The sequence below is a fragment of the Vipera ursinii genome (assembly GCF_947247035.1).
Source record: "Vipera ursinii genome assembly, chromosome: 11".
Taxonomy (NCBI): Eukaryota; Metazoa; Chordata; class Lepidosauria; order Squamata; family Viperidae; genus Vipera; species Vipera ursinii.
The window spans coordinates 14588184-14660272 of NC_139524.1; positions in this window are offsets into that span (position 1 = coordinate 14588184).

Genomic DNA, 72089 nt, shown 5'->3' on the forward strand with positions numbered 1-72089 from the left:
ACATAGAATGAAGGCTACTGCTAAGCTTGTAAGCCGCCCTGAGTCTTTGGAGAAGGGCGGGATATAAATGGCATTAAAATAAAATAAAAAAATAAACCATCTTGAAGGCATGCTACTATTTCTAAAAAAAACCCTCCAGCATCCCCTAACCTTTCCAAACCTTGCTACAATGCTTAACTATATTTTATGACACACTAGTAAAGGAAAACCATTAGGAGACAGGACCGATCCTATGAAATCCTAACCATCAATTTAATAATGAATGAATCTGAATGAAATCCATGTTCATACTCACTTTTTCTTTCTGGCCTACTTCTGGTCATGTACCTCCTCCCCCAATGTGTCCCTCCAATGCCACGAATGACCCTTGTTCTAAAAAAGACTCTGATTAGCTTCTGAGATTCAGAATCGGGAGGGGGGGGGCTCTGAGACTTTTCAAGACTATGGCGTCACCATGAGGTTAAGCAGTGCTTCTGGCCCATCGCCCAGGAACACACGTTCACCAGATTAAAAAAAAATATGGTTAATCCTGACAATCTGATTAATGCATTCGTGGAGCTTGATGGGAAGAAACGAGAGTTAAGTCCTGTGGAAGGACACCTGTAGGTCTTCTCAGAATTCATTCATGAAGGGAATCCATGGTCTATACCCTCGTACAGTAAATTCTTATTACCCAGAAATTGGGTGCCTGAAGGATTTCAGGGGTCTTTAACTCAAGAGCGATCACCTCATATATTGCAATTTGATTGTCAGAAGTAAAGATAGAGAAGCTCTTAGGGGGGTTTTTGTCCTAAGTAACAAATTACATTCCGGAAAGAGGCACAAATAAAGCAGATATTAGAGCATCAGACATGATATTGATGAGCCGAAGGACTTTTTTCCCTCCCTCTGTACTGTTTTCAAAGATAAAAATGTGCTAAGGTTGCTACAGAACTGGTTTTGTGTAAGAATTGATGTAGCTGTTATGTCAGAGAAATGGCTTCGCGTAATATTCTCAAGAACAAGAGAAAAAATCAACCATCTGGCTTGTTTGCTGGTCCAAATAAGACCAGTGAGTTGTCCAAGCTCTTTTATGGCAGTGTTAAATTCCCAAACTGAAAACTGTGTTTGTCTTTGTGTATGGGTAAACTTGTAAACCAGACGGAAATAAAAATGAGTTACTATAAATCACTGGAGATCCTGTAAAATAGAATTCACTGAAGATACAAGAGTAATCTGTAATGACATGTCACATTTGATCTATGACAATGCTCCCAAGATTTTCTACCAATAACCATGGCACTTGAGCATTCATCAGAAAGTTTTCTTTCCAGAGCTGGATTCCTTCAATTAGCCGGTCCCTTCAATTAGCTGTCACCATTCCTGATCTCATAAAGATTTCTGGTTGGCTGAATAATTCTTGGTTGTTTGGGTTTCTCAGTGTGAAAGAAATTTTGTAGAAAGAAATTTTATTTTCCCCCTTTATGCTCATTTGTCCTAATAATAGGTGCTCAGAACTGTTAGGTAAGAAACACCCACTCACAACCTAATCATTCTTCTTCCATTGCTAATCATTCCAGTTTGGCAAAAAGGTTTTTGCATACGTTCAGCATGTTGGACCAACTGATGATCAAGACCAGGGGTTTTCAAACTTGGCAACTTTAAGACTTGTGGACTTCAACTCCCAGAATTCCTCAGCCAGCCCACAAGTCTTAAAGTTGCCAAGTTTGAAGACCCTGGGTCAAAACTCTTTGGGACTATACTTTGACTGTAAGATCATAAAGCAGAAAAACCATGATCTGATTCTGAGGCTCTCCTGATCAACAGTCTAGACCTTGGGATGGGAACGTCCTCAACATTCAATCTTCCTCCTCATTGAAATGGAGACTACCAACCAAATACAAGGTTCTTCTCCACCTTCTCTGTTGTTATTTTTTTAATCCCATTTATATCCCACCCTTCTCCGAAGACTCAGGGCGGCTTACAATCTAAGCACAAACCAATATGCTTAGCAATAGCCTTCATTCTATGTATATGCCTGCTTATTAGGGCTTTCCCCCCCCCAAGCGGCATTTTACAAAGTCAGCTTATTGCCCCCAACAATCTGGGTCCTCATGTTACCTACCTTGGAAGGATGGGAGGCTGAGTCAACCTTGAGCCTGGTGGGACTCGAACCTGCACTAATTGCAGGCAGCTGGTGTTACTTAAGGAGGCATTAGCCCACTGCTTCACCAAGGCTCTGGGAAGAGCTGGGAAGGCGACGGGACAGGTTGGGTTGGGGTGACATGCTTAGATGAGCATATTAACATCAACCAAACTCATTTCCATATCACAAGCTAATGTGGAAACACAAGACAATTATCTAAGAATTGAACGCCTATCATTTGAACTCATATTTACATTTCATTGCTTTTCTTATTTACCTTTGGATTCTCTCTTCATTTAATCTGTGCTTGATCTAGATGCCCACACTTTGGCTTTGACTGCTCTTTTCATCTTTTCTTCAGATTGTAGTTGGTTCTACATTTCTATTTATAACTGCTTTAGTCACCTTGAGTGCCTCTTGGAGCAAAGGCAGCATTAAAAACACCAACCAACCAATCAATTATTCATCCCCAGATCAGCCCTATCAATTCTTGATTGAGATCCTCAAGAACTTTAAAATTGTATAGGCTTTTCATTTTTTTTTAAATCAAACTGGCAGATGGTTCTACACTAAAACGGACTGTACACTCCTCTATCATTATGTTGTCTGAATCTGGACCTGGCAATCTTTTTTAAGGTACATTTGGAATGTCGAAAGCTTGTGGTGGTCACATTCACAAAATGGGTGGGAAAAAAGGCATGACCCAAATGGGCAGAACACCTAAATGCAAACATACAATACCAGGTTCTGAAAACATACTGGGCACTGGGTAGCTGGGTCATCTGGTCATCTGAATGGCTTTGGACCCTGGTTTTTAAAATGCCTGCCTTCTCAGCCCATCCAGTTATGGACTAAGGAGAACTGAGTTTGGTTCCGTATGAATAACAGACACTTCTAGATTTAGATTCTCATTCAAACTGATATGTTGCCTTTCCTTTTCTTTTTGAATAACGCTTAAAGGTAACCTTGTGTCCAATTCTAAGGAGTGGTGATCATCCCCATTTCTTAGCCAAGGCAGCCAGCATTGTCCGAAAACATTTGCCGTGGTCATGTGGCCAGCATGACTACATGCCAAAGGTGTATGGAATGCTATTACTTTCCCACCAAAGTGGTACCTATTTATCTACTCACATTTGCATGCTTTCAAACTGCTAGGTTTGCAGGAGCTGGGGTAAGTAACAGGAACAGGGCCATTGTGTGGCCCTCAGTCTTGTCAGCATTTTTAACCACTGAGCCATCGTGGCCCCTTGTTTGGGACCCTAATATTGTTATTATTATGATCTTATATTGTTATCAAGGTTTCATCGCATTATGTATTTACTACTGTATATAAATAGTAACTTATAATAATTATTATATTGCTGTAATTTTTACAATCGGTTTTGATGGATTTGCTGGTTTAATTCTTGACGGTTTTAGAGGAAGAGCCGTGGTGGCGCAGTGGTTAGAATGCAGCACTGCAGGCTGACTCTGCCCATTGCTAGGAGTTCGATCCTGACCGGCTGAAGGTTGACTCATCCTTCCATCCTTCCGAGGTGGGTAAAATGAGGACCCAGACTGTTGGGGGCAAATATATTGACTCTGTAAACCACTTAGAGAGGGCTGTAAAGCACTGTGAAGCCGTATATAGGTCTAAGTGCTATTGCGGTTCAAGATTTTTTTAATGGCTCCTTTGTAAACTGTTTTGGGCTCAACCAGGAAGAAAAGCAGCATGGAAATGTCCATCACCTTCATCATCCTACATCTTAATGGGTTGTGAAGATCCATCAGGTGTGCTGCCTCCATCAAACTGAACCTTTCATTGCAGTAGATATGCCATTTTAGAGAAACCACCATATGATGTGATTTATACAACATACAATACAGCTACAGATTATCTGTACTATGAGGAGAACCAGCATCTGAAAGCTTCAAGCAGAGCCTCTCACGTAGGCACTGACTAGTGAGGTTATTATTCTCAGCCTAATCAAGGGCATGCTGATGGGAGATTATGGGAAATAAAATACAACTATATTTAGAGGACAAGGGTTTGAGAAGGCTGCTCCAAATGATGACGTGATTTTGCTCTTTTCTTTCGGCTTTCAGGGATGTGCCATTAAGATGCAACAAGACCTAAAGAAAGTGGGACTGTGAGTAAGCAGGTTTTGGGAAAAGTCAATCAGAAGCCGATCCATTTTTCCTCTTAAAAAGCATCAGTATAATTATGGAAAATCCACTCACATTCACTAAATGTGCCGGTGTTATTAGCACTGCAAATTGTACAATAAGCTACTGAACTCTGCTGATATTATTAGGAAGGCTGCCAAACACTGTTTAGTTTGGGAGGGAAAAGGTCAATGGAATAGCGGTAACATTACTCTCTAATGTGACAGAGAAAGAGAAAGAAAATTATTTACTTTTGGCAAAATCCACAGGACTCGGTAGGTCTTTCTTCACCGGAAAAGCAACCTCACAGGTACATCATGCATGTCACATCTCATATGAACTGGAAGGTGCATGTATGCTTTCCAAACACCTACCCATAAATCCATATGGGAATATCTTATTTGTGGAAATATACACTAGTTATGAACTTGGAATCTTGGTCTAATGCTATTCCCCAATTCATACTTTTTCAAGGCCTCCTTACAGTGCCCGGGTATGGGTTAATTAAGAAAGACAAGCAGACATTCAGAAAAATATTTCATTTAAATAGAAATACAATAAACTAGCAATATCATTTAGACTTATATACCGCTTCATAGTGCTTTACAGCACTCTCTGAGGGTTTACAAGGTCAACATATAGGCCCCCAAAAAACCCCATTTGATATGTTGATGAACATGGTCACATCTAGCGGCAGCAAATTCCAGAATTTTCAGTTTGGCCTCAGCTGAATTTCAACTTTCATTTTCCTTACCTAGCAGGCAGCTTAGTTACCTTCAGGAATGAACATTTAAAAGAGTCACTAAATGCATATTGCTGGAAGGAAACAACATTAGTTACACATTACAAGAACAAAACAGTGAATTAAGCAGCAGCTCATTTCCTCTGTACCATCAATATTTTACTCAGCCATAGCCACTTGCAGTCACCAAGAAGAATTAATCATTCATGGACTAATATACATCCATTATTTTTTTCTATTTTAAAAAATCATCACTTAAATATTCTCGGCACAGGCTGAGACATTTGATCTCGGCTTCTGAAAGCAGAGCAAATACATACCTACACAAACATCAAACCAAATTAAATAAAATGTAAAGATTGGTACTGATGAAAGAGCATGAAAGGATTAAAAAGTCATCTGTGTGATGAAATGGAGTAATATGGAAAGAGAATCTTCCTCTGGGTCCAGTTGCTGTAATTATATCAGCAGGTTTAATCCATCCACCTCCCACCCAATATTTTTCTTAATTTGCTTGGCCTTACTCTGTAGAGATGACTCAGAAAAGATGACAGAATAGCACCATAACAAAGTTGCAAGGGACCTTGGAGGTCATCTAGTCCAACCTCCTGCTCAAGGAGGAAACCCTATACCATTTCAGACAAATGGTTGCCCAATCTGTTCTTGAAAATCTCCAGTGATGGACAGAACTTGTTAAAGATTGTATGATAAAGTGGGCTCAGAATTTTCAGGAAGTCATTACAATAGACACTTGGGAAAAGATTTGGGTGAGAAATGTAAAATTTACCCAAGCTCAAAATTTGAGAGAGAACTTTTATAAAATGTTTTATAGGTGGCATTTAGATCCTAAAAAAATTAGCAAGTATGTATCTGAACTGCCAGCCTAAATGTTGGAGGTGTGGTGGTGAAGATGCAACGTACTTTCATATATGGTGGACCTGTAAAAAGGTTAAAGCATTTTGGATTAAAATATGGTGGAATATGCAGAAGATATTTAAGAAAAGGATAAAGTTTTGCCCGCAATTGTTTTTATTGGGCATAATTACGGATACTACTATTGTGGACACTAAGTTGATGTTGAATTTAATTACGGCAGCAAGACTTTTAGTAGGGCAATATTGGAAGAAGGAAGAACTGCCGACTATAGAAGAATGGACTTTAAAAGTTTCCAACCTGGCGGAAATGGCAAAGATTTCAGCGTATTTGAAAGACCATTCGCAACAGAGATATATTGTGGAGTGGAAAAAATGGATTGATTACATCCAGAACAAATATGGGACTAAAAAGTTTCATTTAGCATTTGAATAAGTATTGATGTGATATTTATATTGCTTGTAGTCATTTTATAAGAGTTAAAGTGCGATAGATTTAATAGTTTATTGTTGTTTGCATATGGTAGATTATGATTGTTTCTACTTTTATACCTTGTATTTAGCTCTGGGAAGTTGGGGAGGGGGGAGGGAGGGAGGTGTTGGGGAGGGTTGGGAAGAGGGGAGGGGGTTGGGAGGGGTTTTGTTTTGTTATAAATAAAATGTACTGTAAAACTTTTCAATAAAAAAAAAAAAGAAAACCTCCAGTGATGGAGTACCCATAACTTCTGGAGGTGAGTCGTTCCACTGATTAATTCTTCTCACTGTTATGAAATTTCTCCTTAGTTCTAGGCTGGTCTAGCAGCCCTTCAAATATTGAAAGACTATCCTGTCCCCACTCGTCCTTCTTTTCATTAAACCAGACATACCCTATTCTTGCAACCGTTCTTCATATATTTTAGCCTCCAGTCCCCTAATCATTGCTTTTCTACATATATATCATCCAACTCAATGTTTAAAGCCTTAGTGTAACGTGAAACATTTCAGAGGTAAATCTACCTTTTTTTTGGGGGGGGGGGGTGTTTTCCTTAAAATCAAGTGACTGTCTAAATTAGCCCCTACAGTTTTCCTGGCAAGGTTTTCCACAATTGGTTTGCTATTGCCTATTTCTTCCTAGGGTGACTGGCACAAGGTCACCCAGCTGGCTTCATGCCAAAGATCAGACTAGAACTCATGGTTCTCCCACTTTCTAGCCTGTTGTCTTAGCCATTACACCAAAGTGGATTCCTTCTGGAATGAACATTTTGTGTTTGTGGATGTGTGCCTTCGAGTCAGTGTTGACTCCTGCCAACTGCCTAGGTGAGCCCCTGCAGTTTTCCTGGCAAGATGTTTCAGAAGTGGTTTGCCATTGCCTACTTCCTAGAGCTGAGCGAGAGTGACTGGCACATGGTCATTCAGCTGGCTTTGTACCTAAGAAAGTACTAGAGCTCACAGGGTTTTTAGCCTGCTGCTTTAACCACTATACCAAATGGACTCTCTAAGTCGAACTAGGAGGCTTCTATTACGTAACACAATTGCCATCTTTCAGTTTTCCCCCCTAGTTACTAGGTTGATTCCCCTAATACAGGGCTCCCCAACCTTAGCAACTTTAAGACCTGCGGACTTCAACTCCCAGAATTCCACAGCCAGCATGGCTGGCTGGGGAATTCTAGAAGTTGAAGTCCGCAGGTCTTAAAGTTGCCAAGGTTGGGGACCCCTGCCCTAATAAATAGCCTGGACATCATATCTCAGTTACGACAGTCAAAAACTAAGTGTTCGAAAGATCCTCTCCTTCTGAAGGCCACCAGATTGCAAAAGATTCATTTAGCAAATAAGAACAAACACCGCAGCAAAGTGTTATATTAAAGATGGCCCATATTTGATTTGTGCACGGTGGTTTTTTAAAAAACCAATAGCAAAATTGGGCCAATATTCAATTCCGAGATTTAGTTGGAAGACAGTTTGATGGAAGTGTAAAACTGCCAAATCGAATCAAAGGAAATTGATTCAGATTTGGGCGCAGGAAGGGGAAAGAGCTTCTTTCAATCTCATTTAGGCTTCAAATCGAATCAACTCTCTTTGACGATTCTGAAACAGATACACATTTTGAATCCAACTGACAATTTGAAAGGGATTTTCATCGATTTGTACAGGACCAAGGAAACAGGTGTTCTCCATGGAATTCTTGGCTAGAAAGGCCTATAAGGTGGAGGGGAGGGAAGAAGTGAATTATTTATCTTTACTCTAGTCCTGATTTCTACATATTACTTTATCCACAGTTTATTTCGCAGAAAGAAAATCTAGCTTTTACGCTCCATACCTTGTTCCAGTTAGCTGTTATTATTCAAGCTCAGAATTGCCTGAATCGTGAGATGGACAGCAAATCAATTTGATGAATAAATAAAATAAACAAATATTATTTTATTTCTCTGTTTGTTAAATTTATTTGCCGCCTATCTCGCCGTGGGCAGCTTATGACAATAACAAGGAAGAGATGAAAAGAGTGTAAACAGAAGTAACATAGTAGGGCAACAAAATAATGAAAGAGAACGGGATGAGAATACATCAATACGATAATATATTATCACTGTCATTTCATCCTCATCCTGTTTAAGATGTAGCCTATGAAAAAAAATGTTTAAAAATATGAAGACAGACTTGTTTATTTAACATATTTTGGGACAATTCTGTTTTAGGTTAAGACGCCTGTCATGAAGATTCAAGAAATAACAATATACAGCGTCACAGAAATAATTAGAGTAAGTCACCAAAATATATATCAGTCACCACAATTATTAGGGATGATTGTATACTTAGCCTGATGTTCAGAGTGGATTTGGCACTTTTATCCACCTATTCTTTCCAAAGGCCTGGGATAGGCAGATGTTGTTGTTTGATGGTGTTAAAGGTATTGTTGAGGATGTAAGCAGTTCGGCATAAAGCTGCCTTTTGCAATTGACTGATGGTGATTCTGTCAATGCCGAAGGTGTTCAAGTGTTGCTCCCACTGAGTTATTATCACTGCTATTGTTATTTCAATATTGTCTCCTGCACAGATACCTAATTACTTAACTTTTTAAATAAATATTTAATCCTTTTTTACTTTCCACAAATCTCCTGCCAAATTTCGATTTGTGTTTAATTCTGGGACACTCTATAAACAGCAAATAGTCAAATTAATGCCTTGGTAAGGCCACACTTGGGATACTGCATCCAGGTTTGGTCACTGCGATGCAAAAAAGATGTTGAGACTCTAGAAAGAGTGAAGAGAAGAGCAACAAAGATGATCAGGGGACTGGAGGCTAAAACATATAAGGAAGGGTTGCTGGAATTGGGTAAGTCTAGTAGTTTAATGAAGAGAAGGGTGAGGGGCGACATGACAGCAGTGTTCCAACATCTCAGGGGCTGCCACAAAGAAGAGGGAGCCAAGCTATTCTCCAAAGCGCCTGAAGGCAGGACAAGAAGCAACGGATGGAAACTAATCAAGGAGAGAAGCAACCTAGAACTAAGGAGAAACTTCCTGACAGTTAGATCAGTGGAACAGCTTGCCTCCAGAAGTTTTGAATACTCTAACAATGGAAATTTTTAAGAAGAGATTGGACAACCATTTGTCTGAAATGGTATAGGGTTTCCTGCCTGAGCAGGGGGTTGGACTAGAAGACCTCCAAGGTCCCTTCCAACTATTCTATTCTATTCTATTCTATTCTATTCTATTCTATTCTATTCTGTTCTGTTCTGTTCTGTTCTGTTCTGTTCTGTTCTGTTCCGTTCCATTTTCACAAAAGTTGGGAAGAAAAAAAGAGTTCCTAATTCAGACCGGTAGATTTTCTTATTGTTCCCTTATTTTCAGAATTTCTCATCTGGAGGACTCTGCGTGGTAACCTGTCATGTTTGAGGCCCCCTAATTTCACTCTTTCCTCACCCTTATATACTGAAAAATAAAAAATACACACAGCTCCCAAAGATGCAATGACACCCCCCCACACACACACAGACACCCTTGTCATCCAGCTATAACATTTGCCTCGTTCTCTACACAACGGAGCACCTGCCAAGCGGCTGCTGGAATCAATCAAACTGCTGAGATTCTGTAACTCTCTCTGCATGCCAGGCATCTGATTGGATAACTTTATTTTATTTCAGCATCATTAAACCATAATGGAAGGTCATCGGTAGCATGTGAAGCCATAAATGGCTGCTCAGTGACGTGTCTACCAGACCTGAAAACCATTAATGATGAAAACTGCATTTATGATCACACATTAGGCAGAAAAATAATTATACACGAGCACAAGGGCTTAAAAAGAAAGAACCAGACCTGAAAACTCTTTAATGATGAAAACTGTATTTATGATCACATATTTGGCAGGAAAAAAAAAATAATTACACGTGAGCTCAAGGGCTTATAAAAGAGAAAAACACAACTATCTCTTATTGTGCTGCCACCGACAGGCAGAATGGCTGAAGACAAGATGGACATCTGATCAAAATAGGACTTCAGGCCCATCTGCTAACTCTACTATTTTTAGGGCTGAACATAGGACATACATGCACAGGTACAGTACAGGTGGTACCTTGCTCAATAGTAGCAACTGTGAGAGGGATCTCGGAGTCCTAGTGGACAATCACTTAAATAGGAGCCAGCTGTGTGCTGCAGCTGCCAAAAAAGCCAACACAGTGCTAGGCTGCATTAACAGAGGGATAGAATCAAGATCACGTGAAGTGTTAATATCACTTTATATAATGCCTTGGTAAGGCCACGCTTGGAATACTGCATCTGGTTTTGGTCACCACGATGTAAAAAAGATGTTGAGACTCTAGAAAGAGTGCAGAGAAGAGCAAAAAAGATGATCAGGGGACTGGAGGCTAAAATATATAAGGAAGGGTTGCTGGAATTGGGTATGTCTAGTTTAACGAAAAGGACGAGGGGGGACAGGATAGCCATGTTCCAATATTTGAGGGGCTGCCCCACAGAAGAGGGAGGCAAGCTATTCTCCAAAGCACCTGAAGGCAGGACAAGAAGCAACGGATGGAAACTAACCAAAGAGAGAAGCCACCTAGAACTAAGGAGAAATTTCCTGATAGTTAGAACAATTAATCAGTGGAACAACCTGCCTCCAAAAGTTGTGAATGCTCTAACACTGGAAGTTTTTAAGATGAGACTGGACAACCATTTGTCTGAAATGGTATAGGATTTCCTGCCTGAACAGGGGGTTGGACTAGAAGACCTCCAAGGTCCCTTCCAACTCTATTATTGTTGTTAGATGATAATGATAATGATAATGATAACAACAATAACAACAACAACAACAATAATAATAATAATAATAATAATAATAATAATAATAATAATAATAACAATTATTATTATTATTATTATTATTATTATTATTATTATTATTATTATTATTATTTACCTTTTCAAGAGTGTTATGCTCATTCACACACAGGGATTTCTTTTTCAACACCTTTGTGCATTAAGAATGCAACAGAGTGCCCAACTGATATGAGCAATGACAAGCTATCATAAACAAGGCTTTAAAAGGTACAGGTAGACCTTATCCCCATTCATTTGGCAAGCATTCAAAGTTCTATCAGGATCTGCACGGGTTGGGAAGGAAATCTCTGCCTTTATCTGTTGTTTTTGTTATTCGGTGCCTTTTCTTCCTCTGCCGATGGAGCTGCTAAGATGAAAGGCAGAAGTTTAGAGGTCAGCAGAGAGATGAGAGGCGCACGGGAGAAGATTTCTTCTCCTGAAGATACAGATAGGTGAAACTAGAATGCACAACCTCCCCGCCTCCAATTTTCTGTATAAAGAGATGGAAGTTTCCTTCGAGCTAAGAGTCGAACAGACAAGGCTGGAAAACTAATTCCAGGAGGGGAAAAAAAGGCAGTTGGCTAAGCTATGGCAGCTGAACCCTGCCGAAGTAAGACAGTGTCGAGGCCAACAAAAAGATTCCGCAGGATGTAAAGTAAGCTGGCCTCTGGCTACCAGCTTTTGAAGGGTCTCGTTGGTCAACTGGGTATGAAAGGACAGGAGCAACCCAGGGCAAGAGGCAATCTGTCCAACTCACACCGTGAGGTCCTTGGCGCTCTCCAAGTTTGCTTTCTTTTCTTACAAACATTCCCTTACCTGGCTAGGTAACAGCATCAGTGCTCTGAGGGTGTTGAGGTGATCATCAGGTAGGATGATGTCACCTAGCTGGGTAATGAAAATAACCAAGCTCAGAGAGCACCAAGGATCCCACAACTTGACCCCCGAGCTACAAATCGTCTCTTCTCTTGGTACCAACTCATGCTGTCCAGAAGCTTTGCACTATTTTATGCCACCTGTAGCCAATATTTGTAAGGCTCTTTTGTCTATCCTTCCTAAGTACGTGATAGATGGTTGGACTTGCAGTTTGGGAGTAACTTCTCCTGAACCAAGTATAAAGGGCCTAAGTGTAAATGATCTTTAGGAGAGTAGCTGTGGGGAACACTTCCGCCACTACTGAACGAGCATGACTGCCTTCTAATGTTAACGAAATGCGCTGCTATTTTTCCAGCACAAAATTCATTTGCCGCTCACAAGGCACCAACCATTGTGGCATCTTCCGGCTTTCAAGACAAGGATGAATGTATCTCATTCCATCATTTTGGTGCCTTCGAGGCTATATCCTCCTTTTATTAAATGGAGCACTTAAAGGCTTGATGGATCATGACAGTTCTTTCTTTGTCCTGGGCAAAGACTTTGGAGCCCGCTTTGAATGCTTTAATCCCAGCCACAACTATCACATTCTTGCTCATCACAAAATCCAGAGGCATTTTCTTTTTCTCCCTGCCAGGGGTATCTATATAAACCAATGGCACCGGTGAATGGAAAATGAAAAAACACAAAGAGGATTAGCTGAATGGTTTCTAAAGAGGATTATACAAATTCATGGAGGATAAATTTATCAGCGGCCACTACTCATCGGGATGGTATGTTGCAACTTTAGAGGAGACGTGACCTGGAATGCTAACTGCTGGGGACAGCACTGGACAAGTCTATCGTCTTCTTGGAGGAATTTATCTGGTCATTGTGAAGGCTGGTCAGATGGAGATTGGTGTGATTCCATAGAATCACTGGCCTGGGTGTCAGCAGGCTTCTGCTTCCCTTAAAGTTTGGAAATTGGAATTGAAAGAACATTCCAATTTTGCTCTGCTTTTGCTGCCCTTTGGGATGTGGATGGTAAAAATTTGTCCCACAGGGTTGATGCATGGTTACAGTTACACACAAAAGGCTGCCTAGCTTTGCAAAGCTATAACACGGTTTGGTTTAGGCTTGTTGCTTTGTGTCAATCCAGCCTCTGTGGTTTGTAAACCATGAGTGATTAAAGATGATGTTATAAGAATCTAGCCGATTCAGGTGTATTCAACAAACTAGGATGTAGTACAATTTATGAAAGCAATCAGTATCTAAATGCTAAAAACTAGCCAATTGGGGAGGTATTCAACAAACCAGGATACATTGCAATCTATCAATGCAATGCATATCTAAATACTGTAGCAAAAGAATGACCCAAGACTGGAAAATATGGATTTCTCATCAAATGGAACCAGTTAAGGCTAGTGCAGCGGTACGCAATCTTTGTGGTGGTGGGCCGGTGCACAGACGCATGCACACACAACTCAACTTGCGCAAATTGAGCTGTGTGTGCATATGCATGTGCGTGTGCGCGCGCTGGTCCATCACTTGTGGGGCCTGATTCTGAATATCCCACGGACTGGTAGTGGGCCACAGACCAAGGTTGAGGAGCCCTGACTTAGTGGCAGATAAAACTGAACAGCACACATATTTTTAGCATACAAGCAAATCTTATTATTGATAGGTTCTTGCTACATAGTACAACTCTACTGAATTCATCAGGGAACAGCTTCTCTTGCTCTACATGCAAGCATTGCAATAAATATATTTGTGGAAAACAATTTTGACACTGTGAGATTAGCTTAGCAAGTCCTTCTTATTTCCCCATATCAAGAATGCTAGATAGGCAGATATGGACCATGTCGGTGATTGCAGGCTCTTGAATGCAATTGCATTATAACTAAGTTATCAGTTAATATTCCTGGACAGGCACAATAACAAGCTTTCATGAACTCTGGAAGTAGCTGTCAGAAGTTGAATTCCAGACCAATACAGAGTTTGTTTATGACTTCTTGAACAATCAAAGTTCTCCTGGGTCTGCTCAACACATTCCTCTGATGCCAATTGGAAGCTCTTAGCAAGCATAGATTCACCTCCCTTGTTCCTTGACTTACTTCCAGGAAACAGTTTGACCTTGTTGAATGGTGGGTACATATGTGTGCACATGAGGATGTTTATATTTATGTTTATTTATGCCTGCTTTAAGGGTTATTGACCATATTTCCAACTCTTGTTGCAAGAAAAGAACAGTTTGTGATGTTAAGATGAAGGTCATCTTGTCTGTAAGGAGAAATATTATTCTGAAGTGATGAAAGTTAGTGGGATAAATATCCAGTTGAAGTTCACAACCTGGTGAAATAAAGATTTACGACTTCTTTGTTCCAAATGAACAGTGATAATGTTTAAATACATTTTCCCACCGTAGTGTTTCCTTTCAATTGTGTTTGTATAGAAAGATCTCCCGCTGAGATAGTCCCAATATGGATTGCATAATGATTTTCCTGGGAGAAAAATCACATCTGGGCTTATTCTCACCAGCTTCGATTTCTGAGGTTGTAACCCTGAAGAAATAGCTTAAATCACAGTTTGGGATTTGTGATTGCAGCCCTTTTGCTTCATTCCCAAGGCCAGATGTACACTTTCAGTATCAATATTCAGTTAGCACAGAATTCTTTCCTTTGAGACAGAAGTGTCTCTGTTGTGCTGTTAGAAGGAAGTTATTGGGGGAAAGAGAACATTGGGGATAAACTTGCATGTTGTTTGTTAACACATGAAAAATAACATGTCATTTTTGTAGACTGTCTTTGCCAGGACCAAGGACAATGACGTGAATCAGGGCTCCCCAAACTTGGCAATGTTAAGACTTATGGACTTCAACTCCCAGAATTCCCCATCAAGCTGTGCTCAGAGGACTGTGTTGAACAGGCCCAGGATAGCCATGCTGGCTGGGGAATTCTGGGAGTCAAACTCCACAAGACTTAAAGTTGCCAAGATTGGAGACCCCTGACATAAACTATTGTACAGATCTTTAAGTCTTCAAAGGCTACATCAAGTAGGATAGCCCAAAACACCAGTGATGAAGAAGGGTCAGGAAAGGTCCCCAAATAGGTCAAATGCTCAACCTCCTGCAGTACATAGATCTTCTGTCCTTAAAATTGCATGGAACTAGGGGACCATGGATTCCTCTCCTTCTGACTGCCAGACGGATGGAGAGAAGGCACTCTCTTGCTCCTCAGGATGAGATCTGACATCTCTCTGAACCTGTAATCTGGAGCCAAGATCAATGAGGTTCAACAGACATAGCAAGAATACACAACCCTTTCCTTTTTCTGTTTAGCATATGCCTGGTTTAGAAGGCATGAAAAAAAAAAGTAATAGCACTCCGAGGCCCTTGCAGAGACATTACATCTGCAATGCAGGTAGACACAGTTGCAAACTCTCTTCATCTAGGCAGGCTTCTTTCAGTTGCCCAAAAATAACCCTAGTTTCTGCTTGCAAATGAACACACTAGGACAGTGATAGTGAACCTTTTTAGAGGCCGAGTGCCCCCAAACTACCCCGCCTGCACCCCGCAGCATCATCTGTGCGCGACGAGGTGCGAGGGTGGAGTCTTGTCTCTGCTGCCTGGCTGCCATGTCCTCTGCTGTGCTGCTCCATGTGGGCCATGCCCAAGGGTGATTCTCCTCCAGGGGGACTGCTGGTGAGGCAGCTGCCACGGGGGGGAGGCGGGGCTGGGGCGACGGCACGCATGGGTGATGCCTTGGCACACATGCCATAGGTTCGCCACTATTGCACTAGGAAGTCAGATAGACCTTGGGAGGCTCTGAGGTTGTAACCTGTGCTATAGAAAGACCAGGGGAATTCCTATCTCCTATCTTGGCCATCATTTTTTGAAGGTTATGGAGGTATTTATTAAATTGTTCCACCAACCCTCAACTAATTTAATCAACAAAGATGATTAAGGGCCTGGAGGCTCAAACATATGAAGAAATGGTTGCAGGAATTGTGTATGGCTAGTCTAGTGAAAAGAAGGACTAGGCTTGACATGATAGCAGTGTTCCATGGGGCTGCCACAAAAAAGAAGGGATCAACCCATTTTCTAAAGCAGCCGAAGGAAGACAAGAAACAATGGAAACTAATCAAGGAGAGAAGCAACCTGGAATTAAGGAGAAACTTCCTAAGAGTGAGGACAGTTTTTATTTATTTTATTTTAATTCCATGTATATCCTGCCCTTCTCCGAAGACTCAGGGCGGCTTACAAGCTTAGCAGTAGCCTTCATGCTATGTATATGCCTGCTTATTAGGGCTTTCACACACACACACCCCAGCGGCATTATTACAAAGTCAGCTTAATTGCCCCCAACCATCTGGGTCCTCATTTTACCTACCTCGGAAGGATGGAAGGCTGAGTCAACCTTGAGCCTGGTGGGACTCGAACCTGCACTAATTGCAGGCAGCTGGTGTTAATTAAGGAGGCAGTAGCCCACTGCTCCACCAAGTTAACCCATGGAATGGCTTGCCTTCAGAGATTGTGGGTACTCCAATACTGGAGGTTTTTAAGAAGAGACTGGACATTTGTCTGAAAAGATCTAGGGTCTCCTGCTTGAGCAGCAGATTGGACTGGAAGACCTCCAAGGTCCCTCCCTCTGTTATTCTGTTAATTTGAGCTTGGGGCCAATTTATCCCTTCTGTGGAGGGATTGATGTTGTTCTTCAGTAACAAACAGAAATTGAAGAGCAGAGGTGACACCAAGATAAAAACAACTGGATCTGTTTAATTCACATTCTCAGCCCGTTGATTGGGTTGCATGACTTTGCACCAAATTTAGCAGATGATATTTCTAAGGAAGCCACAGGACTCTTCCACTCTTCGAGGAAAATATGCATCAGAACCAACAGGTCTCTGTTTTTCCCCCAGAGCTGGCTGCTGCAAGAGCAGCATCTTTATCCACCTGCTTTATCTTTGATGAAAGTTCACCCAACTGCTTTACAGGATGCTGCCAAACTTCACAGCTGGGAGTGAAGGAAAGGAGAGAGGAATAGCAAAGTGTGAGTTACGTCAAACTGCTGCTGGGAAGTGATATGCAACTCTTAACATCGTCTCCTTTCTTTTGTACATCTTCATAGCTCAAGGCTTCCGCACAAAGGGACAATAAAAGTGTATTTGGGGGTTGGCTGGTTTATTTGAATTGGTTTGCCCTGCTCTGCCTTTTGAAAAGAAAAAGACAGATGTCTGTGTGTCACATTCAGGTATACTTCCTCTCCACACTGTAGATATATTATAGCAACCTCTGCGCTACTCAATTCTCAAATGCTTGGAGTGACATACATCGAAAATAAGCATAGGATTAAAAAAACCACTAGTATCAATAACTCTCACAAATGACAACTCAGTTTGCCATGAATTAAGGGAAGGCTAACATCTTTTCCTGAAGAGCCATGTCTTCATGGCTCTTTGCAAACTCAAGAGACAGGATGGGTTCTGAATATCTGGGGCCAAGCTATTTTCCCCACAAGAAGCCATCATCTAGAAGGCTCAACAGTGAGGTTTGTGCAGATGGAATTCCCTTGATGGGATTCCCATGTTTCATCTCAAATTTAATCCTACATCTAAATCGCTGTTTAGATGAGTTAACTAGTGTAGGAGTCTGGTGGCGCAGTGGTTGGAATGCAGTATTGCAGGCTAACTCTGCCCACAGCCAGGAGTTCAATCCTGGCAGAGCTCAAGGTTGATTCAGTCTTCCATCCTTCTGAGGTTGGTACAATGAGGATCCGGATTGTTGGGGGCAATATGCTGATTTTGTAAACCACTCAGAAAGTGCTGTAATGCTTTATGGAGCAGTGATATAAGTTTGTTATTGCTAAGGCCCACATTAATGTTTCTTGATTTCTAGGCATTTGTAAAGCAACTCTGGGGAGTTATTCTGCCAATATTTCCCAGCTTCTATGCTGAAATCATTGCCGGGGGGACAGGGGAAATAGCATCATATCAATGGCAATTGCCATTTCTCTCTCTCTTAGAAACATAATTTGTTTTGCCTTTGTTTGTTCATTTGATACGCTAACGGATTCCCAAATGACTTTGGGCAGATCACAACTAAAAACCAATTTATTAAAAGAAAAATGCAACAGACTAGGAGACCAAAGTACAAATGACCAAACCAAGCTACAATCAAACAGAGCAAAATAGGGGCTCCACAATCACCCTGTTTTCAAGGTCTAGGAGAACAACTAAATTTTCGAAGATGTCCCAAAAGACATAAAGGTGAAAGCCACATGAATCTTAAGGAGATCATCCCAGTAGGCAGACACTGCAATGGAGTGGATGCACTTCCTGGTCCTAAACAATGCCTTTCTTTAATAGATGGGACCTGGAGTGGATCCAGCCTGTTGGAGCAAACCAGAAAAGCAGAGACAAGGTTATTGTGGGAGATAACCAGAGTGAGCTTGAGGGAGGAGTCAAACGTGTCATCAGCCTTGAGTCGTTTTTCTGCCCACAGATGATCTCAGTCCAGCCTGCCTTGAATTCCATTGACTATTATCTACTGCCAATTTCTTTTGACTGCTGGTGGTTCAGATTCTTGTAGAGAGCTTAAGCCTACAATAAATGTATATATTCATTTGAACTGCCTGGATTTCTGATTTCCCATGCTTGACAATTACGCTATGAAAACACTCTTAAGTATGGAAATAACCTTTCTCTGCTATCCTACATGAGCACAGTTTGATGCTGTGGTTAAAGGCACCTAGCTAGTAACTGGGAGACTGTGAATTCTAGTCCTGCCTTAGGCATGAAGTCAGATGGGTGACATTGAGCCAATTACTCTCTCAGCCCTAGGAAGAAGTCAAGGGCTGACTAGTACTAAAAGCCTTGCCCCCAAAATGGCAGGGCTTCGTCCAGGCACTTGCCAGGAGTCAAAACTGACCCAGAGTGGCTGCCATACATTCATCTACATGAGACTGAACATGAATGGAATTACTTCCAAAGAAAAATGTACAGGATTGCCTTGGTATGGATTAAGTACAAAGCTTCCAGAGTTTCCCAGCTTCCTGAACTATAGAGGTAAAATCCAGATGAAAATGTATTGGGAATCTACTCTGGCTTATTATAAATAACCTGCCTTCTTTGGCAACCAGGCTTGTTTTTCAATGTCTGAGCGGCACCAAGTTGTGGCACAAGTCACTCCATCAAATTGGCTGTTATTCAACCTCAGGGCACATCCAAGCAGAATTCAACAGGCCCTTTTGTCATGCTTTATTTCTAGTAAACCAGCTCTGAGAAATACATGATTAGTCTAGCAACAGCTCCGATGCCCTGTGGAGTCCACCTCACTGTTTGCCCTCATTACCTCTTGAGCCAATGAATGGAAACGCAGCAGAAAATGGCAGCCCCATTGTGTTCCCTACAGCTTTCTCTTGATGTCTGCTAGTCTCCTCGTTCCGCCTGAATTTATTGATGTTCCTTTAGAAGTCTCTTAATTAAAAACAAACAATACAATTATATAAAAGTAAACTGCCAACATCCAATATCAGTGTTATTGGCCAAAAAGCCTCAGTGCTTTGTTTGGAAGTGTATCTGCCCGCTTATCAACCTACTGAAGTAGGCCAGGTAAAGAAACATACCATAAAAGAACTGCCTGACTGTCTTATTGTTGTAGGGTAGAATAAATCTTGAACACCTGACAGAGTTTCTCTCTCTCTCTCTGGTCAATGGGACCTTTGTGATTGGCCAATGCATCATGGCAACCAAGAGCCCTGGTGATGCAGTGATTAGAATTCAGTAGACAGAGCAGGCAAATTCTGTCCACAGTACAGAGTTCAATCCTGACCGGCTGGAGGTTGACTCAGCCTTCCATCCTTCTGAGATTGGTAAAATGAGAACCCAGATTGTTGGGGGCAAGATGCTGACTCTGCAAATCACCTAGTGAGTGCTGTAAAGCACTGTGAGGTGGTATATAAGTCTAAATGCTACTGCTAAGTGCTATTTTGTGAACAAACCAGCCATCTCCTCCTAGGAAACCATCTGTAGGAAGACTCTTTACTCTCTACCAGCTGCTGTTTCAGTGCCCTATCTTGTCTCTGGATGATTGCGCTCTTTCTTTCTTTCTTTTCATTATTAATAAACCAAGAAGTATTATTGCTATGCCTAATTATCTACCACCCATATTTTTTTTAAAATCAAAAGTTTATGGGAAAGCCTCTTCTAAATTATAAACTTGTCATTACACCTAAGAACCTAAGACTTTATCAGGAGCAGAGACTTTTTGGACATTGTTATCAGTTTTATTGATTTGGGAAAGAGAAAAGAAAGAAAGAAAGAAAGAAAGAAAGAAAGAAAGAAAGAAAGAAAGAAAGAAAGAAAGAAAGAAAGAAGGAAGGAAGGAAGGAAGGAAGGAAGGAAGGAAGGTTGGAAGGACAGTTTAAGAACATAAATGCATATAAAATAAAAGGTCATGTTTAAAAACCAAATTAAAAAACAAACAGAAAAAGAGAAAAGAAAGACAAAGACCAAGTCAAACTACATGACATCCAATGCTATAATTACGTGTGTAAAAATATGGCTACAATTCAATTTTTAAACAAATTGAATCCATCTGCAGGGGATCGTATTATTCAAGTCTTTCTTCCACATCAATAGAGCCAATTCAAAGGCTGAGAATTCCCTTATTTGCTTCAGTTGTATGGTGCGCAAGTGCATTTCCAGGAGTTGAAGACAGCCACAGAGTTTAATTTTCAGCCTTTTGAAAATAAATAAATAAATCTTCTGCGGTCATCTTAATTTGTAAATCATGTCACACTTTTCCACTATTTTCTCTGAGACCAGAGCTAGTGATTTCATGTAAATATCACTTTCATTTAAATATAGTTCTCAGTGCTGTATACTCGAGAACTACACTTTTCCTAACTTAAGGGGGGGGTGAAACTAGGAAATGTCTCCACCAATTTGGGACAATGCATTTTTAGCAGGTGAGAGATGAAGGGTTTTAATAAAAGGGAATATTTGTAGCCCAGGGTCCTTAGTGCTTTTGAGCTTGGTGGTTTTCTTGCAAATGTTTTATTACCCAACTAGGTAACACCATCAGTGCTAGAAAGGAGTTAGGCTTGTGGGGAGTAGTAGTAGTAGTAGTAGTAGTAGTAGTAGTAGTAGTAGTAGTAGTAGAATGACTGTGGGGTCCTTGGTACCCTGGTTTTCTTGCAGACATTTCATTACCCATCTAGGTAACACCATCAGTGCTAGAAAGGAGTTAGGCTTGTGGGGAGTAGTTGTAGTAGTAGTAGTAGTAGTATTTTATTTTTTTTTATTTTAATTCCATTTATATCCCGCCCTTCTCCGAAGACTCAGGGCGGCTTACAAGCTTAGCAGTAGCCTTCATTCTATGTATATGCCTGCTTATTAGGGCTTTCGCCCCTCCCCCAAGCGGCATTATTACAAAGTCAGCTTAATTGCCCTCAACAATCTGGGTCCTCATTTTACCTACCTGGGAAGGATGGAAGGCTGAGTCAACCTTGAGCCTGGTGGGACTCGAACCTGCACTAATTGCAGGCAGCTGGTGTTACTTAAGGAGGCATTAGCCCACTGCTCCACCAAGGCTTCTTGGTGGTAGTAGTAGTAGTAGTAGTAGAAGAAGAAGAAGAAGAAGAAGAAGAAGAAGAAGAAGAAGAAGAAGAAGAAGAAGAAGAAGAAGAAGAAGAAGAAGAAGAAGAAGAAGAATGACTGTGGGGTCCTTGGTACCCTGGTTTTCTTGCAGACATTTCATTACCCAACTAGGTAACATCATCAGTGCTAATGATGTTACTTAGCTGGGTATTGAAACATCTGAATGGAACCAACCGAGCTCAGGGAGCACCAAGGACTCCACGCGAAGGACTTTTTTCTTTCTTTTGAGCGACTGTATGGCCTAAGCATTTCCCCCCTTCCCTCCCCAACCTCCTTCATCTCTTCAATTTTAGCCACTCGCAAAACATAAGAGTACACCTTACTTTCTGCAAAGTGAGTGAGTTCATTTTATCACATGGAAATGCACAGACATAACTGCTGGCAAAAGATAAGAGGCCCGGAGAAGTTTATTGTGGTTTGAAAGAGTTAGTGCAGGACCTGAAATATTGCTTGGCTTCCCCTTGAAGTCAGTCAAAGAACAAGCTGTTGAATTGATGGGCTGCACTCCTGTGGAGTGGTGGAGTTACCTTCAAGCAATAATTATGAATGTAGCTGTGCAGTTTTACAAAGCAGCTTCCAGAATTACGTCAGGCAGCCTCGAGTGGAGAGAAGCAATTTTGAGAAACCCACCCATTCAAAGCCAAAGATAGGTAATTTGAAAAAGGCCAGTTTTGTTGCTGATGAGTTTGTCATTATAGAAATGGCTAGTACAGTTAGTCCTTGGCTTATGACTACAATCCAAATTTCCCTTGCTAAGCAAGACAGTTGTAAAGTGAGTTATGTCCCATTTTAGGACATTTCTTGCCACAGCCGTTAAGCGAATCACTGCAGTTGTTAAGTTGATAAACGCTGCAACCAAAGAAGCAAAATGAACAATAGCAAAAAGAGAGCAAAATGTGTGTGTGTGTGCGTGCGTGTGCGTGCGTGCGTGTGTGTGTGTGTGTGTGTGTGAGAGAGAGAGAGAGAGAGAGAGAGAGAGAGAGAGAGAGAGAGAGAGAGAGAGAGAAACAAAGAGAGACAGAGAGAGAGAGAGAGAGACAGAGAAAGAGAAAGAGAGAGATCTAATGCCAAAGAAATATACTTCCTTATCTTATGAAGCAATGCTACCTGGAATTAAGTCTGAGTAAATTAAGCAGAACAAAACTCTGAGCAGACAAGCGTAGACTTGAACTGCAGCTGTGCAAAAGGTGAGTGTAGCCTTTTCACCCTGTATATATAGGATGGCCTCGGTCTTTATTCCATTCACCCTAGACCAAAACATAGAACAATGACTACCAAGGGTTAACCAAAATAAAAAATAAAAATAAAGCCAAACTAAATGCACTCTCTTGTTGCTATTATTGTACTACTGGAAATTTTAAACCCTGAATCTGGAAAAATGGGAACTATTCCTCCATTAGTCTTTCCACCCAAATCTCTCCTCTCCAGATAAGTTAGATTTCAACTTCCAAAGTCTGTAAAGTATTAATGAAATCCAACCTGTCTGGTGGGCACCAGGTAGGAGGACCCTGCTTCCATTAAAGGCAAGCAATACATTCGTTTGAAGGAGACCACTGGATTGTCAGCTCTTCATGAAAGAAGACACAAGTGTCCAAATGAGTCCAATGAATTGTTTATTGTTGACCCCTCCACTTCTGCGGTTTTGGAGGCTGCAGAGTCAACCTTTAGCCTAGTAACGTTAAGGGGGGGCTGGTGCCAAACTTGTCACACAGCTGCCCCATTCCTTTCTTTCACCACAAGGTCACTCAGGCTGCCTGGTTTCAACCTGCGAAGCCAGCCTTTGGACAAACGGAGATGGCAGGGCCGACGCACAATGCCAGCCATGTAATCCTGTTAGTTCTGCCTGCTTCTCAATAGCTGTTAATGGGCCATAGGAAGCTCAGCCTCAACAGATGAAAAAAGAAAACAGTTTTGTTTTTATGTACGCATCAGGCCTTGGTGACATACTATTAAATTGTTTTAATAACCTGCGCTTATGGAGGCATAGATCTCGGTAGTTAAAATCCAATACCTCATAAAATGCCCTCCGTGCTCAAAATATTTGGAGAGCCGTAACTGGAGTTGAGATCTTAGATTAATATGGCAAGAACAAATGGAGGGTTTTGGAAGGCTTGGTGGAACAGAATTCAAGGCTGCCCAGCACAGCTAATGAAAACGCCTAGTTATCCTGATTTCCCCCATAAGAGCTTTAAAAGCTTTCTTTCTAGCCTACTTGGTCTATGAATTCCCTTCCAACTCTTTGCAGTTATGACCACTCTTCCTTCCTTATTTATATCCCAATCTGATATCATGTTCTTTGCTCTCATTGAGTTCAAGGCAGCCAGCGTTGGAATTATTGATTTCTTTGAATATAGGAAAATGAAGCATGTCCCAGGCTGTGAATCAAAATGCCAGTTGTCCATGAGGATGGATTTGCATGTTATATAAAAATGGACTCCGGCATATTATATTATATTATATTATATTATATTATATTATATTATATTATATTATATTATATTATATTATATTATATTATATTATATTATATTATATTATATTATATTATATTATTATATTATATTATATTATATTATATTATATTATATTATATTATATTATATTATATTTATTATATTATATTATATTATATTATATTATATTATATTATATTATATTATATTATATTATATTATATTATATTATATTATATATTATATTATATTATATTATATTATAATATTATATTATATTATATTATATTATATTTATTATATTATAATATTATATTATAATATTATATTATATTTATTATATTATATTATATTATATATTTCTTCTTCTTCTTCTTCTTCTTCTTCTTCTTCTTCTTCTTCTTCTTCTTCTTCTTCTTCTTCTTCTTCTTCTTCTTCTCCCTCCTCCCTCCTCCTTTAAAAATTAGGCACTTGACAAATCTGTATTAAAAATTAACTTTATGCACAGAAGCTCTGTGATGTTGGGGGACATTGAGAAGGAAAATAGTCTAAATTTCTGCATAGGTTCTTCCCATCTAAATTTTAAGCATTTTGGCTTGGCCTTTGTGAAGTGGAATGGGAAAAAAGGGGATCATTTTGCCACAACCTGAACATTTTACCGTGTTGTGCTTTGTTAATGGATGACCTGTTCAATAAACCATTTTATTCGACTGATTGTATCCAACCATGGAATCCCATGGGAAAAGGAAGCTGCTGAAATACTAAACTTAATGCCACACGAATATATATTAAATGGCTTTTCAACCAGGCATTACCTTGTCTTTCATTAAACAAACAAGGAAATATACATTCTTCTATGGCGAATGCTTTGTTTATTAAATATAACAATTCCATTGCCATGTTTACCAAAGCAAAGCACACATTTATTTGTACAAAACCTTTTGCTCTTAAGGGTTTGGCTTGGCTTTCAGTGGTTGGATGAAATGAATATCTTCAGGGCCTGTTTTCATGAAGATCCATCTGTTTGTTCCAACAATAGTCATGCAATAATAAAACTAAGATCTCATCTTCTTGTCCTTTTTGTTAACTCCATTCTTAACTGCCATTCTTAAAAGATCACAGCCAACAACAAAAATGATTTGCTCTTAAGATGCTATATTCTGAAGCTCCCAATAGTGGAAAACCTGTGGGGAGAACTGGTTAACTTGGTTCTGGAGATGTCCATGAAAACTACTGTGGAATTGAGATTTTGAAGAAATCAATCTGTCACTTGGATGTCATATATTCTGAAGATGTTACATGGCCTTAAGCTCATATTCTCCTAAATACTGTGGAGGAATATTGAACAGTTTTTAAAGGGCTGTAATTGAAATGATTTAGATAACATCTTGTATCCTCAAGACCTACAATTCTACACGTGGAATAAGCCCTAATAAAATCAGTGAGATTAATTTCTGAATGAATGCACAAATAAAGGAGAATATTTGTAGTTCAGGGTTCAAATAGTATTTTCTGAACTTGGCTGTTTTCCTGCAGACATGTAATTAGCAAACTAGGTAATGATGATGTTACCTAGTTTAGGCAATGAAATGTCTGCAAGAAAAGAACCAAGCTCAGACAGCACCAAGGGCCCCTAAATGCACAAGGGATTATACTGGAAAGAAGAGACATCATACAATTAGAGGAGAATTTGTGCTTTGTGCGTTTGAGTTTATTTAACCAACTTCTTCAACAGGACAGGGGACAGGTTGCCTACCTCCCAACATCTTTCTAGGATATGATCATCTCCTTAAAACAAAAGAGATAAAATATTCAGTGATCTGGCACAATTGTCAAGATGGTTTCTCCTTAGAAGATCACCATCAGGAATCTTAGCGGTCAGGATGTTGCATCACTGCTGCTCAGAGTGATCTTCAAATGTTCACCAACAATCTCTAGAACTTTCTTATTTTTAAATGACAAGAGTATAGGCACTCTTTGCATATTAAAAGATACAGCCCAGCTTTGTAAGTTCCTTTGCTGTCACTTCTCCAAGTCCCCTATGCAAAATTCACCTCACGGTTGACACATGAATGGGAAAGCTGCCACAAGCTACAGCTCTTTTTTTTATTCAGCATAGAAGATGTGATCCCTGGAGTCCTACAGTTTTCTCCTTAATTGTCACAAACCTGCATTTTGCATTGTAGCAAAGAAATCTGGTTGACCAATCAAAGGCTTTTAATGGTCTTCTCCAAGACCATAAGTTGGATTAATTGACATGTAGTCTCTTGTATGCACATAATAGTGTGTTGCAAATTACTCTATGTTGAATGAAAACCCATGTTTCACAGGCTTGGAAACCGCTTGTGGACTTGAGGTGAAAAAAACCCCAAACCTTGATTTTGGCTTTTGCTGGTTAGAGAGGCTTGTTGTTATAAAAATGGCTGTGCAGCATTTTATACTTTTACATATATTATGTTTACATTCCAATTCCAAAGAAAGGCAGTGCCAAAGAATGCTCAAACTATCACAACATTGCATTCATTTCCCATGCTAGTAAAGTTATGCTTAAAATCCTACAAGCTAGACTCCAGCAGTATGTGGATTGAGAACTACCAGGAGTACAGGCAGGATTTCGAAGAGGCAGAGGAACTGGAGATCAAATTGCCAACATACGCTGGATCATGGAGAAAGCTAGGGAGTTCCAGAAAAACATCTACTTCTGCTTTATTGACTATGCTAAAGCCTTTGATTGTGTGGATCACAACAAACTGTGGCAAGTTCTTAAAGAGATGGGAGTACCAGACCATCTTATTTGTCTCTTGAGAAATCTATATGCAGGACAAGAAGCAACAGTGAGAACTGGACACGGAACCACTGATTGGTTCAAAATTGGGAAAGGAGTCTGGCAAGGCTGTATACTGTCACTCTGCCTATTTAACCTATATGCAGAGCACATCACGAGAAAGGTAGGGCTAGATGAATCAAATGTTGGAATTAAGATTGCCGGGAGAAATATCAACAACCTAAGATATGCAGATGATACCACTCTAATGGCAGAAAGTGAAGAGAAACTAAAGAGCCTCTTGTTGCGGGTGAAGAAGGAGAGTGCAAAAGTTGGATTGAAACTTAACATTAAGAAAACCAAGATCTTGGCATCAGGCCCTCTCAATTCCTGCAAATAGATGGGGAAGAAATGGAGGTAGTGACAGATTTTATTTTCCTGGGCTCCAAGATCACCGCAGGTGGGAACTGCAGCCAAAAGATGCTTGCTCCTGGGGAGGAAAGCCATGGCAAATCTAGACAGCACACTAAAAAGCAGAGACATCACCCTGCCAACAAAAGTGCGTATAGTTAAGGTTATGGTCTTCCCAGTTGCAATGTATGGCAGTGAAAGTTGGACCATAAGAAAGGCTGAGTGCCAAAGAATTGAGGCCTTTGAACTATGGTGCTGGAGAAGATTCCTGCGAGTCCCTTGGACTGCAAGGCGATCAAACCGGTCAGTCCTAGAGGAGATCAATCCTGACTTCTCTTTAGAAGCCCAGATCCTGAAGTTGAAACTCAAATACTTTGGCCACCTAATGAGAAGGAAGGACTCACTGGAGAAGAGCCTAATGCTGGGAAAGGTGGAGGGCAAGAGAAGAAGGGGAAAACAGAGAATGAGGTGGCTGGATGGAGTCACCGAAGCAGTAGGCATGAGCTTAAATGGACTCCAGAAGATGGTAGAGGACAGGAAGGCCTGGAGGAACGTTGTCCAAGGGGTCGCGATGGGTCGGACATGACTTCGCAACTAACAAAATCATCATCATCATCATCATCATCATCATTATTATTATTATTTAAAAGTAAAAAGTTGGGGCTGTATGTTATTACCTTATTCTACTGTGCCAAGTCAATGGAGTCAGAAGACAATGCTTTTCTTTGTCTTTTCCCCTTTATCCCACATTTTTTCCCAGTTCCCCTTTTCATAGAACATAGAATAATAGAGTTGGAAGTCCAACCCCCTGCTCGAGCAACTTTCCTCCCCTATTTTCCCATTATCTTCATTTTTCTTTGTACTTTGGTATTTTATAGTTTGCTAAACTAATAAAAACATTTGTACCCTTTCACAGGGAATGGGGTGAAAGTCTCTCCACACGAGAAGAAGAAAGGAGGAGGAAGAGAAGGAGGAGGAGGAGGAGAAGGAAGTACTACTACTACTACTACTACTAGTATAGTAATAGTATTTCTGTAGGTCTTTTTAGAAATGCCAGAACAAGTCGCTGCCCAAGCTGACATTTTCTGCCCTAAATTAGAAGCTAATGAAAGCAGACTGCATCCGAGGCGCTTTAATATAAATTAAGTCAGTGGTGACATCTTCTAAACAGCGCAGTCAGGATCAGTCTGTAATAGTAGACTAACAGATGTTGGCACTTTTATTATTAATTATACATTTCATTATCATATGATTATTGTCAAACATTACTTGACAGAAAATGCAGCGTTTTCAAATCACGCCCCTGTGCTATCAAAGCCACACTCTTGTGTTTGTGCTTGTAACGCACCCGCATAAATACATTTTGCAGTGTTGTAATACTGTGGAATGTGTCTGTTTTTAACACCACCCAATTTACACATACACACACACACACACAGAGAGAGAGAAATAAAAAGGAGACTACAAATGAGAATTTCAAACGCTTATTTTCTGGGACAGAAAATCTAAGTAAGTAAAAAAAAAGGTATTGAGAAAATAAATAGAAAAAAACAGTAGAAAAATTGATAGGTAAGCACATCTTGTTCAGAAGCAAGATCTGTGCTTTGCATGCTAAAAGTCAGTTCCCAGGACTTCTGGGCAAAGCAACCTGAGATTCATGGTTTGGCTCAACTTCTGCCAACTAGTGCAGATAATCAAAAGATTATATGGAACAATGGAGCGACGAAGCTTTAGAGGCTAGGATGATGTTTTTATCCCATTCGCTTTCTTTAATTAGTAGCAGAAGGCAAAATATCAATACATATTTAACCCAAAGCATGTAGCTTTATTATCCATATGCTTATGAAAAAGTCTCGTTGGCAATTCACTGAGAACATATGTTGCCATGGCATAAAAAATAAAAAGCAAAAGATTTGTTGTATTCTCGCCTGTATATTTTGGTCCCCGTTTGCCTCCCTCAGTTAAAGAACCCCCTTTTTTGCAAGCTAAAACAAAAAAAAAGCAGAAGCCATGAGCACCAACTGAAACCACATTAGACGCTGCCTAAAAACTGGCGCATCAGCAATATGTATAGTGAAATATCTCAAGATGGACACGTTGTAGCTGGCCTGGATTTGCTCAGTGTCACTGCAAATACATCAGGGCAATCCAAGCCCAAAGCTGTTATCTGTATCAGAATAATTACCAATGCTTCAAAGAGGGAAAGGCATCTGTCAACTCAGCATCTTCATTCTATGCTCAATAAATGGCAAATACCACTAAAGAAATCAGACCTGGGCATCTTTAATTCAGGGGTATGTAAAGGGGAAAGGAGCGTTTATTCCCCTTCCCCTCCCTCTCTCCTTCCCTCCCTTTTCTTTCTCTTTCTCTCCTCCCTCCCTTCCTTCCTATCAGCCTTGCGAGGTAATCCAGACAAGAAACATAACCGGAAGTGCTAACTCTAACGTCATTGTAAACTTACATTAACACCATCTTGCAAGTCTGAAAGTACGTTATTTCCTTTGCCTCGTCTCTGCTGTTGCCTCTTACTTCTGTCTCCCAAGATCCATCCTTCCTTCCTTCCTTCCTTCCTTCCTTCCTTCCTTCCTTCCTTCCTTCCTTCCTTCCTTCCTTCCTTCCTGTCAGACTTGCGAGGTAATCCAGACAAGAAGCACAATCAAAAGTACCAGCTCTAATTTCATTGTAAGATTACATTAACAGAATTTTGCAAGTCTGAAAGTGCATACAGTATCTCCTCTGCTTCTTATCTGTTTATTGGTTAGGCTGTGGCTCTTCCTTCTGTCTCCCATGATCTTTCCTTTCCTTCCCTTCCCTTCCCTTCCCCATAGCCAACCTTGTCAAAACCTATCACCCTGCAACGTGTGAGTGACGCATTCTTTGCCTGTGCAAGACGGGGAAAATGTGAGGGCGCTAATAATAAGTCTGCTGTCATCTAGTGCCTCTTTTTCCCCCTCCCCATCTCAGACAGAACTAAATCTTTTGCCACAAATCTCCCTGATCAGGTTTCATTGCTCGGGCCTTACTGCTTCTGCTGCTCCTCACCCGCTGCTCCTGAGAAAGCCATTTTAATTCTGTTTTGCTGGGGCTTATGTTCTTTAAAGTACTTATAATCTATGACTCGAAAATATCCATTACCGAAGAGCTGTGATTGTAACAGAAGATTACTCTTGGCTGACTCGCTGAAAATTGTGGAGTGAGAAAAAAAAAAGGACAAAATGAGCAGGAGAGAAAGACATAAGAAGCAGGAGTTCTAAAGGAAAAGAAAATTTTGAAATTAGGAGAACAATCCATTACTGCTTTACAAAGCCTTAGTACAGCCACACTTGGAATACTGCATCCAGTTTTGGTCAGCACGATATAAAAATGGTGTTGAGACTCTGGAAAGAGTGCAGAAAAGAGCAACAAAGATGATTAGGGGCCTGGTGGTAAAATATGAAGGAATTGAGTAGGACTAGTTTCACGGAAATAAGGACTAGGGATGACATGATAGCAGTGTTCCAATATTTTAGGGACCAGCAGAAAGAAGGTCTCAAACTATCCTCCAAAGCACCTGAAGGCAGGACAGGAAGCAACGGATGGAAACTAATCAAAGAGAGAAGCAACCTGGAACTAAGGAGAAATTTCCTGACAGCAAGAACAATTAACCAGTGGAACTGCTTGCCTCCAGAAGTTGTGGGTGCTCCATCACCAGAGGCGCTCAAGAAGAGACTGGGGAGCCCCTTGTCCGGAATGATATTGAGTCTCCAGCTCAAGCAGGAAATAGTACAATCTACTATCCATACCAATCCAAGGTACTAGGGAACGACGATTGTTTTATAGGAAGCCACATTCATTTCGTTTCACATTTATTTCACCATTTTTATGACTGATGAAAGGGACGCGGTGGCTCAGTGGGTTAAGCCGCTGAGCTTGTCGATCAGAAGGTCGGCAGTTTGGCGGGTCGAATCCCGAGTGCCGCGTAACAGAGTGAGCGCCTGTTACTCGTCCCAGCTTCTGCCAACCTAGCAGTTCGAAAGCACGTAAAAATGCAAGTAGAAAAATAGGGACCACTATGGTGGGAAGGTAACAGCGTTCCGTGCACCTTTGGCATCGAGTCATGCCGGCCACATGACCATGGAGACGTCCTCGGACAAGCGCTGGCTCTTCGGCTTTGAAACGGAGATGAGCACCGGCCCCTAGAGTTGGAAATGACTAGCATGCATGTGCAGGGGAACCTTTACCTTTACCTTATGACTGATGCAATCAATTTAGCATTAGATGTCACCTCTTCCTCTCTGGTTTCGGCCTTTTCATCCTTATGCTGACTCAGGAATTCTGGGAGTTGAAGTCCATGAGTCATAAAAGAGCCAAGGTTGTCTACCCCTGGTTTAGCCTGTCTCTGTATCTTTTTTCTTGGGGTTTTTGGAGGAACCCCGGCAGATGAAGGGATGAGTAATTTGGGCGTTCCCTCCCTCTTATAGGCAGAAACAGCTGGGTTCATTTGCTATTCAGGTCAGGCAAGCTCCATTGCTTAGGATTAGCCTTGTTAAGGGTGGCTTTCTCCTTGGTGATTAGTTTATGGCTTTATGTATTGTGCAAAAAAGCTAATTCATCCACCAAATGAAGCATGTTTTGTTCAGGCAGGCAATGATCATCTGTTTAGCCAGGGAATTTCTTAACCAACTATTTTGGTTATTTCCCTACGCAAGACTATGGTAACAGTTGTTATGGAATCAGTACCCACCCACCCCAAACTTCCAAAATAGTAGACATTTTTAATAGTCCTTTCCTAATAGGACTGGAAGTTATGTTTTTCTTCCATTTTGAATTCCTTTCTCCACCATTTTAAAAGAAATAAGTGAACCTTGTGTAGCAGATCGCTAGATACAGAGATAAATATTGCAATCTTTTCTTTCTAGCTGCTTCCTCCAACACTTTTCCTAAAGCCGTTCCCACAGCAGAATAACCCGTTCTTTCAACTTCAGCCTTAATCGCTGTAAAATGGGCATTTTATCTGCTTAACCTAACTGGCGGACGCCATTGCAATAATACGTCTGAGGGCTTTTGAATGCTTAAGTGTGAATTGGAAAGCCTTCACTTGGGTCTTTATTTATTAATCAAATTTACGGGATGCCCATCTCAATGAAGGTGACTCTGGGCAATGAACAGCAATAAAATAACAAACAATAAATAAAAACAAAAATGTACGATATAAGAAACCTTATTAATAAATATCATAAAAGTGAAGTGTACAAACTATAGGAGGAGGAGGCTAAAAATGGCCACTTCAACAACATTTGAGCAGGTCTTTGGTTGTCTGGGAGTCCCAGGCTGGACAATATAGCCAAGAATTGAGGCTATTGAGCTATTAAGATGTGATAATTCAGAGGTCTTCAAACTTGGCCCTTTTATGACTTGTGGACTTCAACTCCCAGAATTCCTCAGCCAGCTTTGCTTGCAGATGTAGCTTCTTTCCTTTTTTCCCATCCTTCAAGGAATCTTATTGATTAGTTAAGCTTGTTCATGACCCATTATTAGATGGAAGATTATTCTGGTAAATACCCTCAATTTTTATAGAACCCTCTTTGCTCTACCAACTTTTGCCACTGGATGGAAGATCAGAAAAAAAAATCCTGCTGGATCCAGCCAAATATTTACCTATTTCCTACCTCATCAAAATCAAAATCAAACGTGTGGAAAAACCACAAGTGTGGAAAGATAAGTCTAGTCATGGAGTTGGATTTTTTTCCCCTTTTTTAAAAACATATTCTCTTTTTTAAAAAAATCTTATTTAAAATGTTTTGTTAAAATCTGCACTACCTACATTTCCTTGTTTGTTTGTTTTTTTGCTCTCCCAGTTGAGACATATATATTTAAAAAACCCTGCTGCTGTTGGGGTGAGCAATTTGCACAAGATACCTACAACAAATTAAAGACAAAACTGTTGAAAAATCCAGTCTCAACGTGAAAGTGAAGAAACAGCCAATAACGCCAGCCAATAATGGGATCATTACTCAAGTTTCATCCCTCCATTGCATTACCACGATCGAGGAGATAAAACTGTAGCCTAAAGCAGAGTTCTGCAAAACAGTCTTCCTTGCATACCAATCTTCCCTCTTTTGGTTTCAAAGATTTTTCCCATTAGCCTGGAACAGGCTTATCCAGGTACTTGACAGACACTGGTTACACTTTCATCAGTGGATGGGCACCATCAGGGTTATCGCTGTGAATGCCCTCTTTAGGTGAGGAGCATTTTGATGAAAAATAATGGACATTTGTAAGGTGTTTTTTTTCCAGAGGAAAAAAGGATTTCAGGGAAGAACATGGTATTCTTGTCCTCAGTAATGAAACTCAACTATTAGTGATAAAAATCCCTTCTTCAGTAGACTGCAGATTCTGGCATTTCTGTTCAATCCCAACACACATCACCACAAAGGAACTTCTCCCATAGGTTGTTTTTTTTTTCAGATTGCAAAGTGTAGACAGTGAAGAAGGCTTTCAGGTGATAGACAGATGGGTCATAAGGTAAAGGTAAAGGTTCCCCTGCACATGCGTGCTAGTCGTTTCCGACTCTAGGGGCCGGTGCTCATCTCCGTTTCAAAGCCGAAGAGCCAGCGCTTGTCCGAGGACGTTTCCGTGGTCATGTGGGCAGCATGACTAGACGCCAAAGGCGCACGGAACGCTGTTACCTTCCCACTGTAGTGGTCCCTATTTTTCTACTAGCATTTTTACGTGCTTTCGAACTGCTAGGTTGGCAGAAGCTGGGACGAGTAACAGGCGCTCACTCTGCTACGCGGCACTCGGGATTCGACCCGCCAAACTGCCGACCTTCTGATCGATAAGCTCAGCGTCCTAACCCACTGAGCCAACGCGTCCCTTTAGATGGGTCATGGACAGAGTCATCTCTAAGTAGTACATCCTGGGACAAAAGGACCCCTTATTTCAACCCTGAGCTACAGATATTTTCCTTTATTAGTAAACCCACAAGGAGTTTAGAAAAACAGAGCCTGCTTTGCTTGAGAAGCAACTGAACAAATTGCAATGCAGACAAGGTCACAACATTTTCCATTGTGGTGCCTGCCTCGGGGGACACTCCTCAGCTCCCTGAAATCCAGTTGGCTTCAATACTGCTGGACTTCAAAAAGACAATAAATTCCCGCTTCCCTATCCAGAGGGGTATGTAAAAGTAAGTTTCTGATTGCCCATTAATGTTTGATTGAATTTTAATTGAATTTGCTTATCTTGTTTTGCTTTGGGTTGATAGCACGCTGCCCGGAATCACAATATTCAAGTTGAGTGACTGTATACAGTTTTTTTCCCCCAGACAAACAAACCCAAAATTATTTCTTATAAAGGTTTCTTTCTATCCCTTCCAGAAGTTACCACTTGAACACTTAATCTTTGGCTCAAGCCATCGTTAGCAATTTTTTTCGGTCAATGGTCAGATCATATTACAGTGTTTCCTACCAATGGGTGGTCCTATATTTATTTTTAATACTGGCAGTTGGGGAGGGAGTTAACAGCAGAATGGCAGAATGTCTATGCCAGGGGCAGGCAACCTCGGCTCTTTTATGACTCATGGACTTCAACTCCCAGAATAACTGAGCCAGCTGGAATTCTGGGAGTTGAAGTCCATGAGTCATAAAAGAGCCGAGGTTGCCTAGAATATCACCTCCGTCTACAGTAGTGGCCAAAATTGTGGAAACCTTTTGGGGAAAGCGTATTTTTGAGGTTTGATGGCTGATAACACCACTTTTTTTTTTGGAGTAGTACCATGGAATTATATATCAATAGAAAGATAATTTAATCAATAATGTAATGCAACAAAGTTTGTTCAATTACCTGTACTGTATTCTGTGAAATGTTATAGCCAAATAACCAGAAAAAGGAAGCACAACTTGCTTAGGCTGACATCAGCTAGCTTTCCTTCATCTGATTGTAGCCAATGAGGACGAGTGTTTAGACAGCCAATCAGGTGTCATCTTGTTTTGGCAATGAGCCAATCAGATCGCAGTGGGATTCAGTTATTGATGTCATGTATTGAAGCTGAGAGGAGGATTTTTATCAGTGCGTTATGTGATCACTGTCAAGTTGGTTGGGGTTTTTTCATTTAGGAGCTTATAAAACATAATAAAATTAAAGTAAAGAGTCAAAGAGTTGACTGGTTGCCAAAAAAGTGTTGTAAAATAGTATTATTAAGTGAACAAGTTATAAAGAAATCAGAAGAAAAATCAAATGCCAACCAAAGGTGGCATTTCTACTGTACACTTTTCCCAAAAGGTTTCCACAATTTTGGCTACTACTGTATATCCAACCTTGGCAACTTTAAGACCTGTGAGTTTTAATTCACAGAATTCACCAGCCAGCCATGCTTACCCATTACGATCATAAGGCAGGCCAGTCATGTGACAGACCCAATTTTACTACTTTTTTTTGTAGCAGTCCTTAACACTGTGGTTGTTAAGCAAACCAAGTTTGCTTGTGGGGCTGGCTTTGCCAAACCATAAGTAAACTATTGTAAAACATGGGGATGTGACAATGGGCCGTTGCAAATGGTCATAAACGTGGGCCAAGTATTGGGGGCCAAATTACATTACAATGGGAAGGAGGGATGTTTGGAACTTTAAATTCGGTTGTAAGTTGAGGACTACTTGAGGCTGTCACCAAACACAAACTTATACTGTGATCTGAGCTGCAAAAGTAAAATTACCGTAACTCCATTTTTTAAAAAAATCTGATGACATATTTTTCTCTTGGTCTTGTTGTCAATTTCTTGATCTTGTCCCTACCCATTTGTGAAACTCCATTTCCCTTCACAAGGAATGCCACTTCAAAGACAATAACAACCTCAGCTTGGGCAAGATGGTATATCCCAATCTGTAGAAGAGCAGACAGAGCTGGGGTGGTGGTGGAGTTAAGTGCGTCATCAGCCTAGAGTCATTATGTTCCCACAGATGGTCTAAATCCAACCTCTCTTGAATTCCCTAGACCCTTACCTGGTGCCATTTTGGTGTTGAACTTTAGTTGACTAGATTCTTGTATATAGACTTGAGCAATAAATCTTCTGAACTGCAACTTAACCTACGGTCCTGATCTTTGGTGCCTGAAACAATTTGACCTGTTTGACCTACCTCCCCAATGTACGTGCCAGAAACAAACTACATTTCCTACATCTCTGCAGGATCAGGATTCTCGGCAACAGGCGGGCAGTAGAGAACAAACACTAAGATGAGAGAGAGTACGTGTTTTGGCAGGACCAGGACATGGTGCGTGGATTGTGAAACAAGGCTGTCGTGACCTGAGCATGACCCAGGCTGCTGCAGATTAACTCCACTCGTAATTCCTTTCAACAATCCTTGCAGGCTTCCTGGCAGTTGCTCCAGAGTTTCCCTCTTGCATAAGCTGCTCCAGGCATCATCAAAACAAATGCAAGGTAGCAGCTATGCCGGAGAGTACAGCCAGCGGATCACACTCATTGTGGTTTAGGCTGTTCCTTTTTTTGGGGGGAAAAAGCTGGTTTTGGCTCTAATGTTTTGACTGTTACAATAAGAGCAGAAAAAGCAGCAGCAGAATCCCTAATGTTCTCCCTAAGCCAATCAGATGAATTCAGTAGAGCTAGGAGAGTGATCGTTTTTTGTCCATTATGCTCCATCATTGCTGGTATCTAAAGCTGTGCTTTGGGAAAAAGAGCAAAGAGCCATTAAAGCAGGAGCCTCTTTAGAAAATTGGCAGCTAACTCCACATTTGATTTCCTAGTCCAACTGTATTAAAGAACCAGTTAAAAAGTCCTGCTTTTTAGCAGTTTTGAATCTCCAGGCATCGATCTTCAACAGATAGCCTAAGCCAGTGTTCCTCGACCTTGGCAATTTGAAGATTCTGGACTTCAACTCCCAGAATTCCCCAGGCATCTGGCTGGGGAATTCTGGGAGTTGAAGTGCAGACATCGTTCCTGAAGTTGAGAAACAACGGCTTAAACAAAGGAAACCATTCTCTGTCCATATTTACAGCAAACATAGTTTGATCCACCTTGACTGTATTTATTTATTTATTTATTTTATTTATTTGTTTTTATAAACCGCCCTTCTCCCGAGGGACTCGGGGCGGTGTACAGAGTAAGGTAGGTATACAGATTGAACAATAGTGAAAAACAATAGTAAAAACAAACTGGGACCCCAATTAGAGCTATCAGGCCAGGCCGGACTGCTGGAACAGCAGTATGCTTCCTGACCATCTGTAAAATGTCTCATTGAAAGCGCTTTACATACCATTGCCTTTATTTTTTCCCCACAAGGGAGCTGCTTTGCCCCTCCTAATTTTGGTTGCTCTCTCTTGCACCTTTTCTAGCTCCACAATACTCTTCTTCACAGACGAGTGACTAGAACTAGGTGCAACTGGCAACCAATGGTGGGATTCAAATATGTGAACAACTGGTTCTCTGTGTGGATGCCGCTTCTGGGAGTCCGTTCTGGGCCTTGGGGGACAAAAAAATTACCTATCGGTTCTGCCGAAGTGGTGCGAACCAGCTGAATCCCACCACTGCTTGCACCCAGCCACTTAGCAACCATGTGAATTTACAATCTACCTGAGAAAGTCCAGGTCATAAGTCCTGGATCAGAAGTTGTGATCGTTGCCCTGACCCCCAGTCACATGACTTTGTTTTATGATGGTTTTGCCAAAAGCCAGCATTTATTTCTGATTTTTGGCAAAACCATACCCATAGGCAAACAAAGGGTTCACATTTACGACCAAAAACATCATAAAATCAGGTCTGCGGTATGATAGATTCATTTTTTCAAACTTTACGACTTATGACCTTAATGAACAGGCTCCACGATGGTCGTAACTCCTAGGGCTATCTGGTACTGGAGGGAAAACGGGAGGGAATGAAACAGAGGCCAAAATCCCTGACAGGAAAACACTTTCACAAAGTTGCCAACTTTCAGCCACGGAACCTGCTCACTCTTCTCAGATTCCAGTTCATCTTAATGCACTTGTGAAATTAATGCTCGAACTGGAAGAAGCCTCATTTGGCACATTTCATTTCCTTCGCATCTCGTATTTCCACATTACCGATACACACCAGAAAAAGCAAACAAACAAAGTGCTTCTTGATATAACACAATTACATCAATATTCCTTGGAACAGCGTTTTTTTTTCCCCTGACGTACCCAGGGACATTTGTAACTTCCTCTCCCTCCCTCGCCGCCCCTACAGTGAACACAATCATACATCACACCAAGATTGATTTTATGCAGCGTTTTGTCGCAGGCCTAATGGTAATGCAGAAAAGGAGGAGGGGGAAGACACAAACAAACAAAGAACGTGCAATCTTCAGGAAATCAATTCTAAAGAGAGGGAATTAATAGCCGTAATAGTGGAATAACAGCCATAATAAAACCACAACATTCAAAGAATGAACACAGTGGACAATTCTTAAGGCAGAAATCTCTCAGTAAATTTCAGACAATTGGGAAATTCCAAACACAAGAAGAAAATAGGCTTAAAAGCCGTCAATACATCCCAATTGCAAAACCCAAATGGAGGGTGAAGGCTCGTTCTTCGAGCTTGTGATTTCTGAACATTTCATTACCAGGCTAGGTAACATCTCCAGCAGAGTTTAGGGGAAACCTTCACCCTCATCCTACACCTGAGCTACAAATATTTGCCACTATTGCAAAACCCAAATTCCTAGAGAAAAGCACAGTGATCCCACCTAATGGCAAGTGTTGATAGCACGTTGTTTTGACTTAAGCAATTGACGATTGATCCATACAGGCCATTTCCATCTAAAAGTGCAACATCTAGGCTGGAGGTAAGCAAGCACAAACGCAACCATCCAACAAAGCTCATTCTCCTGCAAAGCTCCTTTCTGCTAGCCAGACCTTATGCATATCTAGCTGGATCTTGTTTGTGTTGGAAATCACAGGATTTTTCAATGTACAAGTAAGTATCCCCAAAAGCGCAGTCTTAGAGCATCTATTTTTCTAAGCCACATTTTGAAGGCCCCCTTTAAAAAAACCCTTTTAAAAAAAGTTGAGCTGCTTCCAAAGCAAACTTTCAGCCAGTAACTCTGTTACTTTAGCTACCTCTTGGTCAGGTTTATTGAAAAAACACCCAATTAATAAAGCAACCACCTACTTTGGATTAACCTCATCTATCCATAAAGTGCCAATTATACTTGCAGAGATTTTTTATCCCCCTCTGCTCTCACTACACAGTCCTAGGCTCTTTTAAGATGTAGGGGCTCCTCTTTGATAGGATATGCAGTATGGAGGGGGTTAAAGTGGTCTCCTCAAAGTAAACATAATAAATGTTCTATTCTTTCTTTGGCTGAGTATGACTCACCAGATAAGGATCGTCTTTTCCTGTCTCACATCACTATTTCCCTCTTTGATTTAATAATTGGGACTAATAATAGGTGGCCTGTTGCCATCTATCTTTGCGTGCCACATGTGAGTACTTCTGTGTAAGATACAATAGTACGTATAGCCTCATGATGACTGTATCCCATATATTTGCTCACAAATGAAGACAAATATAAGCATCCCAGAATAATGTTGCTGGAGAGAAGCTAATGGGGGTTAGAGGAGGGATCCCCAATCCACCGGTCCGTGGACCAGTACCGGCCCACAGCATGCCAGCAACCGGTCTGCACAAACAAGCAAAGCCCCATCCATGGGATGCAGGCAGCACACAAAACCACGCACTCTCCGGTCCGTGAAAAAACCTCTCTCCACGTAACCGGTCCCTGGTGCCCAAAAGGTTGGGGACCTCTGGGCTAGAGAGAAGTTCTCTGAAAATGGACTCCCATATGAGTTTGAAAGCTTGGAAGATAAAACCTCTAGTCCCAGTGACCAACCCAGACTGGATCCTGCATATATTTGCTCTTCACTGGCACAATACACACAGCTGCAAGCAAATATACTGCATCACAAAACTTGAAAGATGCCAAAGATATTGGCTGTTTGGAGTCATTCAATTTATGGCCTTGTCAATAAAGGAACTCATATTCTGAAATGGCCATATGGTTTGTCTATCTGCAGAGAGGGACATTTAGCCGTGATCGGAGCTTTCCATATGGTCCCTTTGTGTGTCCAAAGCTAGGTGGGAAAGGTACGGAGGCCTTTCAACAGAAGAAGCTGCATCTTTCCTCATTCTTCTCTGCATCCTGAACATAAACCAAAGGCGGTTTCCCAACTCATTAATTCTTCCAACCAACAAAATAATTCTCAAACCATCCCAAAAATAGGAAACAATATTGCTTGGTATGAGCAAATGCAACTCTCCAGAACAGCAATTTTTCACTTCTTTTAAGGGACTTGAAGAAGAAATCTGTGATGGAACACAGGATGTTTCAGTAGGTTAAACTAGTTTGGTCATCCAGCTCAATAACGTCTGCTCTGATTAGCAGCCCAATATTGTCTATTCTGTTTTTCTGGCATTTGCAACTTAAAACTGGAAAGGTTATGGATTGGCCCTTGACTGTTCCAAATGCAGAACATGTGTTTTAGCCCTGAGTGATGGCTCTGTTCTGAAGCCAAGCATAAAGACAGAACTCAGTACCAAAACAAACTATTTGGAGTCTACTAGCAGCTAAGCTTTCATCCAAGGGACAATTCATGAAGATGGAATCCATGGCTATCTTGGTTTCTGAGACCTTTGGAAGATCATCATGCAGCTGTTCAGATAGTTGGACAATGGTATCAACAAATTCAATGACAGGCAGGCAGATAGGTAGGTAGACAGACAGGTAGGAAGAAAAAGGGTTTTGGCCAGGAGAAACATCAGACTCTAACTAGATCCTTGAGATAAAACTGATATTGATGGTTGGATATAGGTGAAGGCAGGTATCTTGGAGGATAAAGGTATGAGTAGTCTGATGTGATGGAATGTATTCACAGGAGGGAGAAGTTGCATTCCAAAGAAGAGGCAACTCAGCCCAGATGTTAAATGTGAGAGAAGGAAAGTGAAGGCAGTTCCTCCTACTAGTGTACCGAGTGTAGATGCAGATAGCAAAGTCTTCAACCTGGCACGATTTTGTCTATAGGTGCTGGAAGTTGAAGGTTTCACCATATGTCACTCTTGGTTTGGGTTTGAAATCTGGCTGCATGAGTTATGAAATGATTTGTATTTCAAGGCTGTTGCTGATCAGGGAGGAAGGTTTTGTATCACAATTTACAGCAATTCTGCCTTTCGTGGCTCTTAGCATCTCCTGGTACATCTAACATAGCCTTGATCACAGGGATTCTGAGCCAAGTCAAGGGACTAGTGTTGGATTCAGTATTAGCTCAATTCCTGCCTAGAGCTTTTGGGCAACTTAACTGAAAATGGAATTGAGAAACAGAGTGACACCATGATACCAACTCCACGTTTATCTGACTTGATATAATCTCTTAGCATTGATTGGAAAAATTGCTTATGGGCAACATTTTCTACAAAGGACAGTCCTAGATTGCAAAAGCATCTGTTCGAAGATCTCCTGCCATTAAGGTCTGGTTAGTCTAGTATTAAAGCTAGAAAATCCCAAGGTAGCGTGGCAGAAGTTTTAATACAATGCGCAGTTTGATGAAAAAGGGGAAGAAAAAGCAGCTTAAATTAGAAAAAAGCCACAGTTAAGTTTTTTTTTATGCTAGGTTCACTTTTTGATTAACTCTCTCTTAGACTTTTGCTGGCATTAGGATCACACTTCAGGATTACATTTGATAGACAATTCAGATTGAAGGAATCTGATCTTTCCTTCCTAGATGTAGGTCTCCAGATGCAGCCATCTTTCAAATTTTATATTTTTCCAATTTTATGATGCAGTTCTTGGCTCAAATGAATGGATCCCAAAGCACACAGCAGCATTCAGAGGGAAATAATGGCTAAATGTATTTTAAAACAACTTGTTGCAATATAAGCATACGCTGCAACAATATCAACTTAAAATGAACTTTTCTCTCTTTTTTCCCATCCATGCAACTAATGTAGATGTGGGATGGAATGGTTTTATCAGTAAAAACTTGCAACATTTATCCTGATTAGAAACAGATCCTCCATAAAATTTCTATCCTTTTGAAAAAAATGTTACATAAATCAAGGTTTCATGTGCCTTAAAATTGCCCAGAACTGATTTTACTATTCACTAGAGCTGGAAAAACTACTGGAGAATGTCTGGCAGACAGTGTAGAAGAATATTAAGATAAATGGAGAGAGGATCTGATCAGGAGAGAGCTTGCTATATTCTTACAGACAATTAAATTCACAGGCAGAGGGAAAGCTGCAAACCTGGCATGTTGGCATCCTGTACAATGTGGCTTATAGGTAGTAGGGCATGCATGACCTATTTCAAAGGAGGAGAAGGAAAATTCCATCCAATTCCCCATATTTTCTCCTGTTTGCCCCATGTTAGCACTTAGTGTCTTGCATGACAGATTTGTGTATGTTCCAAACACACATATCCAAACTCTTCTGGAACTCTCTGGTGTCCTGGCGGATTCAGTGGCGTAGCGTGGGTTGTCAGCACCCGGGGCAAGGCAAGTAATTTGCGCCCCCTAACCCGTGGATTTTAGCACTCGAGTCTCTTCCACTAGCTCAGGAATTCTGGGAGTTGAAGTCCATGAGTCATAAAAGAGCCAAGGTTGCCTACCCCTGAGTTAGGTTCAAGGCAAAAAAGGGTCTCTGGAGAAGAGGGAAAATGCTAGTTTAAAACTGAAACAAGGCAACTTTAAGGTGCCTCAGCTGTGATTTAGGATGAGACAAAGAGAGGACATGGCGTTGAAAATGGTTAATGGGGCATGTTTGTTCCACTCTTAGTGGACGTCAGGATAAACCCCACGAGAGAATGACCTTACAACAGATGTGAATAGGCTTGGACTACGTTTGTAGATTGAGTGCATACATCACATGGAGCGATGATGGGCTTCATCAAGATTTATGATCCCACAATTGGCTAGTTTTCTTCATCTTGTCCTAAACCCTGGATACCAACCACGGTTTATGGCTTAGCATGTGGTGTGGGGTGACCCAACATGTTAGGCGACAAACAATGACTTCCAACTTACAATGCCTCAGCTTCCCAAGGTTATTCCAAAGCCGGAAAAGCCAACCAACCCACCCTGCAGCTTTGCCTGCTTAGGCTGAACCCCAGGAGTTCATACTTGCTGTGGCGCCTGACCTATTTTCTGCCCAGACGCTGCTTATCCAAGCCAAGCCGCCTCCTTCTCTTTGGCACCTTGCTCCAAAGATTCGCCGGCCTGGCTGGAAACTCTCGCTGCTAGCGACGTGTGTCGGGGGGGGCGGTCCCGATCGCCTCCTGCAGGGGGAACCGAGTGGCCGAAGAGAGTCAATACGGCAGGAGGAGGAGGAGGAGGAGGAGCAGCAGCAGCAAGCAGCCGCAGGTGCGGCAGCTGCAGTTGTTACCTTTGCCTCTGGGAAAGGAGGAGATGGGGGCGGGAGCTGGGTCGGGGGGGCCGGGCTTGCAGGTTGAGAGCCAAGCGGAGGAGAGCCGCGGCGGGAGAAAGAGAGGGAGGCAAGACGCCGCCAAGCCTCCCCACCCCCACCCGAGAAAGGAGGTGATCCGTAGCCGCGAGAGGACGGGATCCCGCTCTGGCTGGGCGCAGCGAATGCGGTTGCTTTCTACGCTCCGCCCGCTCGCTCGCTCCTCCGACCCTCGGCGAAGCGGAATCGTCCCCCTCCAGCGAGCTTAATGGGCGCCCCCCAGATGTTACGCCCGGTGCGGCCGGCCCCCCCTGCACCCCCCACGCTACGCCACTGGGCGGATTCAACTGTGGTCCTTACAGTTGGCTTCTGAATATAAAATGGAGCTGAGGATAGAAGAGAGATGAGTAATATCTCGTCTTTTATCTCAAGCAAGAAATTATTTTGGCGCAGAAGGACATTTTTTTTCAAGAGTTCCACTCAAAGGCTCGGAGAAAACGTGCTTGTGCAGCTAGATCAAAAACATTTAAAACTCACCTTGGGGCAGTGATGACACTGCACACTGCCTGGTGGAACATTTATTTTAGCTAAAGGGAAAGAGTTACATAACAGAAGAAGGAAAACATAGCCCATCTTCAAAGCGCAATGCTGTTATATTCACAACACGCCCCTTGAGGGCACCATCACACAGATGTTGCCATTGACACCCCCCCTCCACCTGAATGTCCATCACGAGGGGGGTCCTTCATATGCAACAAATATATCACTCCACTTCAAAGTCTCTGCCTTCTATTTTGAGAAACCGAAACAAATTGAATGATGGGCGCTTGACAAACCTCCGCTCCAAAGCAAGAGGGATTTTCAACAAAGCTTTGATGACTCCTGTTTCCGGGAGTTATCCTGGTTAATTGGATCGATGGTAACAATGGTAATTAACAGAGATAGGACCGCTTGTACTGTAATTATGTGTCAGTCTATGGTATGAATTGAACTAGAGGATACGTACAGTAGATTCTCCCAATTACAAGCAGGTTAAGTGAATGACTGAAGCTAATCATGTTTATTTTTATACAGAGGGATAACAATCGCTAATCAGAAGCCCACTTTTTCTTTCAAAGGGATTAAAGCTGCAAAACTGCACTGTATTATGGATTCGTAAGATAAATATACAACGGAAGGACTAAAAGGCTTTATTTAATTTAATGATTTTTTTTTAAGCAAGCCTTATTATTTCAAAAAGACATGTTCAAAATGGGAATAATTTAAATTGCTGTGAAAGCTTTTGGAGGGTTTGTTTAAAAATGATATCCTATAGTAAAATATATAGAATAACTTTCATGTTCACAAGTGCACAGTTGTTTATATAATTGTAAGGATCCTTGAGGAAAGCATTATTAACTTTCAGCAGCAGCCAGAAAGGCTTTAAGACTCAGTGCAGTAGAATTTTCTCAATGACAGACGGTGGACCTAAAGCAGATATATAGGGAAGAGGATCAAAAATACATTTCTGGGTATCTGTCTGGCCCCTTCTATGATGTCAGAGAAGATTGGCCAATGGCAACTAATCTACAGATAGCTCACCTTGGTATCTTGCTTGGCCAACAATTTGACAATGGCCACTACTACTACTACTACTAATGCTGGGGAATACTCTTTATGCTGCTCTAGGATCTTAATAGAGACTTGATTTGATCTGTTCTTCTTGAAATGTGCAAACCTACACATTTTGGTAGAGCTTTTGGCAGCGCTTTCATGGTACAATAGATAATTTTCGTGTGGGATCCTTGGTACTCTCTGAGCTTGGTTGTTTTCTTGCAATGGGGCTTGTATCCCATTGATGCCCACTGATGGCATCTATGTACATGATGATGTTACCTAGTTGGGTAATACAATGTCTGCAAGAACACAACCAAACTCAGAGAGCACCAAGGACTCCAGATCAGACCTCAGAGAGCACCAAGAATCTTCTCTGAGCAACAAATATTTTAGATTCTTAACTTAAACTTCTTTTTTAGATGGCTATGGAAATTGTCTAGTTACTACTGCTACAACTAAACCCATGCTCAACCAACCCGAAAGCCTTCGGTGGTCTAGTTCACTCTGATAATTTTAAAAACCCCTATCATCAGTCCAGGTCAGCCTGATGGAAAAGAAATGTTTTGAGGTCACAATGAAAGGACCGGAGATCTGGAGCCATCTGGAGCTCAAGGGGAAGCTGATTCCACAGGGCAGGCACTCCCACAGACAAGGCCCTCCCCCTGGGGGTTGCCAGCTGACATTGTCTAGCCGACGGCACCCTGAGGAGGCCCTCCCTGTGTGAGTGCACCGGGCGATGGGAAGTCGTTCCTGGCAGCAGTCGGTCCTGCAAATATCCTTGGAGAAGCACCTTTGGGCTTGTCCCCAACTCACACCTAGACGGCATCAGTGGGATACACAAAATTCATAGGAAGAGGACAAATAAAAAGATAGTGGTAATAGAAGCAGTGACATGAGCCCTGAATTAAAACTGAGTGGCACTGTTTTTGCTCCCACTGGGAAATAATATTAGTTGCATGAAGAATGGGCTTGAAGCATGCATAGCATATATTATAATTCCATACTGCTTTCCATACAGTACATCTTGAGACTCTTTGCAATAGAATTATGAAATGCAGTACTGTAATGAAAGCAATAAATTTAAACCATATAAAGCACATTCATTAAAAGGATAGACAGGGAAGGAGGGGAAAATAAACCAGAAAATCAGTCATTCAACATTGGTATGGTGATGGCTTGAGTGAAGAGATGTATATGTCTTCAAAAGATGTCTAAAAGATGCTAATAGATGTTCTCTATCAAATTTCATAGCATTCTAGAGCAAAGGAACTACCGCACTGCCCATGTGCCCTTGTGTAAATGCAAAATGATATTTTTCCATTTCAGGTCACATAACCTTTTCTGATGATATTAGTGGTCAACCAACTCTATTAACAAGATGGCAATACATTAGATGCTCCTCCTCAGCCGAAATATTGGTATCATTTCAACTTAAGTCCAAAGAGTCTGGCCACATGAGCTGCCTGGATTTCTTAGGTAGACAACAGAGACTGTCTTTGCTTGGTTCTTCCATAAGACCTTGGTTCTTATGAAACATTTATTTTTCTTTGTTGAATTTTGCCCCCACCCCCTTCCCCGGTTGCTAGTTTGGAATTATGATGTTCTCCTTTTGACGAGACAGATCCTTGGGTAACTGATTGCAGCCAATCAGCTTGGAGAAAACTAAGAAAATCAATAGCAAAAAGGAGGTCTCTACGATGCAAGTTTTTTTTAAAAAACAAAGCTCTTTTGAAGATATTGCATTTTTTTATATTAGAAAGTGAGATAGGAGAAATAAAGACTAATTTTTTTTATAGAAGAGCTAAAAAAATATCAGCAAAAGCCTAAGTGCTTTGAGATCAGGAATCATCACCGTTACTTGAGATTTTAATAAGAAGTCTTGCTTTTCAGGATATAGTTATTATAGATGACCCTTTAAGTTAAGTAACAATGAGGCAGAATATTTCTCCTTCTACCGTAATCTCTGTAAATGAGTTCCAGACATCTCCAGCAATGCTTTGATTGATAGTACATGAAAGCTGAACAACCTGGTTAATTAGGCAGTCTTGTGGGGACCCTATACGATGTGCACAGAAAACCATAATTAAAATATTATATTACAGTGATCCAGTGAAGGCAACTCACCTTTCTTTCCTTAAGCCTGTCTTTTTCTAAAGGTGTGCCACTTTGATCAACGCACCCGGCAAAAATTTTGGTTGTGTGATCTAGCTTTAGAGGTCAAGAGCTCATCCTTTCATGAAGGAAAACAAAAGACAAAAAAACTCTTTCTTTTGCTCTTCTCGTATTTCTTTCTCCAAGGATCTAACCCTTAGTTCAGTCATGCTTTGTGCTTAAATCCTGAATGCAACCATCAAGAAGCTGCTTTAATGTGTATATTCTGTCTTAATTCATGGAGACAATTATTGGAAAAAAATGGATTTAATTTAAGGGGAGTTTCTTTCCAGTAACAACGATAAATAGTAACCGCTATTTATAAGGACTGTTTCATTTTGGGTAGGGACTAGAAAGCTTCAAAAATGTATTAGATCTAAACAAGGATGGTCCTCAAGGGCAATTTGGGTCTGGATAGTCATTGTTCTAAGGCATTGGGCACTTTGTTTAATCTTTTCTTAATTTTTGTATCTTTGTATTAGTATTTATTGCCCTGTTCACTGCCCTGAGTCCTTCGGGAGAAGGGCGGTATACAAATAAATTTATTATTATTATTATTATTATTATTATTATTATTATTATTATTATTATTATTATTATTATTATTATTATTATTTTGATCACATTGGATCACTTTCTCTTTGTAGATATGGTTCCATCATTATCACTGATTAATTACACTTCTAAGCTACCTCATAGGAGTGAGTTCTCTAGAGAGCAAATGTGTCAGTAAAATACCAATAGCGACAATAAATCAACCATGAAAAGTAGGTCAATAACTGAGACCTAACCACTCACTACCCAACAATAACATGTCAAATGTTGCAATCAAACCAGCAGCAAAACAATGGGCAAGGTCAAATGAAAGGACAGTGATTATAGTTTAATCTCAACAGAAAAGGTTTGCGTAGTCTTCAGAAGATTTTAATACAGATGAGCCCCCTGTGGAGAGGATGCTCCACAGATGGTGTGCATCCCTATCTTTTTGGCTAAGTGTCTCATCCAACTTGGTGGGACAGGGGACCCTATGAAGAAGAGCTTCAGTTGAAGACCTAGGTCTTAGAACCAAAGGCTAATAGATAGAAAAGGTGCTTATAGTAGACCTCGGCATCTGGATTTTGATCATGTGACCATGGGGATGCTGCAATGGTCATAAGTATGAAAACCAGTCATAAGCCATTTTTTCTTAGTGCCGTGGTAATTTCAAACGGTTATCAAATGAAAAGGTGTAAGTCAAGGACGATCTGTATTTTGGCTATAAACTGATATGGTTTTCAAGAGTGAAAGAAACAGCCTGACTTAACCTCAGAAATGGCCTAGTCCAGGGGTAGGCAACCTTGGCTCTTTTATGACTCGTGGACTTCAACTCCCAGAATTCCTGAATTCCTGAGCCAGCCATGCTGAGGTTTTCAAGCTGAGCCGTGCTCAGATGGGCCATTTGACTTGTTGAATTAAACCAGATTATACTGATTCACTTTGATTTGGACCACAAAAATACCCGTGGACGTGCATAAAACCTTCCCATCACTTCAAATCAACCGAATGCATCCAATTTCATCCAGCAAGTGAAATGGAACTGGCACTCTTCAGCTGGAAAGGAAAAACAATTTGGAGATTGGAACAAACTGCCTTTAATATCCAAATCAAGTCTTTGCACAGTCCTTGTTATTGGCCGTAGCTGTAAACTCTGAAGTTCATAAGGATATGCATCCAAAATCAATCAGCAGTAATAAACCGTCACTATTGGGAATGCAATAATACAACAGTTCAGATTTGATCCTCTTTCAGAAATTATTAGCATCATAGATGGATCAGGCAAGAAGTCGTATATGATGATACATGCCAATATGGATCCCAAAGCATGTTAGATTCATTAAAAGACTGCTTTGAATACACAAGGAGTCCTTGGAATTACGACCGCCACTGAGCAAAAAATTTGCCCCATGTTATGATTTTTCTTGCCACAGCTTCCCCATTGTGGCTTCCCCATTGACTTTGCTTGTCAGAAGGTCGCAAAAGAGGATCTGGTGATACTGCAGTCATCATAAATACGAGTCAATTGTCAATCATCTGAATTTTGACCCTGGGGATGCTGCAATGGTTCTAACTATGAAAACGGTCATAAATAATTTTTTCAGTGCCACTCTATCTTTCTATGGCCATTAAATGGAACTGTTGTAAGTCCAGGATTGCCTGCATCTTTTGGCTGATGGAGTGGCAGCGTTAATGGGTTTATATTGATAACCAATGAAGAATAAAAAGTCCTTGCACCTGGTTGGGCTGTTGACCGAAGAGAAGCAATCTTTAAAACAGGTCACACTTTATAAACACGAAAAGCACTAGCGATGTTGGTCCGTGCAATACAAATTACTACATCTCAAGATGGACAGGACTTACCTCCTTTGGACAATCAGAGGCTGAAGACCGAAGCTAGAGAAGAGAAGGAGAGAGAGAGAGATAAGAGAGAGAGAGAGAGAGAGAGAGAGAGAGAGAGAGAGAGAGAGAGAGAGAGAGAGAGAGAGAGAGAGAGAGAATGAGTCAAAACATAGTTCCAACTTTTTACAATGCACAATGTCATTTATTCACAATGTAAACAGAAGAGACGTGGAGAGGAGGTTGAATTGCCAGCAGCTGCAGAAAAGACTGGAAAGCCTCTGGATTGAAAGTTAGGAAAATTGCTACCATTCCAGCTACATTTTATTTATTTATTTTTTATTATAAATGCATTTTTACACTGCTTACTCTATTTCCAAAATAGATAAAGACATTTGTAAAAATTCATGGATTACTGCCTTGTCGTGGCGAAGGGGCTTGCGTAATTCAATGAAGCTATGAGCTATGCCGTGCAGGGCCACCCAAGACGGACAGGTCATAGCAGAGAGTTCTGACAAAACGTGATCCACTGGAGAAGGAAATGGCAACCCACTCCAGTATCTTTGCCATGAAAACCCTATGGACAGTACCAAAAGGCAAAACGATATGACGCTGGAAGATGAGCCCCTCAGGTCGGAAGGCGTCCAATATGCTACTGGGGAAGAGCAGAGGGCTAGTACTAGTAGCGCCAGAAAGAATGAAGCGACTGGGCCAAAGCCGAAAGGACGCTCAGCTGTGGATGTGTCTGGTGGTGAAAGGAAAGTCCGATGCTGCAAAGATTTTTTCTCCATAGGAACCTGGAATGTAAGATCCATGAATCAAGGAAAACTGGACGTGGTCAAACAAGAGATGACAAGACTGAACATTGACATCTTAGGTATCAGCGAACTAAAATGGACAGGAATGGGTGAATTTAATTCAGATGACCATCAGGTATACTACTGTGGGCAAGAATCCTTCAGAAGAAATGGAGTAGCCTTCATAGTCAATAAAAGAGTAGGAAAAGCAATACTGGGATACAATCCTCAAAATGACAGAATGATCTCAGTTCGAATCCAAGGCAAACCATTCAATATCACAGTAGTCCAAGTCTATGCCCCAACCACCAGTGCTGAAGAGGATGAAATTGACCAGTTCTATGAAGCACTACAGCACCTTATAGAACTAACACCAAAAAATGATGTTCTTATCATCATGGGGGATTGGAATGCTAAAGTAGGAAGCCAAAAGATAACTGGAATAACAGGCAAGTTTGGCCTTGGAGTGCAAAATGAAGCAGGGCACAGGCTGATAGAATTCTGTCAAGAGAATACGATGGTCATAGCAAACACTCTTTTCCAACAACCCAAGAGACGGCTCTACACATGGACATCACCAGATGGTCAACACAGAAATCAGATTGACTATATGCTCTGCAGCCAAAGATGGAGAAGCTCTATACAGTCAGTAAAAACAAGACCAGGAGCTGACTGTGGCTCAGACCATGAGCTTCTCCTTGCAAAGTTTAGGCTTAAACTCAAGAAAGTAGGGAAAAGCACTAGGCCAGTCAGGTATGAATTAAATCATATCCCTGTTGAATATACAGTAGAGGTGACAAATAGATTTAAGGAATTAGATCTGATAGACAGAGTGCCTGAAGAACTATGGACAGAGGTTCGTGACATTGTACAAGAGGTAGCAACCAAAACCATCCCAAAGAAAAAGAAATGCAAGAAAGCAAAATGGCTGTCTGAGGAAGCTTTGCAAATAGCTGAGGAAAGGAGGGAAGCGAAAGGCAAGGGAGAAAAAGAAAGATACACCCAATTGAATGCAGAATTCCAGAGAATAGCTAGAAGAGATAAGAATGCCTTCTTAAATGAACAGTGCAAAGAAATAGAAGAAAACAATAGAATAGGGAGGACCAGAGATCTTTTCAAGAAAATTGGAGAAATGAAGGGAACGTTTAATGCAAAAATGGGCATGATAAAGGACCAAAATGGCAGGGACCTAACAGAGGCAGAAGAGATTAAGAAGAGGTGGCAAAATTACACAGAAGAACTATACAAGAATGAGCTTAACGTCCCTGATAATCACAATGAGGTGGTCACTGACCTCGAGCCAGACATCCTAGAATGTGAAGTGAAGTGGGCCTTAGAAAAGCTGAGCAACAACAAAGCTAGTGGAGGTGACAGTATTCCAGCTGAGCTATTCAAAATCTTAAAAGACAATGCAGTAAAAGTGCTACACTCAATTTGCCAGCAAATTTGGAAAACTCAACAGTGGCCACAGGATTGGAAAAGATCAGTTTACATTCCAATTCCTAAGAAAGGCAGTGCCAAAGAATGTTCAAACTATCGCACCATTGCACTCATTTCTCATGCTAGTAAAGTCATGCTTAAAATCCTACAAGCTAGACTTCAGCAGTATGTGGATCGAGAACTACCAGAAGTGCAGGCAGGATTTCGAAGAGGCAGAGGAACTAGAGATCAAATTGCCAACATACGCTGGATCATGGAGAAAGCTAGGGAGTTCCAGAAAAACATCTACTTCTGCTTCATTGACTATGCTAAAGCCTTTGATTGTGTGGATCATAACAAACTGTGGCAAGTTCTTAAAGAGATGGGAGTACCAGACCATCTTATTTGTCTCTTGAGAAACCTATATGCGGGTCAAGAAGCAACAGTGAGAACTGGACACGGAACCACTGATTGGTTCAAAATTGGGAAAGGAGTCCGGCAAGGCTGTATACTGTCGCCCTGCCTATTTAACTTATATGCAGAGCACATCATGAGAAAGGCAGGGCTAGATGAATCAAAAGTTGGAATTAAGATTGCCGGAAGAAATATCAACAACCTAAGATACGCAGATGATACCACTCTAATGGCAGAAAGTGAAGAAGAACTAAAGAGCCTCTTGTTGCAGGTGAAGAAGGAGAGTGCAAAACTTGGGTTGAAGCTTAACATTAAGAAAACCAAGATCATGGCATCTGGCCCTCTCAATTCCTGGCAAATAGATGGGGAAGAAATGGAGGTAGTGACAGATTTTATTTTCCTGGGCTCCAAGATCACTGCAGATGGGGACTGTAGCCAAGAAATTAAAAGACGCTTGCTCCTCGGGAGGAAAGCCATGGCAAATCTAGACAGCACACTAAAAAGCAGAGACATCACCCTGTCAACAAAAGTGCGTATAGTCAAGGCTATGGTCTTTCCAGTTGCAATGTATGGTAGTGAAAGTTGGACCATAAGAAAGGCTGAGCGCCAAAGAATTGAGGCCTTTGAACATTGGTGCTGGAGAAGACTCCTGCGAGTCCCTTGGACTGCAAGGCGATCAAACCGGTCAGTCCTAGAGGAGATCAATCCTGACTGCTCTTTAGAAGGCCAGATCCTGAAGCTAAAACTCAAGTACTTTGGCCACCTAATGAGAAGGAAGGACTCCCTGGAGAAGAGCCTAATGCTGGGGAAGATCGAGGGCAATAGAAGAAGGGGACGACAGAGAATGAGGTGGCTGGATGGAGTCACTGAAGCAGTAGGCGTGAGCTTAAATGGACTCCAGAAGATGGTAGAGGACAGGAAGGCCTGGAGGAATGTTGTCCATAGGGTCGCGATGGGTCGGACACGACTTCGCAGCTAACAACAAAAATTGCTGGCCTGACCTCCATTCTCAAATGTAACAGGCAGGGCAAGTTGGAAGAGTCCATTTGGAAGGAATAGGATATATTTTTGGCTACGTTTGGCTTTATAATTTTTGTCTAAACACCATCCCCAACTCCAGCTATTTGAAAACACTCCCCTTGCAGATCTGATTCATCCCTAAATCGAAACACGTTCTGTCACAAAGCCTGCAGATGGAAGAACTCTCGATGCAATCAGCTATATAGGAATAGATATATAAATACGTATCCTTTTTATATGTTGTAACTAGATATAGAAACATTTCATTCTGAATGGCTCAGAGATAATCAAGCATTTCAACCTGAAAAGGAGGGCCGGTGAAAGAAAACGGGGCGACAATTTGCATGCCGTTTAGTTTTCTTAAGATTTTCTTTGGACTGATATTTCCTGTCCTTATTTTTTGAAGAAAAACATCTTAAGAGCAACACATTTAATGTCAGAATTGAAATATCTAGTCTACATACGCGATGAATTCGAGGCCTATTCAGTAAAATATTCACTGGGGTAGTTGATGGGTAGTCCTCAAGTTATGACTAAAATTGGCACCAGAATTTCCACTGCTCTACAAGGCAGGTGTTAAGGAACTCACATCTGATTTTATGACATGTTTCGCCACGGTTGCTAACTGAATCACTGCAGTGGTTAAATGAATCATGCAGTTGTTAATTTAAGTGATGCACTTGGGGGCTGGTAGTTGGGCTGGAACCAGTCCAATTCCTGATACTGTAGAACCTTGGGCATTTTTTTTTTACAAAGTCTGGTCAATCCAAGGATTTTTATACCATCCCGATGCAGGGGTAAAATATCTAAATGTCCATGGAGATTCTCAGTCATCCAGGTCATGGACTGGAAGAAAAGTCTTGGATGAGACACGAAATGTTTTCAAGGGAAAACAAACGAAAGTCCAGTTGCCTTTTGACAAAGCACCTTTGAGATAAAAGAGCTACTTATCCAGACTAGATAGAGATACAGATGTGCACAATATTTCCATCGGTTGATTTAGAGTTGTGGATTCAAGCTGAACAAAAGGTTAAGGTTTCCCCTGTCCAGTTGTGTCCAACTCTAGGGCATGGTACTCATCTTTGCTCCTTGGCCAAGGGAGGCAGCGTTGTTTGAAGACAACTTCTGTAGCCAGCATGACTATAGGCCAAGGTGCACGGAACACTGTTACCTTCCCACGGAAGTGGTACCTTTTTAACTACTCGCATTTGCATGCTTTCGAACTGCCAGGTGGGCAGCAGCTGGGGCAAGGAACAGGAGCTCACCCCATCCGGCAGCACTCTGGTCTCAAGCCTGGGCTAACGACTTTCCAGCCGACAAGCCCAGCTTTTTTAACTGCTGAGTCAATGCACCCTTAAATTGAACCAACAAATCTTGCAATTTAAACACGAATACAATCCATCTGTTCCCTATGGAGGAAGACCTGGGTGCCTCCTCTGGACTCTGTGATTCAAAAACAAAAAACAAACCCTAACTGTTGATGGGCAACTTGGAGCCCTTCCTCCTTTGGATTGCATAATATTATTCGATAGTTGAAAAGTCCACAAGAGAGAGAGAGAGAGAGAGAGAGGAAAGTTCTGCACATTGTAGCTGAACCTATGGCTTTAAAACAAGAAAGGGAGGAGGGAGGGAGATTTCAAAGAGAATTCATGTGCTACTGGGATCATTTTCAGAAAGTCAGAGATGTTATTTAGATTCTAATTACCACCTAATTAAAAGGCTAAAGCCACAGATGTCCTCCATTAGCGGAGACAGGAAAATATGCAGTTATTAAGCATTAAAATTACTAGCAGAAATGATCCAAAGGCAACAAGAAGGAAGCTTTTAAGCACACAGAAAAGAGAAGGTTGCTTGTTGTTACCTACAGGGCAATGGTAGGAGAGGGAGGAGCAGAGGAGGAGGAACCACCAAATTCAGAAATCTGTCAGGTTTCTGAAACCTGCCAGGGAGGGTACCTGGAAGGAAAATAAGTGATGTTAGCTCTAGCTCTGACATAGGTAAAGGTAAAGGTTCCCCTGCACATGCATGCTAATCATTTCTGACTCTAGGGGCCGGTGCTCATCTCCGTTTCAAAGCCAAAGAGCCAGCGCTTGTCCGAGGACGTCTCTGTGGTCATGTGGCTGGCATGACTAGACACCGAAGGCGCACGGAACGCTGTTACCTTCCCACCGTACTGGTCCCTATTTTTCTACTTGCATTTTTACGTGCTTTCGAACTGCTAGGTTGGCAGAAGCTGGGACGAGTAACAGGCGCTCACTCTGTTACGCGGCACTCGGGATTCGACCCGCCAAACTGCCGACCTTCTGATCGACAAGCTCAGCGTCCTAACCCACTGAGCCACTGCATCCCTTCTAGCTCTGACATACATTTGTATATATTCTGAGGGCCTCTCATGGGAACCAGAAGAGTTTGAGATTTGGTGGACTCCACAAGACTGGGGGCGAGATGGCTCAGAGGTTAAAGATGCTGAGTTTGTCTGCTGGAAAGTTTTGAGACCCAAGTGCTGCACAACCTCCTTGCCCCAGCTCCTGCCTACTTAGCTGTTCGAAAACATGCAAATTGTTCTTGTTGTTGTTAGCTGCGAAGTCATGTCTGACCCATCGTGACCCCATGGACAACGTTCCTCCAGGCCTTCCTGTCCTCTACCATCTTCTGGAGTCCATTTAGGCTCACACCTACTGCTTCAGTGACTCCATCCAGCCACCTCATTCTCTGTCATCCCCTTCTTCTCTTGCCCTCAATCTTTCCCAGCATGAGGCTCTTCTCCAGTGAGTCCTTCCTTCTCATTAGGTGGCCAAACATGCAAATACAAGTAGATAAATAGGTACCACTTGTGTGGGAAGGTAATGGCGTTCCATGCACCCTGACATATAGTCACGCCAGCTATACGGCTATGGAAATGCTGGCTCCTTCGACTAAGAGACAGAAATGAGCACCGCCCCCCTCCCCCCCAGAGACAGACACAACTGGACAGTGGAAAATCAAAATTCTGATTTGATGCATAAGAGGAAGCCTTCTGTTAATGGAAAACAGTCATTTCTTCTCTGACTTGGCCCCAGCTGCTGATCAGGGAAAATAGGGTGACAGATCCAGATCTAAGACTTCCTTAAAATCTAACATTTCATGAATTTTGTTGAACACATGAACACTGCCTCTTCTTTAAAAAAAATTCTCTGGTGTGAACTGGGTCTGACAGATCTGATTTATGGAATGTGGATGACAATATTAGCTTTTAACCAATATGACCTTCTAACCAAGTCCTAAATCTTCAATGCAACATGTACTAACAGGGGAAAAAACCAAGAGTTCCACCTCTGTGACCTGTAGTGAAATAATAACACAGAAATTTGATTAATCACCTCCCACCAAACCAGGAAAATGATGCAAAGGTACCCTTCATTCTGAACATGGGAGTACATTCAGACAATAGTCTCAGATACGAACAGATACAACCTAACATACTTGGGCCTAACAAGAGCTTGATGCTGCTTCCGGTCAGGGAATGTCGACTGGTGGCCCCCAGGGGGAGGGCCTTCTCTGTGGGTGCTCCGGCATTATGGAACCAACTGCCGGTTGAGCTCCGGACGGCATCAGACCTCCGATCCTTCCGCCGCGGGCTGAAGACCCACTTATTTGAATTAGCTGGTCTGGCCTGATGGGGGAATATGGGTTTTTAAATTGGTTTTTTAGTATTTTATTATTGTTGTATTTTAATTGGGCACTGGTTTAATTTCCTTTTAACTTTTGTATCATTATTTATATATGCCCTGTGAACCGCCCTGAGTCCCTTGGGAGAAGGGCGGTATAGAAATCAAATAAAATTAGAAATTAAAATTAGAATTAGAAATTTATGTTTGCTCATGTTCTACATTGCTTATAGGTGATCGGTTTTGCTGTCTGTAGAGTTAACTTTGAGGAGAGATGGATTAGGAGCCACTGTTAGCACTGAGATGTAAGAGATGACCAGGCTGAGTTTGAGGGAGGGAGGGGTCAAACACATCAGCAGTCTCAAGTCCCTTCGCACCCCCAAGAGATCTAAATCCTGTCCACCTTGAATTCCACTGACTCTTATCTACCCCCAATTTGCTTTGACCATTAGTTGTTCAGATTCTTGTGGAGAGCATAAGTTTACAATAAAGCCTTATATACATTTGAATTGCCCGTACTTCTGATTTCCTGCTTGACCCAAGCAACTGACCGGTAAACAGGAATCATTCTGTGGGAGTCAAAAATTCAGAAAAGCCAGAGTGTGGTTGTTTGGTCAACAAATCCACAACAAATCCACAAATCCATTTTTGGTGAAAAATGATGAATGGCTTCATATCCCTGGGGCTCATTCCGCAAACCATGATTAGAACACATCCAAGCTTAACATGGAACGTGTACCTAGCCAATGTCATTTCCATATCAAAGTAGCAGCCAAAGCAAGGAGCTTTTTAATCTTCCCTGTGGAAGTGAGCCAAGGTCCAGCTTTTGCAGATGAGTCTCTTTGGTTTCCTAACTGTTATCTTAATTGCATCATGTTTTATTTTTGGCAGGGAGATTGTTAACATTAAAAAAAGGCTATAAACAAACTGAACTTCTTTTGCGAGGTGAGTATAGCATTTTAAAGGAGGATTTTCCCTCAGAAATGCTAAGGCGTTTGAAGGCCAAAGTCCTCCTTTCTCTTGTATTCCTATAGCTTATGTTATTAAATAAGGCAAAATAATATGCTTAAGCATACAAACATCAGCTTGAATTAAACCCCAAGAACCAGAACTTTCCTGAACTTTCCTGAACTTTCCTGAACTTTCCTGAACTTTCCTGAACTTTCCTGAACTTTCCTGAACTTTCCTTTTTCCTCCCCTCCCCTTCCTTTCTGCCTTCCTTCCTTCCTTCCTCCCCTCCCCCTCCCTCCCTCCCTTCTATGAAAAATGCACAATAGAGAATAATGCTCCAAACGTTTTACGGAAGAATTATCTCATCTATCACAGCATTAGCACAAATACGTACTACTGGGCAATAGGTCAGCATTACCAAAAAAAGAGAGAGTTAAATAAATCCACACAGTTAATTAAAAAAATTGGCAGTGTGTGGCTATAATTGCCAACCTTGTAATAGAATTTTTAATGATCCTTCATCAACAAATGTATGCTAATGAATCCACATTCAAGCTAAATTTCTTATGCTCCTTCCCACTTTCTCCCCTGCGATATTAAACATTAGCTTCAGAGTTTTGGAGGACTTTAAAAACAAAACAAAACAACTAAGCACATCAGATTCCCCCAAAGATATTGTTTTAAAGAAAGAATATTTTAGCAGAACAGTCAGGCTTGTTTCATTTTTGCTTAATTTGCAGTTCCTGCCCACAAGAGGAGCAGACAACCCACAGGGTTTGTGCATAGATTACAGCTGACAGAAACACAAACTTTTAGACAGTTTGGCAGCCTCTGTATTGTGACTCCTGGGAACATTCCAGATTCTTCACAGCATCAAGGACCAAAATAATAATAATAAAAAATTGGCTAGGGGCATTTATTCTGCAGCTTTGTGATTCTAACATGTGTGACCATGACAGGGCAAAGCACAACTCCATGTAGAGAGGTGGTGTTCGTGCACAAATGAAATATAGAGTTGTAGAAATGTTTAGTGCCTGAGGCAAAGAATAGAAGGTTGCTTTCCCCTCAGTTCATGTTTACAAGCTGGCTAGACTGACTTTTGACTGTCCTTCAGAGACAGGTTGAAGGAACTTGGGATGTTCAGTCTCAATAAATGACAACTCAGAGCAGACATGGTAGCCTGCTCAGGAAGATGATCAGGAACTACTTTCCCTGACCACAAAAACTAGGACCAGACATAAGGATATATAGTAGACTGGAGCTACCTAGATTATTTGATTGGTTGATTAGCTTTACAAAGATTAAAAAAATAACGGTTTTCCCTGTCCAGTCATGTCTAACTCTAGGACAGGGGTCTTAAAACTTGGCCCTTTTATGACTTGTGGACTTCAACTCCCAGAATTCCTCACAAGTCATAAAAGGGCCAAGTTTGAAGACCCCTGCTCTAGGAGATGGTGCTCATCTCCATTTCTTAGGGAGCCATGTTGTCTGAAGATGCTTCTCTGGTCGTGTGGCCAGCTATATGCCGAGGCATACAGAATGCTGTTATCTTCCCACCAAAGTGGTACCTATTTATCTACTCACATTCACACACTTTTAAACTGCTAGGTGGGCAGGAGCTGGAGCAAGGACCGGGAGCTCATCCCATCTCCCAGTGCTTGGGTTTCAAATGGAAAACGCGAACAAGTTCAACGTCTTTAACTGCTGAGCTATCTCACCCCCAATTTGGTTTATAAGTCTGCCCCAAATCAAACTATGATTCCGGATAGCAGATGACAACAACAACAACAAAAAAACATGCTATAAAAAACATGCACACATAAAACCCACATAATGCTAATTTTATAGCTTACTGAAGTTACCTTAATACTGTATATAATATATAAGGTAACTTCATATAAGAAATGGTCACCCACCCGAGTATGAGTGATGGGTGTAAATCTAAAAAGTCTCTCTGCCTCTGCCTCTCCATCTCCTTGCCCAACACACCAACTGTAACAATACACTGGAGAGAACTGTATCGGTCTATTGATTGGTTATTCCCAGACCAACTTCTGGCGACACAATTTCCCAAATCTTGTGATACACATCCAAAACCGGGTTCCAGATTATGATGGGAAAACCCTACAAAAAGGCCCATGGGAAAGAAGCTGTGGACACTTAGGTGAATTTGCCTATAGGCAGGCACTGGGTCGCAGTTTGCAAAGTGCTCATTGATTGAATAGGGGCTAAATAAATAAATTCTAAAAAACGGTGAGAATTTGTTTCACTTACTCAGAAGCAAATCTCAACGGTCAGTTGCTTTGTTTTGATTTGTTTGCTGCAAAGAAGGAACTGCAGGCAAAGCAATACTATATATTCCAGCTGAACAGGTAAACAAACCAGAAAACAAAAGCCAGACCTTTTCAAGTAAAAGGTGAAAAAGTTATATTGCAGGAGTTTCTGTACAAGACTTTGCTAAAGATCTACTCAAGAGAGCAATAAAGGATCCAGAGGACTCACAGCCTTGGGCTACTGTAAACCAAACATACAATATATATATATATCAAGGCTTCTAAAGGACAGAACTAGCTATGCAACACTACCCAAAATAAAATAAAAATAAAAATCCAAAGCTGGAGTCAGGTTGTGGATTTTGATATGGTATCCACTCTATGCTCATTTCCTTTTCAGGTCACAACTTTTAAAAACAGACTTGTGGTCTTGGGTCAACGCAACACAACGTGTGAGACATGAACCTAAATAAACAGAACAGGGAGTGGGCGGAGCTTTGCTTGGGTGACCAATAGCAAAAGAGTAAACTCAGGGGGAAAAGTATTGCAATTGAAACCTCCTCTGGATTCCTTCATTGAGCTGTTCTCACAATATCATTCTACTTACTATGCAGAAAGAAGCAACTAGATGTTTAAGATATGCAGTTGTAGAGATGGTACAGTTACATAAAGGAGAATAGTTAGAGAAATGCCCATCGGTGACATTTTTTTGAACCAGAAGACTTCCAAGCTCTCAACTATTTTCCTGGAGAAATGAATAAGGTGCTAACAGGCTGGCATGCCTGTTAACAGAACGAAAGGGACCTTGGAGGTCTTCCAGTCCAACCCGCTACTCAAGCAGGAAACCCTGTACCATCATAGACAAATGTTTCTCCAATCTCTTCTTAAAAACTTCCAGTGTTGGAGCAATTCACAACTTCTGGAGACAAGGTGTTCCACTGATTAATTGTTCACACTGTCAGGAAATTCCTGCTTAGTTCTAGGTTGTGTCTCTCCTTGATTAATTTCCATCCGTTGCTTCTTGTCCTGCTTTCAGATGCTTTGGAGAAGAAGAGGTAATAAGTTTTGTTCTATGAAACAGAGAATATAAATGGGCTCTTAACAGATACTTGTTAAAAAATATGCTGCAGAAAGGAAGCATGCTTACTGGTAGATTGGCTTTTAAGCTTTTGGTAGGGAGCCCTCAACATTTTTTTAAAAACCAAAACCTGGATTTTGCAGACAATGTCTATATTTTGCAGGCTGACGTTTGATCTTAGTAAGAAACAGCAGGGAAGACATTCTGTGATCTACAACTTGCAACAGTCTTTTTCTCCTACACTTACTTATATCTTGCATACCTACAGACAAAATTGTCTACCAATTTACAAGACCCATAAATTATTTTATCCTTTAAAAACAATGTCAAAAAACCAAAAAAAACCAAAACCTGAGTTCTTTTTCCACAGTGCTGGAACCAGGGCTGCAGAAACATAATTTGTTCTATAATGATCATCATCTCTTTTATCTGTTTCCAAGGAAAAGAATAGAAGTCATGTGTAACTGTTGATTGTATTCATCACTAGAGGCTGAAAGGAGTTCTATTTTCTGGTTATCGTCTAGCAAAAATCTCGGTGCTAAATTCCACATAATTTAGCTGTACAGTTTAAACCTAGTCCACTTTTGGCGTCCATCTGATTTTCGCTTAACTAAGAGCAGACATAAGTTATGTTCCTATGTTTCAAGAATACTCTAATATACAAAAAAGAGGCTATTTCAATAGAAGATAATATATATATATATACCCCAGGGTTGAATTGTGGGATCCTTGGTGCTCTCTGAACTTGGCTGTTTGTTCCAGACATTTTATTACCTGACTAGGTAACATCATCAGTGCTGATGACAATAGTGAGTGTGAGGTTTGCTCCTGTTTATATACCTGTACCCTGCCCTGCTGGTGTCACTAAGGGTGATTTTGTTTGCGTAATGGTTCCTTGATTAAGTTATTGTTTTCTGCTTGATTGTTTGTCTACTGTAAATCCCCCTTAGCTGGGTGTTAATTGCTGGAGAGGATGTGTTTGTTTTGTTTTTATTTCCTTCTTAGCTTTTTTTATTGTCTCTTTTCAATGGTGGGTAACTGGGATTTATCTTTATGTGTACTGATGGCTGATTTGTCTGAATGCTAGGTTTCCAGGAATTCCCTTTTGTGGTTTTGGATGCAGCTTGATCTAGGATGCTTGCAGTTTTCCAGTTGAAATTATGGTTGAGTCCACCCATGTGATGTGAAATTAAGGAGTTTTCATTGTGACTTCTGACTGCTTAGTTGGTATTAATGGATGTTGTCTGCTAAACATCTTAAGTAAACCAAGATCTAGTAGCCAAGAAGGAAAAAACAAACAGGACTCGTCTACAACATACAGTGTAAGGACTGTAACTACCACTATGTAGAAGGGATACACAAAGACTAATAAATTTGATGGATTCTCACACATAACAAACTATCAATGGCAATCTGTATGCACCACCTGAAAAATAAGTCTTAGTGGGTTTAAACTAGCTCCTTCTTACATAAATGGTACCTCATTTTTAACCAGGAACGTGTTTATTTTATTTCAAAATAAAGCCACATCCCCACATAGGAAGAAATTGCTGGTTATCAAAGACAGAGCCCATTATATTGAATAAAGAATTTGTTATGTAACCTCTTGGGCAAGTCACATTCAATTCATCCATCCTCTTAAAATGGCTATAATAATACCAATCAGCTATTCAATATGATATAATGCCTATGAGGTGGAAATGGCCACAGTCAGAAGTAATACAATCGCCTTGCTCAAGGCTGCATCACATTTCTAAAAATAACAACAACAACAAAACAAAAACAAAACAACCCCTATGTTTTGTCTGGGCTATACAAATTCAGACCATGAGTAGATATTAGTAAAGTGACACAGAAACATTTTGCCGCCATCTAGAATCATCCTAATTCTTGCACCTCAGATCCAGTAGTTCTCTTAAAAACTGACAGTTAGAGCTTCCATTGATAAAATCATCCATCAAAAAAAATATCAGTAAAGGTGGTATATCTTCTCAAATTCCAATATTAAGTCCTCAAGAGATGATGCAGCTACGAGCATCTTACGAAGCAAAACTGATGCTTATCCGTGGTGATGGGCAAGGCTGCTGGGGTGACTTGATTTACGATAATTTAAAAATCCATTGGCTACACATTTATGAAAAAAAGACCAATCAATTTTCAATCAGGACTAATTGAAAGCAACCGCAAGAGCAGTTGCTGAATGATTTCCCCATCCCATTCAGGGCTTCTTCAGGAGAAAAGTGTTTTTACTGATTTCCTTCTGTGTTTGTATGCAAGTTGCATTTACACTTCCTTGCAGCGAGACTTCGATGCAGCGCACTCTAACCCGGATAGTTAAAAGGTTTTAATTTATGGAGGAAGGAGTTCTGCAGGAAGGCCTCTCCTATACAACCGTGGTCATAACACCACAGTTTACCCAAAGAAAAGCTGGTGGTGGAACTGCTCACTCTAGCTGCTTTCTACACTTTTTCAAATTTTATTATTACATGTTTTTTTAAAAAGATGCAAAAATTCAAACTGGCTAGAAGTTCTGTGGTGAGTCTAGGAGCCTTCCTTCCTTCCTTCCTTCCTTCCTTCCTTCCTTCCTTCCTTCCTTCCTTCCTTCCTTCCTTCCTCCCTCCCTCCCTCCCTCCCTCCCTATAGTAACTCATGACAATTGATCTCTTTTCCTTTTGGACTTGATCCCTGACAATTTAGTGCCAATCTTCTCTGTCCCAAAGATGCTTTTCCAAAAGGCAGCTGGATGTTGTTTTCCCTTAAAGATGTTTTGCTTCTCATCTGAGAAACTTCTTCAGTTCTTCGAAACTGAAGAAGCTTCTCGGATGAGAAGTGAAACGTCTTCAAAGAAAAACAACTCCCAGTTGCCTTTTGAAAAAGAGTTTTGGGGACAACCTTGACCGGATTGACTGAGAATCCCCATAGACACCAATCTTCTCTATTACTCTGTCTACTAGATTTGTTGAATTGGCTCCCTGATTTCCCCCAGCTGCTTACAAACGATGGGAACTGAGGACCAACCGATCTATACTACTATGGGTGAAATCGCAAGGCATCTTCCTCCAAACCAAAATGTGCAGAAAAAGGAAAAGGTGTTCTTTGGCTATAAAAAACTAAGGATGTCAGCCTACGCTGCATCCATTATTTTTTCCATCTCAAGCCCATTTTGTTCCTCACTATAGTTTGTGTACTCTGTGGAGTAGCACAGAGGAGATGCAAGTGGCAAGGCCAATAGGCTACAATTATTCTTTAATAGAGAATCTGTGTCACTCCCCCCCCTCCTCAGGGGAATTCATTTAGCAGTTAGCAAGACACAAAATTGCACTGCCTGCTAGGTACAGCAGCTGGTGAGCTATTAAATAATAATTGCTCTCATGTTGGCCTGTCCTCTCTCCCACCCCACATCCGTGATGCTTTTTTGTGTTGTTGTTTAAGATTTATGAAGGGTTGTGTCCTAGTGAATCTTCAACATCTTCTACAATCCAGGCTGATTTTCCCCCAGATGTGTCCACATCTTTTAGCCTGCACCTGGTCCTCTTTTTAGAACTCCACAAATCTTGGGATTTGAGTGTGTGTGTGTGAAGGAGATAATCTTCCATAAACATTCACCCCCACCCCAAGGGAATAATAAGACGATAATAATGATCCTAATGTATTTTCAAGCAACATGACCTTGCAATCACTATGTGGATGGCACACCACTGAACTTTTATGTTGGGTAGCATTGTGAAGTTGGTGGAATTCTGAGATGGAAGATCCAGATTTTAGTACATGTTCATTGATGGAAACTTCCTGGAGGACTTTGGTCCCCCTACCCTCTGAGCTCAAGAGCCAGTGAGTCTAGTCTGGAAGGTACTGGCCTACAAATATCTACTGTCTATGACCACACTTGGAAGACTGCAACCGGGGACACCACAATATAAAAAAAAAGAAGTTGAGACTGTGAAAAAAGTGCAGAGGAGAGCAACAAAGATGTTTAGAATGGTTGCAGGACCTGGGTATCCAACGTTTAATGAAAAGAAGGACTAGGGATGACATGATAGCAATGCTCCAATATTTGATGGGATGTCGCAAAGAAGAGGAGGACAACCTATTCTCCAAAGCACCTGAAGGCAGGACAAGAAACAATGGATGGAAAGTGATCAAGGAGAGAAGCAACCTGGAATTAAGGAGAAACTTCCTAACAGTGAGGACAATTAACCAGGGGAACAACTTCCCTCCAGAAGTTGTGGATGCTACATCAGTGGGGGGGGGGGGGTTAAGAAGAGACTGGACAGCCACTTGTCTGGAATGGTATAGGGTCTCCTGCTTGAGCAGGGGGCTGGACTAGATGACCTCCAAGGTCCCTTCCAGCTCTGTTATTCTGTTAAATTCTAGTCTACCATGAAGCACAGAAGCTCTTAATGGATGATTTGGGGGTCAGTCCCTCTCTTTTAGCCCAACCCACTTCACAGTTGTTGTTAGGAAAAATAATAACACTATATTCACCGCCTTGAGCTCCTGAATAAAAGGAAGGATACATATTTAATGAAGGAATGAATAGACCATGAATGAGCAAGCAAAGGGTTCAATATGCTCGTAATGTATATCCCAAAACGAGAGAGATTATTTTCACTTTTTCTTTTTATTGGGTCACTTAATCAACCATCAATCTTAAAATTAATTATAATATGTTAAGCGTTTTCTGAAGCAGCTGATCTACATCCCAGGTAATTAATGCCATTATTTAAAGGGGGCATTAACTATCTAACAATCAAGGAACCTAACTGTGATCCTTTTAATTAGCTGAGGTAGCATTCATGATAGAAATACAGGAAATGTGCTTCTTCACATCCCTCTGGACCTCTTTAAAGATATTGGTTACTCCAAGAGGGGCATTTTGAAAAATGGAATCATAATTCTTAAGACAGGGAAACTGAGTGATGGGCATGACAGCTTACCAGTATTAATGAATCAATTCAGGGGCTGCCACAAAGAAGAGGGAGCCAAGCTATTCTCCAAAGCACCTGAAGGCAGGACAAGAAGCAACAGATGGAAACTAGTCAAGGAGAGAAGCAACCTAGAACTAAGGAGAAACTTCCTGACAGTTAGAACAACTAACCAGTGGAACAACCTGCCTGCAGAAGCTGTGAATGCTCCAACACTGGAAGTTTTTAAGAAGAGACTGGACAGCCATTTGTCTGAAATGGTATAGGGTCTCCTGTCTGAGTAGGGGGTTGGACTAGATAATCTCCATGGTTCCTTCCAACTTTATTGTTGTTGTTGTTGTTGTTATTATTAATGTTTCCCAATAACAACAATTTGTTCTCTAAACCAACCTAGAGGCTAAGAGAATGCACCAGCTGGTGGAAATTCATCTCATTTTCCTCATTTCCAACTTTTGTTTTCTGTTTATTTCAGATTCTTTAGTTCAGATTCACAGTTCATACCAACCTCCCCCTTCACTGAGATGGTGACATAATGGCAATTGTTCTTCCAATTAACCACATTTATAACTGCAGCAAACTGCATGTTTACTAGATGTGGAGCTGCTTATTTTATTGTTTCCTTCTGGACTTTCCCCAAACCCTAAGGAGCTCCTTTCAATGACACTTTTTGGCTTGTGTAAGGAGATCATTCTGATTCCAACTGTTCGATGCTATGACTTGCCTACGTGGGCATCTTCAGGCTGTGCTAGGCTGAATTCTGCTTTCAACAATATACGGTATACCTGTTCAAACCCTTTCTGAAGTCAAAGGATCATTTAAAAAAAAGTCCTATAATCTCCTTCCTACCACTCTCTCTCACTTTTAAACAGCTGATTGTGATTTATACTGCCAGATGAAAACTGCAGAAAACATTTCATAATTCCGAAATTCATGATCCATTCTCAACCAGATAAATCTAGATCACTCTCAGATGTAGGAGAAGAGCAGGAAGAGCCGGGGGGGGGGGGGCAGAGTTAAGCCAGTCATCAGCCTAGAATCTTTGTGTTTTCACAAACGGTCTACCTCCAACCTCTCTTGTCCTCCATTAACCCTTACCTGGTGACAATTTAGTATTTAACCTTAATCGATTAGTTTCTTGTGTATATGCTTGAGCAATAAATCTTCTTAATGGCCACTTAACGTATGGCCTGGTTCTTTCCACCTGGCATAATCAATGAAAAATCAGATTTTACAACAAGACATAACAGTACATTAGAAGTGTAGTGCTACATTTCTATACGTGGGAGTCTCCCTTTTCTGTGGAATATTCTAAAGTCTGAATGTTTTTTGCATGATTGCTCCAAAGCTATTGCCATAAAATTCATACGGATAACGAATAAAAATAACTCTGTATTTTCCTACTCTTATTGCTTCTTTGAGGGGATGAGTATCTTATTGCTTATTGACCCTGTTAAGGAGTTGGGCAGTGGTCACAGACCACTCTACTGATCAGAGATAAAGCAAAATGGAAGAACACGGAAACACACGTCTTAAGTTTACCTGATTACTAAACAGGAACACACTGAAAGCTCCAATGCTTTCTCAGTGCAAGTTGAGGGGAAAAAAAAAGAGTGCTTACAAGCTACCATCTGTCTTAGCTGGAACATGGGAGGGGATATGCAATGAAAAGGCATCAAATTATCCACTCATTCATCTAACACTACATTATTACATTATACTGAATTACATTTAATTGGTGTAGTGCAAATTGTGACGTCCGTGGTTTGTATCTTGCCTTGTTCATAAGTTGTCTGACAGACAAGCCAATTCTTTCTTAAACATATTTTCTCCAACTGTGTAATGGGAAAAATAATAATATTGACTTATCTTTCAAGCTAATACATTTCAAACATGTCGGGATTGCAACTCCCAAATTCTGCTATAGGCATACTGGATGATAAGTCAAAGAGTTCCAGGTCCAAAGATCTAAAGGTTATCTAATAGGGAGTGATTTGACTATTACTAACACTATTTCAGTGAGAGTGTTGTTAGCCAAAGAGAATGCAGTTCATCTTGTTGTTGTTGTTTATTTAGTCATCCAAAGGTGTTAGGGGCCATCTTGAAGCAACAGTGCAATCCTGCTATTGATTTACCATTTTTCATTCATTCAGTTTTTCCTCTGACTCAAAAAAAAAAAAAGCTTGATGCTACTTGAAACAGTGGAAATTTTTACTATCCAACAGGCACAAAGAATCAGGACCTCTGATTAGGTTGCAGCACAGAAAATTTATTGAAGCCTATGCACAAGAATCTCAATGCTAAATTGACATCTGGTAAGAGTTGATGGAATGCAGGAGGAGTTGGACTTGGATCATTTGTGGCAACATAATGATTCTAAGCTAATGACAAACTTAATTCCGCCCCCAGCTCTGCTTGCTCTTCTCCTTCATTGCCTGAAGTACTCTAACATTTCACTACTGCCTCGGTACCATGTTCTGCGTCGCGTTTTTTTTCTCCATGTCACTCAAGTGCGTCTCTTGTTTGGCTTCAGTTCAGAAGTCAATTATCAAGCTGTTCCTGCCACTTTTGACTCTCCCAGTTTTGTTTTTATTGTCACTGGGAATAATGTTACTGCACCATATGATTGGCAGTAAGGTTTCTGTGTGCCATGAATGATGTATAAACCTAGAGCAGGAGGTATATAATTTGTACAAATAAATAATGGATGAATTAAAATATTAGAGAATAAGCTCTCTAGACTTGGGGCGGTGGGGGGGGGAACACCAACAATAGCTTCATTTATAAAAAGCACTTCTACATAACTGCATTGAAAAGCCAATTTCACTGAGTTTAGAAGTAGGATGGAAGCCTTAGGCGTCATAACACAGTTTCACTTACCAAGGTCATTAATGGCTAAACTGCTATTTGCTGTTTTATTAGGGTCTTTTAAAAACCATTGTAGTGTTCACTGCATTATTAATTCTTTCTATTGGTCTCTCTTTTTTGTGTGCTTTCAGAAGCATTGATGTGTTCTTCTTTTATGGCTTCTACTTTTTGTTTTGTTCATTATGGTCACATTCTTGCATTTTTAGAGTTGTTTTTTTTAAAAAAAAATTGTAATCATGTGTTTATTGATCTCGTCTGACTTGGTTGGCAGACCAAGAAATAAGGGAAGTGTGTAGAGTTGGGAGAAAAGAACAGGGGAGCCATGTGTGGTGAGCAGAATGTCAGAAGTTCGATTACTTGCATCCCCAGTTGGGAAGATAAATGCCAGGTGTTAGAAAACCATTCTGGAAGGCAGAATAAATATTTCGATTTGGGAGGCTCTGAACAAAAACTTCCCCCCAAACACTTCTCTCCACTGAAAGAGATCAGATGGGGGTGTGTGCAAGGCTGGATCTTTTCTGGGTCAACAACCCAACCATGGGGTCAGTTATTACTTTCAAAACTCTTTGGGACACAGGACAGGAATGTTCCAGGAACTGCCATGCCAGAGTTAAATCTGCCCGACCAGTCCTGTCATCTAAGAAGGGCTTGGTAAGACTCCTTTTGTCAGAATCCATTTATATCATATTCATAAATGTATGTTTAAAACGTTGTTCCTGGATTCTGCCATCTCCCGAGGAGGAGGGAACGAATGTGTATTGAGCCTGTATTAGGCATTTCAAAGGAAAAGAGAAGCCTTTTGAACTGGGGGAACAAAAGGGAGGGTTAGGGTAGGTAGCATCTGGCTTGTGTCAAGGAAGAGAGCAATAAACATGAAAGGTCCTAAGTTCCTTTTTCCCACAAGAGGGATGATACGAGGTAAATGATGGGGGACTGACCAAATGGGGTTAAGGGGGGGTTGAACCGGGAACTCTTTATAAGGTTTTAGTTTGTAAAACAATATTAAGTCCTGTCTTGTATTCCTACAACCAAGCATGTCATAGTAAAGATTCCTTTTGGCTCCAAGAGTTTTGTCTTCCTAAGACGTGGTTTGGGGTGGGTCCTGACACCTTTCTCATGGGAAGTATTGGGGGTGGTGTACCAGAAGATACGTCTTTCCCCAGTAGCTACTATTCCTCCCCATAGTGGAGCATTTCGTAAGTAACATTTCTATAATGTTTCCATAAGTCTTTCTCCTCAGCTAATTTTACTACAATTTCAAGCATTTACAGCACATGGTTTGAAATTCCTATTGGTAGTAACTGGAAAGGGATGTTTGCCCTAACCAGAAATGCAGTTGTTTTTTTTTTTTTTTACAAGGGATCAGATCAGATTCTAAGAGGCCTCTTCTAACTCTGATTCTATCAATAATAGCTATTGTGCCTCTGGGCAACATAAGCAGCTTCCAACTGGACAACTAATAAAAAGGTCTCCAACCCTGATTTAATATTAGGGGCAGCTGGTACTGCAAGCACTTTTATGAGCCGAATGGGAATGGCTCGCACATCATGAGAACTTCACCATAGAGCTATTATTCCAACCAATCTACTCTAAACTAGTTTTAGCCCAGCCTTCCATACCTTGGGGGTCCTCTGACTCTGTTGCATCTCACAACATTTCATGATGGCTCAGCATTCAAGAAGCTGAGGTGGTCAGCTAGAAAGCTGACCATCCAGGCTCAAGACCCAAGTGCTGTGTGATGGGATGAGCTCCTGTTCCTTGCTCCTGCCAGCCTAGAAGTTTGAAAGCATGCAAATGCGAATAGATACATAGATACCACTTTGGTGGGAAGGTAACAGTGCTCCACGAGCCTTTAGCATATAGCTATGCTGGCCACATGACCATGGAAATGTCTTTGGACCGTACTGGCAACCTCAACTAGGAAACAGATTATGAGCACTACTCCCTAGAGTTGGACATGACTGGGCAGGGGAAACCTTTCCCTTTAACCGTCAGTCCAATTTGCAAGGTACTTTTGGAAAAGTTGGTCTCTACTAATTAGTGCAGTTCTGGGAATTTGAAGGACTTTTCCTGCCTAATAAGGAAGATACAGGTCTAATGGGAAATGGTTCTACCATCTCAAAGAAGCTCCAAGGATACCTTTTCCTTTGACTCAAGTACAAAACAAGGTAGTTTTCAATGGCTGCTTGGGAAGCTTTAGTAAATAACAAAATATTTGCCTTTATTTTTTTCCCCTGATTGTTATTTTTTAAAGGTTAAAACCTGCAGCTGGAATAACATAGTTACCATTAGATATATGTTTTAATGTTGAGGTTTGCTTTACACAGTCTTTTTGGAAAATGCAATTGCATTGTTCTTGACTTTCAGTTCTCCTTGGAGACGCTGAGAATTGATCCTAAGACCTCTTGGCATACAAATGAATGATGACCAATTCTTTTTTTGAACAACAAATAACACTTTTTCGTTTCCATACAGCGTCTCCATGGCATCAGGTAAATCTTTTGTTCGTGTTGCTTTGTTTTCTCATCCTAAAGATACTTTATGAGCTTGATATTTGATTATATGACTCCAGGTATAAAACTTTAAGTAAGAGGCTATTTTATGTATAGAATGGGAGCAAAGTCAGGCAATGAAAAACTCCATAAGCCTTCTGCAATAAATTGAATTAAAATTCCTCTAAATAATAATAATAATAATAATAATAATAATAATAATAATAATAATAATAATGATAATAATAATAATAATAATGATAATAATAAGTTGGAAGGGACCTTGGAGGTCATCTAGTCCAACCCCCTGCTCAGGCAGGAAACCCTATACCATTTCAGACAAGTGGCTGGCCAGTCTCTTCTTAAAAACTTCCAGTGT